General features: G+C 39.0%; 2 protein-coding genes and 1 long non-coding RNA gene across 6 annotated transcripts; 2 read left to right on the top strand and 1 right to left on the bottom strand.

Annotated features, from left to right (window-relative positions):
- Window positions 1-3,566: 3,566 nt before the first annotated feature.
- LOC309511171 (CMP-N-acetylneuraminate-beta-galactosamide-alpha-2,3-sialyltransferase 2) lies at window positions 3,567-25,135 on the bottom strand. Of its 3 annotated transcripts, none has more exons than XM_082186282.1 (7): window positions 25,063-25,135; window positions 24,158-24,546; window positions 7,681-7,874; window positions 6,930-7,109; window positions 5,607-5,652; window positions 4,155-4,280; window positions 3,567-4,050 (listed from the first exon to the last, which is right to left on the bottom strand). In XM_082186282.1, the coding sequence occupies exons 2-7, from the start codon at window positions 24,434-24,436 to the stop codon at window positions 3,883-3,885; spliced, it is 993 nt and encodes a 330-aa protein (XP_082042408.1). In that variant the 5' UTR covers window positions 24,437-24,546; window positions 25,063-25,135; the 3' UTR covers window positions 3,567-3,882. The 3 variants fall into 3 exon arrangements, with proteins under 3 accessions (XP_082042408.1, XP_082042406.1, XP_082042407.1); XM_082186280.1 differs by having other exon boundaries at window positions 24,158-24,536; window positions 25,063-25,124; XM_082186281.1 differs by lacking the exon at window positions 25,063-25,135 and having other exon boundaries at window positions 24,158-24,915.
- A 1,279-nt stretch (window positions 25,136-26,414) lies between these two features.
- LOC309511177 (CMP-N-acetylneuraminate-beta-galactosamide-alpha-2,3-sialyltransferase 1-like) lies at window positions 26,415-33,696 on the top strand. The gene is made up of 7 exons (XM_082186290.1): window positions 26,415-26,572; window positions 27,267-27,553; window positions 28,338-28,531; window positions 29,295-29,474; window positions 29,551-29,596; window positions 29,697-29,816; window positions 33,232-33,696. Exons 2-7 carry the CDS (start codon window positions 27,287-27,289, stop codon window positions 33,394-33,396), a joined length of 972 nt encoding a protein of 323 aa, XP_082042416.1. The 5' UTR covers window positions 26,415-26,572; window positions 27,267-27,286; the 3' UTR covers window positions 33,397-33,696.
- A 14,040-nt stretch (window positions 33,697-47,736) lies between these two features.
- On the top strand, window positions 47,737-52,348 carry LOC309511215. Of its 2 annotated transcripts, XR_014210523.1 has the most exons (4): window positions 47,737-47,999; window positions 48,343-48,375; window positions 48,837-48,958; window positions 51,938-52,348. It is a non-coding gene; the product is annotated as an uncharacterized lncRNA (long non-coding RNA). The 2 variants fall into 2 exon arrangements; XR_014210524.1 differs by having other exon boundaries at window positions 47,737-48,375.
- Window positions 52,349-61,797: the final 9,449 nt, after the last annotated feature.

Raw genomic sequence — 61,797 nt, 5'->3', positions numbered from 1 at the left:
TTCAGTTCTGTGAAAAATTGTGAAATACTGTTCCAACAGGTGAAGTTACACAACAATATGCTTATTGATTACATACCAATATTTGGATGTAATTTTCAGTTCCAGACAGTGACAATCTGTTCCAGTTAATGGGAGTAGGCTATACACAGGTGATGTGTAATATTCAGTAGGCTACCAGTAAACTCCACCCACTGGAACAGTTTCTTACAGTAACTAAATATCTAAATATGAACACCTGTTCAGTTTTGCAAACTGTAGCCTACTCACAGATTTGTGGCCACCTTGTTTTAGAAATCTGTTTATTGATTTGTTGTGTGTATTGTTAAGATGAATACAACTGTCTTAACTGAATTTTTCTATGATTTGGCGATGGGGTGTAATGTATAGATAACATGCAATCGCATGTAGTTGAACTGAAACCACAGTTCAACCCCCCCTGTTCAACCGCAAAATGGCCGTTTACTTTTACCTCTTTTGATATGCTAATTATGCAATTAATTTACGTTAACTGTCTCTTTCTCTGCAATTTCTCAACTGAGAATAATAGTCATTAATAATCACTATTAGACTACTATTTTGAGCAAAATATCAGTTTCATTATTATCATGCAGTCCTAACCCACCCAACCCATTCTCCCTCCCCGCTAAAAACAGGTTTCTCCCTCTTTCCAAATTAATATTTAAACCTCCATAAAATTTCTAAATAATGCAAAAAAAGTTTTTATTGTGATTATCTTAAAGGCCTTAAGTTGAAATGTAGTACTGCATTTCTAGTCATTATGCATAATTATAACAGTATCTTATGCATTTACAAAAACTTTATTCATGCTTTATTTTTTATATGTGTGCTTTCTGTCTTTTATGTACTAGGGGCTATGCTGAAATTTCTTAGTTTCTTAGTGTTTTTTCCATATGTATGTCGAATGCTACACTTAATACACATTTACAAACTTAAATATTGAAATTGTCGTCTCATGTGCTTTCTCTTCCTTCATAAAAATGTTATGAGAGTTTTTTTTCATTTTCATGATCTTGCCTAGGGCACCACAACCCCACAGGCCGGCACTGGTTGCGATGTTATATCGTGTCATGTTTATCAAATTAAAACTGATTAAAAAACGTTGACTCCACTTCATTGATAGAAGCTTATGTTGAACTTTATTCTTGTTCAAACAGACGCTGTATGAAGCATCACATAAAGTATTGAATGAAAATGTCTCTAAAACATCTGTGTATAAACATCTGTATTATTTGTACATTTATTTCACTTCAGCTGTGGTAAAGTATGCAAACACCACTTGAACGGTCACAACGGGAACCAGAAAGTGTCCGACTTCACGTCTTCGTTTGCAGCTCCTCCCCGCCTACTACTCTCGCCGAGCGGTTACATCAAGCCGCATATATTTGCCTCAAAAATATGTTGAAATAGATGTCTGAGTGGTCTGCTAGTGTATTTATTTACCCATAGTTCTATGGCTGATTTGAACTCAATTGTTCCTCTTTAAAAAACAGTTAGTTCCAGTCCTTGATTCTGTTCAATAGCATAAACTGTAAGGTCAATAGCTGTGTTTTATTCATGAGAGAATTTGTCCTTTTAACAGGTTTTCCATGCCCTAGTCATTTGTTAGTTGCATCTTGCTTCTCCGTGTTCAAAACAAGTTTCAGTCTTTCAATATAAAAGTCTTTTCTACTAACTGACTCGCTCATAAAGACAGTCTTTGCCGCCATAATGGCGAAATAATGTAACTGTGGGGTAACCGTTTTATAAAAGCTGGATTAAAGGTGCACTGTGTAATTTTTATCTAATGGTGAGGTTGCGAATTTCAACCAACAGAAGTTACGGTGGCCGACAGTAAAAGGGGTTCCATTAAATGGTTGCATTGGATTAAGTCATGGCTGAAGGAGTTGCAGAACGCCCTTCAGACATATTCACGAGACAGCATAGCCTCTCATAGCTGAGATATAATATAATAATGTATGTGTGTGTGTGTGTGTGTGTGTGTGTGTGTGTGTGTGTGTGTGTGTGTGTGTGTGTGTGTGTGTGTGTGTGTGTGTGTGTGTGTGTGTGTGTGTGTGAACATTGGGGGGTTGAAGTGTTGAACAGGGTCCTGGGACATTTCCGATCTCTTTATGAACTTTTTGAAGCATCAAAGTGTCAGTTACGTAGCTATCAATGGAGGGACAGATCTCTCAGATTTCATCAAAAAGATCTTCATTTGTGTTCCGAAAATGAACTAAAGTCTTACTGGTTTGGAACGACATAAGGGTAATTAATGACAGAATTTTCATTTTTGTGTTAACAAACCCTTTAAGACTAAACCTCAAGTGTCATAACACCATCAAATGAAGTTCTGATAGAACTGTAGTGTAGAAATTGTTTTGCTTAAAACTTTTAGGTTTACAAAACTAAAGCCAGTTACAATAAAAGCAGCTGAGTGGGAGAGAACTACATGGTGAAGAAGAGACGATGAGAGCTATGCGCAAATAAATAGATAGACCTCAGGGCCAAATTAACATAAGGGCCAGACGGGGCAGATGCCCCATGGCATGAGCAAGGAGGGGGCCCGTGATTGGCAATAATAGACCTAGATTGACTAGCACCTAAACTTGGATGACACCTGTCTGAATTGCACTGTCAGGTGGATATTAGTTTGTTCATCAATCATCAGTAAAGTGACAGAAATTAAACCGCAACCGCTGCATTCCTGTATTGCTGCACGAAAGACCTATTCAGTGGCTCCACACCTCATTCCATTACATGAAAACAAAAGTCTCAGGTAGCTTTTGACACACTATGACTAGACAATCCCTTGTCTTGTAACAAAACTATAGCATGCATGATACTGCTTTGATGCTCCCCCAAAAACTCAAATAATGTGGACAGACCTGAATGGTGAAGTCATTAACTGTCTTTTTTTCTTCTGAAATGTATTGTGTAGCCTACTGAAATTCTGCAATTTCAAATAAGAAAATAAAGTGTACTTTTCAACCAGTCATGTCTAAAACAAACAGCTTCAGAGTTTAACAGAGAACTGAAGATTATATGCATGACGACCACGATGTAGGCTACTGAAAAAAAATATATATATTTCTGCCTGTGCATCAAACATGTATCCTTGAGAATATCACAGTTACGATTTGGACAGCATTATTTCTTCATTTCTGCATTTAGTGTCTTAAGTGCCACATGATCTTTCACAAAAAGGCCTATGCTGATCTTGTGCTCATTTCTTATTATTATCAATGTTGAACACAGTGCAGCTTAATATTTTTGAGGAAATGGTAATATGTATTTTTTTCAGGATTCTTTGATGAATAGAAAGTCAAAAGAACAGCATTTAAAGGAAATAGAAATAAGATGTAACAATGTATGTCTTTATTGTCAATTTTGATCATTACAAAGCATCCTATAAATATTAATCTTTAGAAAAACAAACTAAATCTTGCTGAGCGAACACTTTTGAACGAAGGAGTATATATAACAAAATATGTATATACAGTGCTTGAAGTAAAAAAAAAAAAGTGCTGGCGGTACTTACGTAGTTGGGGGGGGGGGGGGTATGGGGGGTATGGGGGGTTGTGGTATGATTGAACATACAATTGGTTCTACAGTACTTATCAAGTCAAACCCTGAAAATTGATAACTAACCAGATTATATTCATTACTAACTTAAAATGTATTTGCATTATGTTCATCTAATGTCACATCCACAATAATATGTTTTAATTTAAAAAAGAAATGTAAAAACATTTTCTAAAGTGTCTTCACGTTCTGTTTTCGCTGGAGGCGCATACCGGCCTACTTCGAGCACTGTGGATATCATCAATACAGGTGAATGTCATTAAATAATCGTGTAACTGAAACTCAGAGTCCTCGTCCTTCTCACCACCCTCTGTATATACTGATCAGCTCCCTTTTCTGAAGTTCTAAGATGGTCTGGGTCTCAATCCCTCCACTGTGTTTACCAGTGCGTTTGAAATTCTTGGGCATGTTTTCGAAATAGTGGTGCCAAGTGCCTTTACTGTTTGCGCCAAAGCCAAACACACTGACCTAAGCACAGAAAAACACATCAGCAGAAGTACCTGACATTAGTGTACAGCACACAAACCGCAGACAGTAAGCCACAAGAACTCTGTGAATGCTAAAAGCTTTACCTCATCACAGATGTGCAGGGCGAACATCAGCACAAGGAAACCCGTGGATGGATAAGATCTTTTAGACTTAATGTGCAGCCACGTAGTGTGCACATAATGCATGAAAGCAGGGTGTATAACCATCACCTGGAAGAACGAGAGGACCGTTAGCAAAGAACAAAAAGGAACTTTGATGTTGTAGCCTTTACAAGCTACTTCAGAATCTACAATGGGGTCTAAAAGTTTGACAAGATCTGGGACTCAGATAATGAACAATTCATTTTAGGATTTAAACCGATTTTAAACAAAGAAAAGTAACAATAGCTATGTTTTCATCCAAAGTTGCAAATTTAACTTTAATTGACCGTTCGCAAAGACCCGCCCCCTTTAGTTACTGTTGCTATGTCCGACAAGCACACAGCTCTTGCGCCACACCATATTCTCACGCAGTGAAAAATACATTGCGGAGGAGGTCAAAAAGCCTGTCAATCAAACTCCCTGCAAAGGGTGCACATCATTCCATTTCCTTTCCATTACTTTCCACACCTCATTCCATTACATGCAAACAAAAGTCTCAGGTATCATTTGCATAAAACATTTGGAATAAAACAGCGTATCCATCTCATGTGTTCAAAGAACAAAATTGCCCCTTTGGCGCAAAATATCTAATAAAAATGGAAGTTGTGGCAATGTGGCTTTTTTCCCCTACATCATAAATGAGTTGTGTCTAAGAGCACGCAGTCGAAACGCAATAAACACTGTCATGTTATCTTGCGTTCGAACGCCTGGTGTTTGGGAATCCAATCATGTGAGATGCTTCTGGGAGGCAATTAAACCAAGTCATTCTGATGACAAACTTTGGCTCAGGCATTTCAGAATGACCAAACCAACATTTTATATACTATGCAATGAATTTTGTCCACTGGTTAGTCCAGTTATGCCATCACATCCTCTGTTGAGGCAAAGTCACGTGAGCTTTTTGCTGCAAATCGAGGTATTTATGTGTTTCCATCATAGTTTATGTCTTCTTACACGCTAAAAATATATCTGATTCAATTGAGCGCATACATTTTTTATGCGCATTTGTAGAATTTATGCGTATTTTGGCTTTTCCATCCAGCATTATTTCATGCGATATCACAAAATGTGCATAAAAATAGCAGTGTTGAAATAGAGTTGGAGTGAAACTTTGCAGGAGAGTGGCCTCCAGGAGCAGGATTGAAGACCTATGGTGACACTAAAGGGTTTCCATGGCATACATTGTGCACTTATCTCAAGCCTAAAGTAGTCTGTGTGCCATAACATTAATCTCCACAGCAGTCTCTCAGGTGGAGTTTGTAGAGACAAAGCATACAACTATAATGACTAATTTTATCAATTCAAAATTCTTTATATGAACTCTTTTCTGTTGAATGGTTTATCGCTTTCGTTGGTTTATTATTAACATAAAATTTAGATACTGTGTGATCTTACTTTGTCCTTGTCGGCTCGTAGCTTGTCTATAACCTTAAATCGTGTTCTGTTGAGTAATACAGAAACAGAAAAAAAGGGTCAAAACAATCCAAGAAATAACTGATGACAAAATAAAAGTACATATGTCCAGTGTCGGGGTAACTCATTACATGTAACCTGAGTTACGTAATCAGATTACTTTTTCAAGTAACTAGTAAAATAACGCATTACTTTTAAAATTAACAAAATATCAGAGTTACTCTTTCAAATAAGTAACACAAGTGCCCTTATGCTCATGTTGAGACAAAATGCTCGAGGCGCAGAGTGTGTGTGTGTGTGTGTGTGTGTGTGTGTGTGTGTGTGTGTGTGTGTGTGTGTGTGTGTGTGTGTGTAAACATGATGGTTATTGTAGTTCTAGACTGAATATGAGTGCATTTATTCATCTCACTTGCACAAAAAAATGCAATATTCCTCAAAATGCAGAATCAGAATACTATGAAAACCTCTAATAACTAAATATGTTAAATAAAACATACATTTTTATGCATTTAATCTCGCTTTTATTGACCAATGTACATGCTTCTGACCTTCAATAATTCAGTTAAACCATAAGCAAAAATGACTATAGATATTTTTTTTTTTTATTGGTAAAGTAAATGTTAAACTTTTTTTCTCCTATTCTTCCGTTATCCAGAACAGCAGCAGCTAAAAGGTTTGTTTGTTTGCTTTCCTCTACTGTACACGCGTGAATTTGCATTTCCTTAAGCATGAGGCTTATTATTTCACTTTTGGTGTGAAAGGGCCTTTATATTTGCCCAAAAATATTACTTTTTTTTTTTTGTACAAAAAACAAAACAAAAAAAGCACACCCCATGTGAAAAAAGTAACGCCTTACTTTTCTAAAAAAGTAACTAACGCAATTAGTTACTTTTTAAGGAAGTAACGCAATATTGTAATGCATTGTAATGCATTAACTTTCCCCATCACTGCATATGTCATTCAAGATATAAAGACTAACCAATCATCATCATCATATTTCACCTCCAAATCAAAAGACATCTGAAATTACATTTTGCTTATATAGAAAATGAAGCTTTAGAATGTTTTTTGTGTGTGTGTGTGTGTGTGTGTATGTATATGTTCTAAAAAAATCGTATTACCATAGTACAAAACATTTATTGCTATAATATTTAAATTGTAAATTATTTACACATTAGGGTATAGAACGATTTGTTGTACCGCATTTATGCTGATAATATATAGCCTAATATAAGAAAAAAATTATTCTTTCATTTTGCGATTCAATGTGACTTTTTTATAATATATATCTAACCATTATCTCACCGTTTAATAGTTCCATCAGTAAGAGCACTGGTGACCCACTGGATATCCAGTGTTTTGAAGGGCAACAACACCAGGTGGGTGGTGTTGTCCAGATGAATAGCACTTTCTGGGTACAAGAAGCGGTGGGTGGTCCTGGACCCCACATCTTTCTCATAACCTTCAACTGGTGCCTTATTCATTCTGAGGGAGACAGAAATATAATATTAAAGTAATATTAAAATCATAATCAAAGTGGACCTATGTCCATTTTTTAATTCTTGATTCAGTTTTTCAGCTCACACGCACGACACGCAGCGCTACTCATATGCTGAGAGAGAGATAAGACAGTAGAGCTGCACGATTCATCTTTAAAAGATTGTGATCTCCATTCAAACACCCACGCGATCTTCTTCCATTTCGTCTGTCTATTAAACCTTTTGACAAAATCATATCGCAACATTAAAATATGTGTCATGAAACAGTTCATGTGTCATGAAACAGCAGTCATTTCCTCGTATCATTATTTCTGTGATACAATATTTCAAATTATCATAGAAGTACTGGGATAAAAGTTTAAATATAAACACTGATGTCTACGATAGCGATAGAGTAAATCAGCTTTTGATTAAAAACTTGGTGCTTAAAATAACGCATTTATCGATTAAATTGTTTCGCCACAAGCAACAATTAAGTGACTGTTAAAAAATTTATTTGTTATTGAATCATTTATTAAAGAGAATGTAGTAGCCTACTGTATGATGCTTCTGTTTACCTCATTACAAAATCATGACTGTCTATAAGAGGACCATAGAATGATCCTACAAGGTTCCCAGAGTTCCCCACCACAGCACAGGTTCGGCAGCGAGATGGACCAGTGTCTCTGTAGTGTTCCTCTCCAGGAATGACAGAGAACAGCTGCTGAATCACTTGGGAATAACTAGCTTTGCTCTTAGTAGACTGTAGAGACTGTGGGTGGATTAAAAACAAATCTAATGTCACAGTGACGCAGGAAAGTGCACTTCTACGATCAGCATGAAATTATAATCAAATAAAAAAAAATCAATATAAAGATTACATTTGAAAATCACTAAGAACAATTTATATAAATTAGCACTAATGATTAGTTAAAAGACATTAAAACTTTACAAAATATTTATATTAAAAGAACTTTCTGTTAATCAAAGAATCCTAAATAAAATGTATCAAGTTTCCACAAAAATATTAACCAACACAACTATTCATAATAATAAGAAATGTTTCTTCAGCATCAAATCAGCATATTATAATGATTTCTGAAGGATCATGTGACACTGAAGACTGAAGTAATGATTTTACATTTGAATATATTAAAATAGAAAACAGTTATTTTAAATGTTAATATTATTTCACAATGTTAATGTTTTACTGTATTTTTGATTAAATCAACAAACATAAAAAAAAATTACAGACCCCAAACACACAATATATCGTTAGAAAACCCATTCTCCATTGTTCTAATTCCAGTCAATTTTTTAAGAATTCACTCCCATTCAAGTCATCATTGAGAATATGAACAGAATTGTCCACACCTCAGAAAGTTAGATTAAAACTTCAGAAAAATCGCACCAACATTGCAATTCAAAGAATTTCAAAGCAGTCACACAACAGTATCATTTCTTTAGACCAACACAATAACAAACTGAGTCAGAACTGGTATTTCATGTTGTTGATAAGATCCACTATGAGGTTGTTGGAGTGCTATAGCCTAAGGTCAAATAATATAGATAATATTTCGGAACCACCCACCACTTCTGCCAGACTGTGAAAATGAAAAGCACAGGGGGAGGCTGACTCTAGGCTTGCTACAATAGTCAGTATTATGGGTGTTCCCTTTCAGTCGAGAACGTCTGACCTAAGACTTGTTTGAGATGCGCCTTGCCTCGCCTGAAATGTATGCGAGAATAGGCTGCAGTGAGAGGAGGAGTGAAAAAAGCGCAGGCAAGCCGGACAGATCTCTCTTCTCGTAGTGAATCTGACACCTGTGAGATCAAAGATGGATATCGCGGGATTCACGCTCGTGCACAGTGTTGCTATAAACTGGATGTTATTCAAGTTCTGTTGCTTTTATATGAAAATAAATAAAATGAAGAAGACACCCAAAGTACTTGTTATTTAATTCCATCCCAAATACATGTTTATCCAAAAAATAAATAAATAATAATTATAAAAAATGTATTGCATAACCCAAAGAGATCGCACTGTCAGAGTTTGGGAATATTCACACATAACATATACACATAAAACCTGATATTAGAGTTTTAAAATCAAACATTTTAAAAGAGAACAATACATCACAGTTGTTTTAACCAATGAGCATTATAAGCTGTGTCGTCAGCAAGTCGTTTCCCATCGTGCTTTTGATCAGCGCAGTCGGTGGAGAGCAACTGCGCTTGTTAAGCATATTTGAATAAGTATAAGTGGCAAAGCCATGTTATAGTCTACGCAGTGACGTCATTGAAACGTGCGTGCCCCGCGCGCTGTGTATGTAATGAGCATGCGCATAATAAAGTGATGCTGTGAGTTCAAGAGACGATGGCGGTCTATCTGATTTTTTCTCCCGTGAATAAATTAATCACTTTTGTGACAGTGACACGCGAGTGACTGCTGTAGAGATGTCTAGCGCAACAGGTTATGGGCCCAGTCATTCAGGCCAAAGGTGGTTCAGACTTTTATTCGACGGTGATGAGAAAAATTATGAACTCTGGGAAACGAGATTCCTCGCGCACATGGAGTTGCGTGGCCTCAGAGAAGTTATTTTGCAAGACCCGCAGATAGACGAGGAAGACGAAGAAGCTCTCGCGGAAGATGAGGCAAAGAACGGAGAAGCATATGCAGAGTTAGTACAATGCCTAGATAACAAAAGTTTGTCGTTGATAATGAGGGACGCGAAACGTGATGGAAGAAAAGCACTGGAGATTCTTCGCGAGCATTACGCCGGAAAGGACAAACCCCGCGTTGTGAGTTTGTATTGTGAACTTTCCTCACTCCATAAGGCTAGCAATGAAACGGTCACTGACTATATTATTCGAGCAGAGACTATATTTACGTCATTGAGAAGAGCAGACGAGCAGATTAGTGATGGACTTCAGATAGCTATGGTAGTAAAGGGGCTACCTGATTCATACAAGCCGTTTGTTGTGCACATCACGCAGACTAATGACGTTGTAACGTTCGGTGAGTTTAAAACAAAACTACGAAGTTACGAGAGTACTGAAAAATACGGGAAAAGTGACGTGAATGTAGAAGAAGACAACGTGATGAAGACTAGCGGGACAACGAGATCACGTGGAAGAGGGAGAGGAAAGAAAATGGTTTTGACTGATATTGAGTGTTACACCTGCGGTAAAAAGGGACATATGGCCAGGACATGTCCCGACGAATCCCAGGCGAGAAGAGATGATCGGAAATGGGACACACCACAGCGAGGAAAGGGACGCGGCCGAGGACGAGGCCGTGATCACGTGAAGAAAGCAGATGGAGAGACAGAGGCAGAGCCTACATCTTTCTGTTTCTTCAAGATGAGTGACTGTCCTATTCAAAGAGGAAACAAGAAGGGTCTCATGGTCGACTGTGGCGCCACATCACACATGATAAACGACGCCACAAAGTTCATAACAGTTGACAAGAGCTTCAGGCCCGAGGATCACATGATCGAGCTTGCCGACGGAACCAAGGTGAGCGGGATGGCGAAGATGAGGGGAGAAGCCGAAGTCTACTTGCTGGACAGCGAGGGACGACAAGTGAAAACGAGGCTAAAGCAAGCACTATACATCCCATCGTTTCCACAAAACATTTTTTCAGTCAAATCAGCTACAGCTAACGGAGCGGAGATGCACTTCAAAGATGGTGATAACTGGCTGATTCACAAGGACGGTACCAAATTCAAAATGGACGTGTATGGTAGGCTTTATTACCTTAACACAGTAGAAAGTGAAAATGTTGATGAAGTGTATGGTAGTCATGACATTCAGACATGGCATAGGATACTTGGTCACTGTAATTTTGACGATGTTGCAAAATTAGAAAAGGTAGTTGAAGGGATGAAGATAAGAGGGAAACATGACAGGTCCAATCAAAACTGTGAAATATGCACACAGGGAAAATTTACACAAAGTAGAAACAGACAGGCAGACGCTAAAGCTACAACCGTACTAGAGCTAGTACACACAGACCTATGCGGCCCTATAGAACCAGCTGATAAAAATGGATATAAGTATGCGATAGCATTTACTGACGATTACACTGGAATGATTTTTCCATACTTTATCAAAGCAAAGAGTGACACGACAAAGGCTACAGAAAAATTCATAGCTGACGTAGCTCCATATGGAAAGATAAAGTGTATAAGATCTGATAACGGTACAGAATTTACCGGGCAGGAATTCCAGTCTCTAATTAGGAGTAACGGGATAAGGCACGAGACCAGTGCACCCTACTCACCTCATCAGAACGGAACTGCCGAAAGAGGTTGGAGAACCTTATTTGAGATGTCACGATGCATGCTTTTGGAGAGTAACCTCCCAAAGCAATTATGGACATATGCTGTACAGACAGCAGCTCAAATCCGAAACAGGTGTTACAGTAAGCGGCTAGAGCAGACACCTTTCCGTGTTTTCACAGGAAAAACACCTAACCTGTCTAACATGAGGATTTTTGGCTCTGAATGCTACGTATATAAGCAGGATAAGAAGAAGCTGGATTCTAGATGCGAAAAAGGTATTTTCGTATATGATAAATATAGTCCAGCATATAATGTGTATTATCCTGAGACAGGAAAAGTCCTAAAACATAGGCTGGTCAAATTCATCACCAAAGGTAGCGCAGATAGCCAGACTCAGACAGATTGTGACATGGGGGACGAAATTGAGAGATATGGAGATACATCACCAAAAATAGTCAACCAAGGTCAGGAACAGCCTAAAGAGAGTAAAGAGTCCAGTACTGAGGAGGGTCCGACCCAGACAGATAGTACTCAGAGTGAACAGGGAGAAAGAAGGTATCCTACAAGGCAGAGAAAAGCTCCAGAATACCTTAATGATTACCAGTGTAAAGCTGAGAGTAATAATGATGAAAGAGAAAATGTAGATTATTTCTACAGAGTGGCTTATGATGTACCTAAAACATTTAGAGAGGCTATGGACTCTAAGAAGTCAAAAATGTGGACTGAAGCGATGAAAGAGGAGATGAACTCTTTGACAGAGAATGAGACTTTCACTCTGACGCCACTGCCAAAAGGCAAACAAGCAGTGGGAGGTCGATGGGTATATGCAGTGAAAGAGAGCCCAGATGGATCTGAGACTTGTAAAGCCAGATATGTTGCAAAAGGGTATGGTCAAGTGGAAGGGATTGACTATAAAGAGACCTTTTCACCGACAGCCAACATGACCTCTGTCCGAGCATTAATGCAAGTGGCTGTACAGGAGGACCTTACCCTACATCAAATGGATGTAAAGACTGCTTACCTCCATGCTCCGATGGACTGTGAGGTATATATGGAGCAACCGGAAGGTTTTGAGGCCAAATCTAAAACAGGAGAACACTTAGTGTGTAAACTCAATAAGTCATTATATGGCTTAAAACAATCCGGACGTAACTGGAACATGTTACTGCATGATCACCTTACAGGTAATGGTTTTGTACAAAATGATGCTGATCATTGTGTCTACAGCAGAGAATCTGAGAACGAGAAAGTGATTTTGTTAGTATGGGTAGATGACTTAATCATAGCAGCGAGTAACAACACCTTACTCAGTGATGTAAAAGAAATGTTGAAAAGAAGGTTTAAGATGAAAGATATGGGTCCACTTAAACACTTCCTGGGTATTGATTTTATACAGAGTGATGGAGAGATCAAAATGACTCAAAAGAGACACATAAAGAAGATGTTAGCGAAATTTGGAATGTCCGAATGTAAACCGAGATCCACCCCATGTGAACAAAAGTTAAACTTTGACAATGAGGGTGAAGTCATTGACTCAACAGGATATAGAGAGATAGTAGGTAGTTTGATATACATTATGACATGTACTCGACCTGACCTGAGCTGGGTTGTTAGTAAACTTTCACAACACCTAGCAGAACCAAAACAACAGCATTGGGCTACAGCAAAACACCTACTGAGGTACTTAAAGGGTACTATAGATCAAGAACTACACTTCCGAAAATGTGAGGAAAGCCTACAGCTTGAGGGGTATAGTGATGCTGATTGGGCAGCCGATAAAAATGATAGGAGGAGCACAACTGGATATTGTTTCAGCTTAACTGAGAATGGTCCAGTCATATCGTGGAAGAGTAGGAAACAGCCAACGGTGGCTTTATCCACCTGTGAAGCCGAGTATATGGCACTAGCTGCCACTACTCAAGAGAGTATGTATCTTGTACAACTACTTAAAGGAATTGATAGTAGTAATCAGCATGTACCAGTCAAGATATATGAGGACAATCAGGGGGCGATAGCTTTGTCTAAGAACCCAGTATGCAGACAGAGAAGTAAACACGTTGATATAAAATATCACTTTGTACGGTCTGCACACACAGAAGGGAAAATATCTATAGAATATTGCCCTACTACAAACATGGTAGCTGATGTCCTTACCAAGCCGGTGCCAAAGGCTAAGTTTGAGAACTTCAAGAGGTATTTCTTTGGAGAATAATGTGAACTGGCAGGTGTTTTTATTTTTGAGAAGTTTTTCTTAGATAAATGCCAGTATACCAAATGTTTTATTTTGGAGTTATGTATTTTTATTTCATTTTTTTTTTTTTGTCAATATATAATGCTATAAACATGTCTTTGAGTGGGAGTGTTAAGCATATTTGAATAAGTATAAGTGGCAAAGCCATGTTATAGTCTACGCAGTGACGTCATTGAAACGTGCGTGCCCCGCGCGCTGTGTATGTAATGAGCATGCGCATAATAAAGTGATGCTGTGAGTTCAAGAGACGATGGCGGTCTATCTGATTTTTTCTCCCGTGAATAAATTAATCACTTTTGTGACAGTGACACGCGAGTGACTGCTGTAGAGATGTCTAGCGCAACAGCGCTCGACTGCAGAATCCGACACGTGCGCCTTGCGGAAGTGGTGGGTGCATGTTTCCGAAATATTATCTATATTATATATATCCATATTTGACCTTAGGCTATAGCACTCCAACAACCTCCTCACGTCGACTACGTCCTCCGTTCCCTCCTTCAGGGAACGGTGGGTTGCAAACGCAACCAGGACGTTACACGGTTCAGTCGCAATACTGGTTTCATTACTTTCTTTTTTTTTTTTTTTAGCGTTAAGATTTAACGCAATTAACGCAGTATCCGTTTTTTTCTGTCACCCGTTGACTAGCGTTGTATGATCACACTCTTATTAATGCAAATGCTTTTAAACCATTCAAGTCCTGCGTTATGTGACACACACGACCCACAGAAAGACACGCATCAGTATCGAGTTCTCTTTCAGGCTTGAACGAACCATAACACACAGAAATGTCTGTTTTGTCGAGTGTCCTCATAAGAGCAGTCTTAAATGGGTCAAATAAAGTCTTAAATAAACGTTAAGATTTGTGAGAAAATGGGACGCGTCAGATCCGCGTCATTTGCAGAAGCGGCTGGTCTTGAAATGTCACAGGAGTAAATTACTCCCTCAGACCCGGCGCCAGGATGATTATTATACCTGCAGCCTAATAATCATGAATGCACTCCGCTATATTTTAACCGCAGTGAAATGCAGCGACCTATCTGGCGTTTCCTGATGGATCGAGGTTGTTCCTTATACGTGCAATTCACACGAGCTCGTACGAGACTGCTGCGAGCATGCGCTTTGAGCTATATTAATGTCGTGAAAAAATTAGGCTTGTTCGACTTCATACAGCTCTGCGCAGACCGATCGGCGGCTGACTTGAAGCAGTGCATGCCGGTTAGAAATGTTGTCCGACTTGATACAGCGCCGACGCCACGTGACTGTGACATATGACATCAAAGTACCGCGAGAGCATTTCGAGAGTAGCCGGAGAACTCAGCCAGCGCAGCTTCTCAAGAGCGGCTGCACTGGGCTGCAGGAGGGCTGATGACGACACAGCTTTCCCACGATTGGCCGGATTCACCGCATGACAACGATCACGTGTGTTTCGTGTTTATTCGAACACCTTTAGTTCCTCTAAAGCTCTCAAATCAGTTTTTTATAACAGTAAACACTCTTTTCATGTCGTATGTTATATTGTGTCATGTTTATCAAATTAAAACTGATTAAAAAACGTATAGACTCCACTTCATTAATAGTAACAATTATGTTGAACTTTATTCTTGTTCAAACAGACGCTGTATGAAGCAGTACATAAAGTAGGCCTATTGAATGAAAATGTCTCTGAAACATCTGTGTATTATTTGGCCAATATTACATTTATTTCACTTCAGCTGTGGTAAAGTATGCAAACACCACGTGAGCGGTCACTACGGGAACCAGAAAGTGTCCGGCTTCACGTCTCCGTTTGCAGCTCCTCCCCGCCTGCACGCGGCTACTCTCGCCGATCGGTTACATCCAGCCGCAGCCGATGTCGAACACACCTATTCATATCAGGACACTGACAACGCACGGACCATAGTTCGAATTACAAAGGCACAGACATATCAGTTTTGGGGGGGTCAGATAATTTTTCCGATATTGTGAAAAAATATAATTACAGTTACAATACAAGTCAACTCCTATTTTCACTGTAGGAACATTTTAATGTAAAGCGATTTCAGACACCCCTATTGTGGACCGTACCATTTTTAACCACCGTGGCTAGAAGCAACGGAGATAGAGAACGACTTCAACTTCTCAAGCAAGTGTCAACGTTGAATGACAAAACGCTAGTTTCATAAAGTATCATTCTTTTCAACATTCCTTATTTGTATATTAATAAATATTTAAAATAATCTAATTTAATACAGTTATAATTTTTCAATGTAAATTATTTAATTGTATTGGTAACAGCCTAGTGTCTAATTATTTTAATTGAATATATTTATCAAATTTAAGAATTTGAAATGAAAGATGGAGTATACATTTAATAAAATTAGGGGAAAATGCCCTTTATAAAGGTACAAAAATTATTCTGAGTGTTTTCAAACAGTGATGTAATGAAACATTGACCATTTAAGCTTGAAGGGAGTAAAGCCTCTGTTTAGGCTATTAAGGAAATGTAATTTTGCCAAAAGAAGAACTTTTATTTTAAATAAATGTTCATTTTAAATCAGCCTACTTCAGTGTGATATGTTACCATAATCATGCTTAACACTAAGAATTTGAATAATTGTAATGTGATGATCAGATGTAGATATCTAAATCAAAGAATATAGGTGGTTTGCGGGTGGATTATTTAATTTTAACAGTGGATTCGGGTGACTCAAAGTGCACCAGATTAATGAATTTCTCTTTAAAATGTAAAAAAAAAAAATCTTCCGGGGGGGCATGCCCCCGGACCCCCCGAGAGATTCCAAGCTCCACCATCAAAAAAATTTGGGAAACACATTAGGCTATATGATGATCTACAAAAATATACACATTTAATTATCTTATTATTAAAATACATTATTATGATTTTACCATCTCCGCCTCATTTTGAGCCAGGAAAAACCCTGAAATAGGCAATAGGTTTCTTTTACTAGTAATTAGAATGGTATTTCAGTGCACTTAACTTCTAACTTTTGGGAGTTGATCAAAACAGTTCTCTTTTGGATATATAATAACAATGAGATATTCTGTAGCCTACTGATTATCAGTTTGTCAAATGTTTAGACCTTGTATGTGTGTTGCACAACACATGTTGCACTTGGCGATCACGGTGGGGATTGATATGGTAGTGGACCATGATGGTCATAGAAGAAGTGAAGGAGCAGTACCCCCCAATTATGGTGGGGTAATTCGCACTCTGCTGAGCAGGTAACATTTATGAAACAAACAGGCTCTTTTAGCATGGGCTTTGCTTTACAAGCATAACTTTTCTCCACAGAGGTGTTATATATGGAACAATTTTAATATTGTTTATAAGAACAAGTCGCTTTTTTACGATAATTGGTTCAACAATGGTATTTTATTAGTCAGTCAACTCTTTAATAAGAATGGACTACTATACAGTTAGCCTATTCAGAATTTCTTGCCAAATATAAGATTCCAGTAAGCCCAAAAGAATTTTCTATTGTTTTTGATGCTGTGCCCTCAGGTCTTCGTATGTTATTCAGGTCAATTGATATCTCTCCACCATTATCAATGTCACCTCCAAATCCAACTCAGCTTCCGTTAGGTAAAGTCTGTTTCTCTGCCTAAAGCAGCGAACTCCAAAATTAGATCCTTGTTTCAGGCGGACCTAGTCTCTATTTCTCCTGCATCCTTCTATTGGAATAAGTTTGACCTTAACATAGACTGGGAAAAAGTCTGGTCCCTACCCCAGAAGTTCCTTTTAACTAACAAAATTAAAGAAGTCTCGTTCAAGTTACTACACAGGTTTTACCCCACTAATGTATGCTTAAATAAGTTTAAGAATGACATTGATGTAAAATGCTCCTTTTGTGGTTTACATCCTGAAACTATTTCACATTTATTTTGGTCTTGTGAATCACATATAAGCTCTGGAAAGACATTAATTCATTTTTAGTTGATAATATTCTTCCTGAGTTCTCCCTGTACTACAAAAATGTAATTTTTGGTTGTTTTAGTGACTGTGGGAAGGACAATGATGCACTCTTTCTAGTAAACCTAATCTTATTTGTTGCCAAATTCCATATCCATAAGTGCAAATTCAGTAATAAAAAAACACTTTTTTCGGTGCTAAAAACTGAAATGGAACAATATATTTCTACCATCTCTTCCATACAAAACAAAAAAGCTGTTAAAACTGTGGTTAATTGTACTATGTTTAATGTGTTTATTTGATTAATAGTCTTGTGTTTTGCTCAGTGTCTGTGTATCTTTTATTTATTTTTATTTTTTTATTTTTTTAAATTTCATTTCTCTTTTCTGTGTATTTCTTTCACTTTTGCTTCTTTGATTGTATTGTTGATTATCTGCAATAAAAAAAATTTTTTTTTTTAAAAACCACCAACGTTAATGTTCTAACCAAGCGGCAACCTCCCTGGCCGTTTCTCAAAATGCGTTCTTGTCTGTACTTGTGTTCTTGTGGACTTGTGAAACGTCATCAGTCGCTGCCCAAGTACTGTTCCAATTCAAAGTTCACAGCCAGGCCAGTGCTGCGTTCCAGTCCACTTTTAGACACGCACTCGCGAACTTCCCTAAGCACTTCCCCTTGGGGGAATCCCTGCCGCCATTTTGAAGTGCGTTCCACTTCATGAAGTGGACGAGGGAAGTTTATATGGACAGACCCTCGTTCCCTCGATTTTGACCGAGGGAGCGAGTCTGCTTCAAATGTACACTTCAGGCACCTATATGTCCCACAATGCAGTATGACTGTGACGTCACCACATATCTCATCTAATCACCACCACAACAGACAACTCTAAATATTAATAATATATTTTTTTAATTTAAAACAACCCAAACACACATTTGGATGCTGCATTAAACAAATTCTTAAAGGGAAAAAAAATTTAAATAATAAATCAACTCTACAGCTCTAATTGATCAAGGGCTTAGGACGTTCCAATTCAGCCCATTGCAGTTTCCGCCAGTAGTGAGCACTCGCAATGACGTACATCCGAGTGAACGAGACGGAGGGAAGTTTGCGAGTGAAGGGCATGACAATTTTGGACTGGAACGCAGCCCAGTTCAAGGATGTGTTCTTGATCCGCCCCTTTTACCGAGGATGCATCGATAGGTGACTTGTGCAGACTTGAGACAGCCAGGTATCCCAGAATGAATCTCACACCAACCAGCAAGCGTCAATAGCAGAGGAGAAACCCTGCGTAATTTAAAAATACTGCTGTTATTGTGTCACGAAATGTAGTTTTAAGAGTTTTTCAGGCGAGAATGTAGTTGTTTAAAGCTCAAATCTTTGGTTTATTTATAAAGATAGCGCCTATTTAAAAATTTGATCTGACGTTTTCGGAGTTGTGAGATCCAGGCAATCGGACGCTCGGCGCTCATGTACCCCGCCGAGAACAGCCTTTCCTCGGCTAGTGCTGCTGACATATGCCGCTGGCTCGGATGTCTCTAGTCTAGTGGTTTAACATGAGATATAAATCGTCTTGTGTATATCTAACGGACTATTTATTTATTTTATTTGTCTCATTAAACTATAATTTGTTCCCTGACAAAACGTTTTGGCTGAGGGCAAAGTGAAGTTACATAGCTTTATATATTTAGTCTATTTAACTTTAACGTTGTAGCCCAAAGAGCTGACTTATGTTTGACTGAATCGTTTGCTTTATTATTGAATAGCTTCTTATACCTTTTAGGCTACTTATACTTTTATAATGGCTATTATTGATCATTAAAACTGATATCTAACTAAAAAGGTTATGTCATTTTATTTTATATATTTAAAACATATAAACTATTTTATAATACATGTTGCCTACATTCTCTTGTATGTACATATATAATAAAATAAAATGACACAACCCTGTCTCTTTTTGCTAAATGTCAGTTTTAATGATCAATATTATATATATTTTATGTCTCATGTTTTTAAAATGAAAACAAAAAGAGTCAGGGTTGTGTTTTATATTTCGTGTTGTTATAAATATATGCAGTGAAGATAATTAATTGCGTTGCCTGAACCACATTTGTGTGGCCATTAATATGTTTAAGATTTTTTTAAATGAAAATGAAAAGAGGCAGAGTGGTGGTTTATAACATATTTTGTTTTATTGTAGCCTAAATATACATAAAGAGATAGCCGGAGTAGCCAGAGCGAGCTGAGTGACGTTATAAAGTACGCCGCTGTTCCATTTGCAGAATTATCGGACTTGCGTCCTCCCATCCTCGGGAGTTCGTTCTCCTGAGTCGAACTTGTCAAGTCCGAACTACCAAGGACTCAAGTCCGAAGTTTGCGTACTTGGTATTGAGAAACGTCTCCTGTCTCTCTCTTGAAACCAACACGGAAGTGAATTAAACGGCAATTCATCAACTGGCCGCTTGAGGCTGGCTGCAAAAGTGAGTCAAATCTGAATTTCCCCCATGTTGAAATGCCCAACTTTACAGCCTGGAGCAAAAAGTTGGGGTGGTGATTTTTTTTGTTATAACTCATCCGTTTAAATTATATTATGCCTTAAAGGGGTGGTAAAACACGATTTCACTTTTCTAACTTTAGTTAGTGTGTAATGTTGCTGTTTGAGCATAAACAACATCTGCAAAGTTACAACTTTCAAAGTTTAAAGCAAAGGGAGATATTTGCTTTTAAATAAATCAATTTCTAAGAACAACAAAAAACGGCCAGTAGGGACTACACGACATTCCTGCGGGCTTGCTGACATCACTAAGCCCAATATTTACATAAACCCCTCCTCCGATGAAGGATTCGCACAACGGCTAGTCCTGAAAGATGGAGCAGTTCCAACTTTAAAAACAGAAACTGTTTACGGGCCACAACCTGTAAGTATGATTTATTTTTCGTCGTTGTGTTTTCCTGTAATAGTTTGTATTGTTAATTGTACGTTGTAGCGAGGAAGTAAACGAAGGACAACGCTGTTTGGCTCCACAAACCAGTTTGTTAAATGCTAACGTTAATTCATACTTATCCGACAAACATATCACCAGTGCAGCGAACTTGGAACGCGGAAATCATCCGACCGTTTTTACAAGGAGGGACAGAGCAGTGTAGAATAATGGTTAAATATGTGAAAAATAATGCACATTTTTAAAAACGAAGCATGAACACATGTTACAGTGCACCCCACAAACACAATCAAGCCTTCGAAAAAAGGCGTTTTACCACCCCTTTAAATTTCTGCATAATTAAGGGTGTCCACTTTTGAGTGACAGGTGGATTCCCGCTGCTGTGGTCATAGTCATCATTAGCCGTTTGTCTGCTGTCTGTTAGCCGTCACGTTACCTCAGCTAATTGTCTGACTGTAAAAATAAATAAATTCGGGAGTGGCGTGCTGCCATTATGGCGACAGTCGGCTACGCCCACTTTAGGCTTCAAAAACGGTCTTCAGAAACCTACGGGTGACGTCACGGACACTACGTCCATATATTTTTTACAGTCTATGGTTCTAACTCTCCTGACTACGTTGTCGGACAAAAATGGCGGATTATGATTGGTCAGATCGCCTGTCAATCTCTCACAATACTACTCTACCTTAAACCGACGAAAGGCCTTTGAAACGGTCTATGAGCTTCAATGAACGTTAAAATAACATTGCTTTGACTGTCGGGAAGAAGTCTACTGCGGAGCTCGCATCAGTGCGGGCTCGGCAAAAGTGCGCATCGAGGGCGCAAATCAACTGCATAGCGCTCGCGAGCACCATTCTGGGACCTAAAATGACAAATGCGCATGCGGCAGCCATTGTAAGTCCACAAGACCGAAAGTGCATGAAGTGTGCCATTTGGGACAGGGCCAATTTCAACGAGAACATATGTTTACGTTGCTAAGAGTGGTTGCTAGGGGTGTTGTGTAGTGATGCATAGAACCGTTGGGTGAAGCGGTCATAGCCGTGTTTAATCGTTAATAAAACACAGCCATTGACCAATCAGAATCAAGGACTGGAACTAACCGTTTTATAAATGTATATTAATGGTGCGTTCCAGGCAACCTGTAACCCGTGTTTTTCCAACCTTATACCCGTGAAAGTGCACTGGAACGGCAAGTCAAACCCGTGACTTCCCACCCGTGAACTCGTACTAGATCGATGTACTCCCAGTTACGAGCTCTGACGTCACATATCCCGCGAAACCATACAAAACAACAATGACAGCCCCTACGGATGCAGTGTTTCTGCAGGCGGTACACGGTGAGAATACACTTTAGGACAATATAACATTGCAGTCAAATTAATAATAATATAATAATAATGATAATAATACACACACGATTATTACAATGTTATCAGGGACGTGCGGTCAGGGTAGGCAGGGTAGGCAGTGCCTCACCAAAGGAAATGTTGACATTACATTTATTAATTCCAAGAGCTTTATTAATTCACCACATTATTAATTGCATTTATTTTATTCCAAATATTAATTTTTGTAACAAAAAATTTCAGGAATACACATAATATACTCATTTTGCCATTGTTTGCTCCTAAAACCCTTGTTTCATGCAGGAAATTCAAGGCCATGGCCATTGCCATCCCTTACAAATGAATCGAATCGAATTGAGGCAGAGGTTAGCAGTGCCTCTTTGGTCCATAGAACATAGTTTACGTAGATTTGCGCATGCGCAGTCAGTTCTCATGCTGTCTTGGAATTATCAACATTGAGGCAGAGACCGAGCTTGCTTCATGTCACGTGATCCACTCGCTCTCACTCAATCCGCGCTTCCCGATACTTAGCATCTAGCGGCGCCTAGCGTTGGCTGTCAACAGGCCCGGGGTGGGTAATCGGGAGAATCGGGAGAATTCCCGGTGGGCCGCTTCACTTTTGGGCCGGTCGAGGATTTATTTAATTTTTTTCACATTTGTCACGTTAAGGCCAATTTATACTTCTGCGTCGGGTTCGCGTAGAAGGTACGGCGTAGCATACGCATTGACGTGTACCAAACGTCGTACCCTTCGCCGTACCCTGACGCGCACCTCCTCAAAAATGTAACTACGCGTCGCGGCGACGCGGACCGCAAGATCTGTGATTGGTCGGCTGGATAGCATCGCGTTTCCTCCTACGCATTTCCGGAATGATCTTCTGCACTCTGCACCGCCCGCCCGCCATTTTTAAATTCCGAAGATCAGTGAAGAGCCATGGAAACAGACCAAGTGACCGAGAGATTGCTTGAAGAAGTGCGGAAATACAGCCATCTGTATGACTCCTTCAGTCGCCATTGCTCGTAGAAACCTAAACTCAAAACAGCCGCGAGGAATGTAAACACAGTGGAACTGGAACATTAAAACCCACCCGCGCCAACTAGCGTTTCGGCGGTGTAACTGCAGAGCAACACAGACATTCGCAGAAGTATAAATGCTCACGACGGCGTCGCCTACGTGCGTACCCTACGACGTACACTACGGCGTACACTCGACGCAGAAGTATAAATTGGCCTTTAGTTACATTAGGCTACACACGTTCTGCATTCTGACACCGCAGCGCGCAGCCTCTGCATGGGTTGTACCATGAGAGGGAGTTCTCCCCTCCCCTCCTATAGAGTTGGTTGGGTCCATAGCCCGTCTTTTCCAAAACGTTTTCTCAGGTAGGCTACCGCAGCACCGCCGGCGCCTACCGATAGCTGGGCCGGCCCTACCGTAACGGTACGCGTCAGGGTGGATGGATGGGAGGAAGAGGCCAGGAGGTATGGAAGCTTGTTTCCGCCACAGAATAAAACATTTTAAAAGATAATTGCGACTTTTTATCTCACAATTGCGAGTTTACATCTCGCAATTCTGTCATTATTTCTCAGAATTGCAAGATATAAAGTCAGAATTGCGTGAAATAAAGTCGCAATTGCGTGTTATAAAATCAGAATTGCGAGATATAAAGTCAGAATTGCGTGAAATAAAGTCGCAATTGCATGTTATAAAGTCAGAATTGCAAGCCTACCCATGACAAGACTTCACCGCACGTTACTGAATGTTATGTGTCTGAAACAATAAGTATGTCGTGAAAGTGTATTGCCGCATGGAAATGTTAAGGTGACGTAAACCTGAACTTGACAGCATTGATCATGCTTATGAAAAAAAAAATATATGTAACGTACAATTTCTCAGCATAGCGAAATTGGCATACAATGTTTACATCTAGCTACCACAATTCCTTGCGCTCAGGTAGTTTGGCGTGACTGGCCTGGAACGCTACAAAGTCGTGAGTCGTGGTTTGAAGTCGTGATTTACGTGCTCAAAAACCTGCCTGGAACGCAGCATAAGTTTATTTGATAGGGACAGAAATTGGGCAACAGCCTGGAACACTTTCTTTTTTTTTTCATATTAGTTTAATCCTTTGTCATAGATGCATTCTGGTCATTTAAACTGATAGGAAACATCCTGAAATTACTGTACTTTCATTGAAATTTTGCCTCATTTTCCCTTATTTTGAGGAACACACGTAAAATATGGCTCATCTTACCCCACTCTTCCCTATATAACATTGTGGTTTTTGGCCATTTTTAACACTAAGGATGGAAATGAATAGGCCTACCTGCCACCAGGCATAGATGTCGTCAGGAAGCCCGCTGTTTTTGAGAGAGAGCAGTGGTGGGACATCTTGTCTGAAGCGTTTGGTAAACCACTCGTCGTCACTTGCCGTCAAACACCGCTCCATACAGGCACAGGGTTCTTCATGAAACAACTGCTCCACCAGGCTATTGTTCATCAAATGTTTGAACCGATTATAAGGAACTTTATGTATGGTCACTGTACTGATGATGGCACCCAACAGAACCACAAAGAAGACCTTCATGTGTTTACAAGACGGCATTTTGAATGCAGAGGTTCTTCTATCCTCGGACGTTGGGTTGGTATAGATTGAGGTTCAGGCGATTCCTCTGGCAACTTTCAGCACCTTAATATGAGACCAGCTGCAAGAAGCTGAGCATTAAGGACAATAAAAAGAAATACTTTTCTGCTAAAAAAAGAGGGGTTGTTCCAATGTGTTTGGGTCAGATATGGACAAACCCAACCATTGCTTTAAATTAAACAGTTTAGGTGAATTTAAACCAACAGTTTGTCCATATTTGACCCAAAACAACGCAGCATTTTTTGTTCCTCGTTTCGAAGTTATTTTTGGATATGCTGGTCTAATTTATTTTATTTAGTTTATTTATTTATTTAGCCCTACATAACAGTACTCGAATGTATTATAGCCTACACAATAATATTAATGATACGTAGCCTATTAAGCAACAAAGGTAAACAATAAAAAATAAATTATGAAATATACCATTTTCAGTCGAGGCTGCATAAAGGTTTTGTGTTCAATGAGGTAACATCTAATTACAATCCTGAACATCGTATGCAACAGACATTTAAGATGGACTAAAATCTTTAATTACGGCATTTAAGAAATGAATAGAAAAATGGAATAAAAATAAAACATTTACTCACTTTCTTGGCTTTAAATAAAACTGCCCAGTTTTGAATCCAGCGTTGAATGCGTCTCTGTGGACCTATCTGAATGTGTAGGAGTGTGTACAAATGTGAACTGGAAGTTCTGGTTAATCTTGTCACACAAACAACTTGCTAGATCAATCACTTCATAGTTCACATGAAAATGATTGACATAGCTCTAGGGCTGATATAACAGGGAGGCCTTATGAGAGTCCTTCAACCTTCTAACCAGACTTAGGGTAGCTAGGAAAATATATATATATATGATCAGGCTCTGGGCTAGAATCAGGGAGGCTCAACGGGAGCCTACAACATGATGAACATTGCTAAAATACACAAATAGTGAAGCCACCTTCAAGGTGGCCTGTGAAGGCCTGCTACTTGATACCGATACTTGTTAGCAGAAGCCTCAGATATCATAGGTGTACTCACAGAAATACTGTGGGCCCGGCTTTTCCTACTTTACATTGCCAGTGGACAGCGCTATCGACCCTTCAAATAAGGGGAGTACAATCTTACACTACATGACTATCGAGGAGGCCTAGAAAGGCCTACAACTTCAATTATCAACAGCGTCAGCCCATGGCATGCTCAGGCTCTAAGGGAGTACTCAAACCCGTCCCAATGGGAGGGATTACTAAAGTGAGCCACATCTTCACCCAAACAGTAAACGCACAAGTTGTGTGTGTCATCTGATGTCAGAAACCTGAGACACCGATCCACACACTTCTTGAAGCGCTTTTTTTCACTTGCCATAATTCTTACCTTTTTCAGATGATTGTAAATCAGACAAAACAGTCCCTGAAGACGAAAAGAGGATGACATGTTCTCTAGGCGCCCCTTATATACTTCCGGGTCGCACTATTAGTGACGTCATAGGCTGTCGCCAGTCAAATACGCTATGCATGAACGCTGCTGACATATTTCCGGTAGAATCTCAGCCAGCGTCTTTACTTCCGCACCGCAAAATGTACTAGCGGCAAAACTTTAATAAAATGTATTTTCTCCGAAACGGAGACAACGATTTTAGAAACCGATCCGCTAGTCGGATTTTGCATGATATGAGAGAATACCCTCAAACTTGTCGATGTAGCTCGAAATATATAATTTAAAGCCCTTCTCTCTCTTACTCTTAGGTGTGACAGCTAACTGCCTCACAATATTGTAAACATCATTGACGTTAACCGATCGTGCATAGAGCCTATTTGATTTCTGTGAATGGAATGTTTTTCAGACACTGGTTTACATGGAGTGCGTTTCCCAAGAGCGTCATTGACGCAGTGTGAGTTCCCTCTCGAAAGGGAACCAGTTCCACAAGTTTAGGGACAAACATAAAATTGTCTTTGGTTTGGCAAGACATGAAGCTTTCAGCAGTCAGATGCTCTAATGATTCAGATGACAAGAAATAAAACGTATTGCTGAGTATTGCATATATTTCCTGGCCATAATATATCTATACAGACCTCAAGAAATTCGAGAAACCTGCCAGCCTGACCTTATCAATTAGGTAAGTTTCACCATTTATATACAGCGGAAATGTAATTGTCTTATATACTCAGTCAACTTAAATTCGATCAGTGTAATCAACTTAATGTTTTTGCCTTTGAAATGTAACGTTTATAAAATATTGGGATGGTGGACTGAGTGGACACTTCTATTGGTGAAACACAGTTTGCATTTTTTTTTTTAATGTTTTATATTGTTTTATGTTTTCAATATTTAACCTAAATGAAATGTGATAGCCTACATCTGAAACAAATTAATTAATTAACCCTCTAATGCATTAATTAGGCTATAAAATAATGAAGTAACATTTTTTTTGTATTCACGTCAAAACAAGATAGGTTCAATTATTTTCCCAAAAGGATGTAGCCTATTTTTTAAATGAATGATGCGTATTAAAAAATAAATAATAATTAATAAAACAAAAGTGGTGTCGACGTTACACTGCCCTTTTATTGAATTATATGATTTGAATTACTAATCGAAAGTCGAGTTTAAAGTGACAATTAATGCAGAAAGGAGAGAAATTACCGTGAGGACAAGTTATAGGCTACCTGATTTTGATGAGTACATTTTTACAATGCGGTGGTTTGAACTTTACACAAAGAACTGTTAAACAGTAATTTAAAGCTATGGCACTATCATGTAAATCATGCATAATTTTTCTGTCTTTTAATTACAAAACTGTATTCGTCCAGGAACACTACGCAAGCAAAAGATGAAAGTCTTCAACAGACGGGCGCCTGGTTACATCACCTTGCCTTTAAGCTTCATGGCAGTCTTTCTTCTGTACACTCAAAACGCCCCGATGGACGAGACCACATCGTTTGATGATTTAATATTCGAACCTTCATGCTCCTGTAAAACTTGCGTCATGGGATTTCTGGACGATGACTGGTTCATTTATCGGTACAATCCCACCATACCAGCTCTCCTCAACAGAAAAAACAGCGTGTTACTTGGAGACACGAACAAATGGTGGAGGGTAAGACTTTAAAATATTAAAGGTGGGGTCCTATGATTCACTGCACGCCAAGTGAAATAAATAAATATACACAAAACCTATTGTGTGTGTGTGTGTGTGTGTGTGTGTGTGTGTGTGTGTGTGTGTGTGTGTGTGTGTGTGGGTGTGTGTGTGCGCGCGCGAACAAACGTTTAGTCTATTTGCGTCTTTGTGAGAGCTACAGATTCCCTCATGCATTTTTCATCCTGTAAAACATGATAGCCCCATTACAATATTTATTTATTCTCTTTAACTCCAGTTGTCATGACAAGTTTTGAATTTTGAACTCAAGTGTATAAGTTTTCAAAAATTAAACAAAGTAATCATTTGTCTTGACTATTTGTGAGTTGAAACAAAGGTTGTCTTCCAATTGAGTTTACTCCTGTTTTTTTTGTTTTGTTTTTTTTATGGCAGCAGGTTTCTAAGTTCAACCAACTGAATATTTTACAATGGCAGTTATCGATTTATGAGTAGTTCTTTTCATTTGACACATTCTGTGCCAGAATAATTACTTCTTATCTTCTAAGCTTCTGCATATCCTGATAACAAATCAGGAATAGTTACAATAGTTTTAATAAGCTTAACTTCCTGATGTATGTTGTTATCGGTATATGCAGAAATCTAGAAACAGTCAGGTAGCCAGTTGAGCACACAAATGTTAAAGTGAAGATAAAACCATTATAGTCTTCTTGATAGCCTACTTTATCTTGATGATCTTGATTAAACAAGATTGTTGTCTTGATGCTAATTTTGAATATTTCTATAGGGTCTACAACCGTCAAAGCTCAGAGTCAACTACACAGATGTGGTGGACCAGCTGTTTTCTCTCTTCCCCGATGAAGATCATTACGCAGACGCTGGTCCAGATCGCTGCAGAACCTGTGCTGTGGTGGGAAACTCTGGGAACCTCCTGAGATCCAACTATGGTCAACTAATAGACAGCCATGACTTTGTCATAAGGTATTAGACCGGCGACACACTGTGAGCGTGGCGTTTCTGTTGCGTGTCAGCTGCGTGGCGTTTTCTATGTCTTTGCACCAGAAACGTACTGACGCGGCGCTGCTGCTGCTGTTAGGTAAAATATGATAAGACTCATTGGTGATATATTCGACATATGGGAGAGAGTTTTGGAAGGCCTATAGGCTACTTCATGTTTAACATAAATATATAGCAGCAAAGACAACGTCGGCAGTATTGACAGCAAAATAGGCCTCCTATTTCGTTCTCTATTGACAGGTGCAATATTTGAAAATCGATCATTATTATTATTTTAAAATTACATTTATATCTGCATTTATGTCAAAACCTATAGACTTTCAAATATCAAAATGTAATTTATTAATATGTATTCGTGTCAAAATGACAAAACTTCTTTTCCTATTCTATTTTGCCTGGAAACGCTTCCAACACGCTTGCATGTCGCGTGAAAAATAGGCGTCGGTTCTATTTCTAGCATGAACGCGTTTTCCGCGCGGTTCGAGCCGCGTCTGAGACGCGCGTGTCAGGCAGTGTGCAAGCTCTAACCTGTTAACATGGGAGCCGAAATAAAAACGGACACGCCACGCAGTGTGTAGCCGGCCTTAGAAGAACAGATTATTGCACAGAATAACTCTGATAAATGTTCTCTATACAGCAGTGGTTCTCAACCCTGTTCCTGGTATATCTTTGGCAATAATCTTCTTTTGGTAGCCTCTCAATACCCGTTGCCTGTTTTTTTTCTCAGGATAAATAAAGGCCCGACAAAAGGTTACGAGAAGGACGTGGGGTCTAAGACCACTCACCGGATTCTGTATCCCGAGAGCGCTGTGGACTTGGATGACAACACCCATCTGGTGCTTTTTCCCTTTAAGATTCGTGACATGCAGTGGCTCATAAGCACCTTCACCACTAGACACATCACACGGTGAGTACTGTTTAATAAAACAATAAAAAAATCATGAAAGCAAATAAATGATTATCTATATCTTTTTGTTTCTCAGCACCTACACACGAGTCAAATCTTCAATCAAAGTAAACAAGAACAAGGTAAGTGCCCATGTCATTAAATCAATGTAAATGAAACAAATTTTTAAGCCCTATAATAAGCAGGACTGAATGTCTCATAAATGTTTTGGTTTCTGTCCAGGTGATGATCCTCCACCCTGGTTTTATAAAATACGCCTACGAGAAATGGCTGCAGAAAAATGGCAAATATCCTTCTACTGGCTTCATTACAATAGTATTTGCCCTGCATGTCTGTGATCAGGTAAAACTGTTTGCATTTTTCACATGATGTTTCAGTTTTAAACTGGTTGTGTGGATTGCTGGTGATATCAGCAGAGTTTCTGTAAATAGAAAAAGAAGTTTAAAAATAATTTGCATGTGCAAATTTAATCTTAATTTAAATGTAATCCCTCCCAAACTAAGTGCAAATAGCAATTTGAATTTTAAATAAAACAGTATGCAATAATAACTGTTTGTTTATTGTTAACCAGTGTTGGGAAAGTTCACTTTCTACATGAACTAGTTCAAAGTTCAGTTCACAAATTTTAAAATGAACTAGTTCAGTTCATAGTTCAAACTTCAAAATTTTGAACTAAAGTTCACAGTTCCAAAAAATGAACTAGTTCAGTTCTTTTTTTCCATATGTTGCTGCGAGCTATTATTTTTCAAAATTATTGCCACAGCCCATATAAAACCACAGACAGAAATTATGTTATCAGTTTTAACACTGAAACTATGCGTCAGATTTCATCTTCATATCCAATTTTAAAATCCTTATCCAACCAGGGTTTACATAGCATTGAGGGTAGGGTTGCCAACTAAAAAAACTTTTTTTTTTAAACAAATGCGGGACAATCGTGCATGGTTCTTTACAGGAAAATGAGGGACACTCAAAATATTTGTAGGCTATAGGCTAGGCCAACATAACACAGTAGGCCTATATGTCATTTCAGGTTCGTATGTGTTTAAAAGGTTTTCAGACAACACATTTGTTTTGATTAAAGTCATATTACACACAAACCATAGTTCAAAATAATAGCATTTATAATTATTAGCTTTTGTAATTATACACTACTTTTAAAGAAATTAAAGAAATGAATAGCCTACTTTTATTCAGCAAGTACATTTATAATGTTACGTTTTTTTTTTATTTCGGATAAATTTACTTTGAACCTTTTATTCATCAAAGAATCCTGATTTTTTTTATTATTATTTTTTTTATTAATAATAATCAGAAATGTTTCTTGGCCAGCAAATCACATCAGTATATTATTCCCTCAGGACGATTTCATGCTTTCTTGCGTGGCTGGATGTATGTTGGACTCACAATAATCACGTTGTTTGAATTCGTCAAAACTGATTTGCCGAAATCAAAACCTAGTCGGACAGTGAAAGGGATTTGCCGTTAGCGCGAGTCCGGATCGAAGCGACCAGACAGCGGAGGATTCTGTGCACAAATCAAACAATGATTTGTCCCAAAATAATAATTAATTCTCAATTTAGAGTTTGTTATTCGTATGGTCTGGTGCGCGTGAGTGTGGACTGTGATTGGATGATGACCGGTGTCGTGATCAAGTGCCGCTGTTCAGATTCAGTCATACATCAGTGGTTAGATCAGCGTCAATAAACGGGACAACAGAGGTTCCGAACGGGACAAATACATTTCTATAGAAATCTTGCACCCTTATGAACGAAGTTAAACTGAGAGAGCGTGCCGTTCACAGACACCAGAATGAACGAGTTCACAGTAACGTTCATCAGGCAGTAATAGAGTACGTTCAGTTCACGTTCGCCCAAAATATGAACGAGTTCATGAACTATCGTTCAATGAACGCGTTCAGGCACAACACTGTTGTTAACATACACTGAAAAAAAATATTTGTTGAATTTAATAAAACATTTTATGGTAAGTGGTTGCACACAATTGATTTTAGCTACATTTAAACAAATGCATTAAGTTGAACTGAAATTGATTAAGTTCAACTTAGGCTACGTTCACACTGCAGGCTGAAACGACCCAATTCCGATTTTTTTGCCCCTATGCGACCTGTATCTGATCTTTTCAAATGCGACCCAGGCCACTTGGGTATGTGGTCCCAAATCCGATACATATCCGATCTTTTCAAATGCGACTTCAGTCTGAACGGCCAGGTCGCATTTATCCGACCCGCACGTCATTGATACGCGAAAAACGTCATAATCCTGCGTTGAAGTAGTCGTCGGTTTGAAAACGGACTGCATATTCGTCGAGCTGAGGTAAATCTGCCGAACGGGTCGACCTCGACGAGCCCGTTAATAAAAAAAATTTTTTTAAAAGCCCACGGCCATTATATATATACGTTATGTTAACTTATTTGTGCTGAATCTGATATTAGATAGGTCAGCGGCTGCTGTCTGGCTCTTGTGTAACGGTCGCTGCGCGCGCTCGTGTGTGTGTGTGTGTGAGAGAGAGAATCACAGTTAAAGTTAAGCTACTTCCGCAAACAACAAGTGACGTCGTTGACCGTTGAGTACTCTTCTGCGCATGCGGGTCACTTCTGGGTCATTTCACGTTCACATAGGAGATCACAAAAGGTCGCATTTAATTGGAAATGTGAACGGCCTTGCAAAAAAATCGAATTTTTTCCAAAAATCGGAATTGAGCATTAAGCCCTGCAGTGTGAACGTAGCCTTAATGCATTTGTTTAAACGTAGCCATACCATACCAACCACTTACCATACTTTTTTTTATTTTTTTTATTCAACGAATCTTTTTTTTCAGTGTATTATGATTATATTTGTTAAAGTCATAAATGGATGCTGCATGATTGGGACATTACTTGTACTTGACATTACCTCCCCTTCACTCAATTTCCACTAGCAAATGCCCGCTAGGCACTTTATTTCAACTGTTCAAATATTTTCTTAATCTCTATTTAAAATAAATGCTAATCATAGGCCTAGTACTGTATGTTCCTGGATTAACATCTTTGTTGATCCTGGTCTGGAAAAACAGTCCAGTGAACCAATCTGATTTGAGGGACAAGTTTACAGTTTATGTCAAGATTAGGCTTACAACCAGGGTTAGGTGCTTCTACCTCAGTGTTATTTTCCTCTGATTTTAGGGATAAGTTATGGGAAGGGTCATAGATTTAGGGGTAGGGATAGGGTTTGTCCTTTCGGACAGGAATATTGTTCCAGTTTCAACAAAATATGTTGATCCAGGAACATGCCTTGCTTTGCAAAATTACAGTGAAGCCTGTAACTCTCCACTTCACTGATTCTGTTATCTGCTGGATTTCTTTGGTAATTCTGTCTGGCTCAATCAGATAATGGTGGCAGAGTTTGTGTAAATAGCCTCTGCCAAAAAGGTGGGCTATTTGCACTTGGTGACAGTCCTTAACTTTAATGATCATTTCCTTTTTAAATAACATTAATTTTATTAACATTTTGTATTTGCATAAATGCCTTTTATCCCAACCCCAAACCTTGTGCATGTTTTTTCAAAAATATTACCAATTTATTTAGTGGTAAAACTTGTTAATGAGAAAAAAATACTGAATGCACTATCAAGAAATGCATGTAGAAATTGACCGTTATGAAATTATATCTGAATAGCTTTTAAAACAGTGCCATATTGCCGCCAGCTAGATAACCCCGAAATGGCAAAACTCCTGACAGCTCTGTCTTTTACACAGGTGAATGTCTTTGGGTTTGGAGCTACAAGTAATGGAACCTGGCATCATTACTTTGACAAATCTCACACTCACTTTAAAGGCGGCCCTCATAAAGGAGACATTGAAAACAAAACAATGCATCAACTTCAACACAGAAACAAGATTTCAATATATAAAGGGTATTGATAAAGAAAACTGTTCTTACATTTAATGAAGGATTTCAGGATGGATTAAGTACTGAGATTGCTAAAAAAAAAAATTACGTTAAAATGAATAAATCAATTTCAATGCCTTTAATATAAATGTTGGCTTACAATGGCAATGTTTTGAGAGCTGTAGAATGTCCTACTCTTTTATTTTATTTTATTTATAATGCCTTACTGTACACATTGTAAACATATATGTTGTTAATGTACTAATATATAAGACATCTGGAATGTTAAAGTTTATGTGGATCTCTATCTTGTATTATAAAAAATAAATAAAATTAAAAGGTTGAGACTTTGCATGCATGCATTTTGCGGAAGAACATTGTTTTGTTTGTGCTTAGGCTTTGCATAAGGGCAGATGAATCCGGTTTTCCTACTGCTCACAAAACATTCCCTACCAGGCTTAAGAGATATCCAGTTTAGATGGAAAGGATCTCAAGGTGACTAGCTGAAGATGTTACTGTAGCTTTAACCAAGACACGGTACTAACTTGAGAATAAATTCCAGCACAGAGCTACAAATAACCCTTCACAATAGATGATGCTTTAAAATGAATTCTGATAGAGTGTAACTGAGTCCACTGAGGATGAGTTGTGTAGAATCCAATTGCAGTTTTATTAAAGCAGGCTAAATGTGAATGAATACAACATAAACAGAACAAAACAATGACCTGAACAAACTTGAAACTGGGCTTTGAGCGTAAACTTGACCCAGAATAAACTCATGGAACTGCAGTTACACAAACAAAAGGCTTGTTTGAGATCAATCAATCAATGCATTTATAAAGCACAATAAAAACAACAGCGGTTGACCATTGTGCTGAATAATATAATTTAAAAGAAAACTAAAAGACATAAAAAAATTAGACAAACACCCAATTAATGTTTAGACAAAATCTGCAATGAACTTTGCATGCTGGTTAAAAATGTGTCCGAGTGTGGTCTGACTGACTGACTGACTTTTATGTCAAATAACTCTCGCGACAGCGAGGCGGCCATGTCGGATATTGCAGTCAGGAGCAGTTGCTCTTCACCGACTGTGCTGGTCAAAAGCACGAGGGGAAACGATTTGCTGACGACATTAGTCACAAATAATATACACATAAAAAAAAAAAAAACATGATATCAGAGTGTGATGACGGGTGCTAAGATGACGTCATCACTGCCGAAGTCTTTACAATCTGTTTAATGGGCTTATGTATCTTTATTTGTTATTTATGGTTTTGTGTTTCTTTTGACTATGGTGCAGTCCCTTAGGTTCATTATTACATAACATTAATTTACAATAAGTTTAAGACATGCTGTTTGGGTTGGTTGCAGATAGGTGCACATATCAGCGGTCATCACAACATGTTATGTCTATTATAGTTTTCCTTTGTTTGTTCTCATTAACCACACAGAGACAAGTTGTAATTATGCATTTTTGTTATTTATTATTTCAAATCTGTATTTATCTCCACATTGCAAACAGTGACCCCACATGTTGTCTACTCACCATTTCCTGTTCCTGTGACTCCTCAAAGGAGGGGGCGGGACTACAGTTTCCCTTTTTCTTGTGTTGGGTTAAACCATTTCTATTAATAGGGAAGGGAACTTAACCTTTGTTAATGTAGGTATGGAGAAATGTCTTCTGGTGTCTACAATTAGTTTAAATATCTGAATGAGTTTATTTTAATTGTTTTTGGAAGTTAAATGGTCATATGTTTCGGCTACAAAGGTTTTTGGTATTGTTGCCCCTGCAGTTGGTACGGTCTTGAGTGTAATGAGCCTGTCCTAGGCTATATAAGACAGTCTAAACTGAACCTGAGGATGGTAAAGAGGGGGTCATATTGCTGAATGTATTCATGAAGATTTTGCTGCCTGTAGCAATTTGTTTTTCTTTGTTTGTTGATACATCAAAGTTTGCACTGAGTTAAGTGTATGTTTATTTTGGTTTAATTTTGTAATTTTTTCTTTTGCCATAACACTGTGAATATATTCACCCCTACTTCTTCACTGGCATGAAATAAAAATCGTTGGATGATATCTGAGTCCTGAGCCTATCTATCACCTCCCCTTGATCTCCACGGGACACGTTATGACACAGAGTTTTAAAATCAAAACATTTTAAAAGAGAACAATACATCACAGTCGCATTATGCTGTGTCGTCAGCAAGTTATTTCCAATAAGAGGTTCTTGACGGACTTAACAAATAATGTTTTATTAACAAAGTTCGGGAGGAACATGTTCAAATGATCTATCAGTTCATCACGTCATTCCAACCAGCAAAAAGTAATCAACATGTCTACCCAATCAACATGAGTGGAGGCCTAAATAAAATGCCAAATACGCATACTTTTACGCTATCTGATTATTTGTAAGTGTGAACTTGTGAAAGTTCAAGTGTTGCACCTTTTCTTCAATTAAGAAAAAAAAAAAAATGTAAAGATAAAAAGTTATTATAACGTCATGATTATAAAACTGCCTTATATGCAATTGTGTCAGTTCATTTTAACCTATAGGCCTAATAATAATAGATACAAATTAACATGTATCTGATATAGCCTATATCCAAAATGAATCCATATTGAATCGAATCGCAAGACAATGAATCGAAATAGAATAAAATCATGAAAACCCAGCCCTAATAAAAAACACAGTACCAGTCATGGTAAACATTGTAACATGTGTTCAGTAAACCTAATGAAATGTTTTGATAATCTCAGTCAGTACACTTCTTGTTATGCATGGTTTTAATAACCACAATTTTCAGGATCCACTTTTCTGAATTATACAATTAAGGGTTGTGCGCCAATAAACACAGATTTGCACAGGCATTTAAACGTGTAAAAATAGCTGTTTTATCTATGAAACAGCAATGCAAGGGAAATGACTCCGGAGCAAAGGTCAGTTCAGAGGAACTTTAGGTGGGGCTCACTCCAGCCACCCTGGGCTTGGACACAGGCCGGTTGCACCAGCTGTGCGTAAGTTATAACTTAGCCTAGTTTTGATGTAAATCGACACTAAGTTACGACTTGCGCACTTCTAAATATTTTTGCGTTGCACCATTAAACTTAGTTGAAGCGTAACTCTACGTATAAACTAAATATTTACGGCAGCCTCCGATCAGGAGTAACGGATGGAATAAAATATCAGACAGACTGAACTGCATCAATAAGCTCTTCTTTTACCTGACATACTTCAATTCTTTAGACATATTCATGGGTTTCATCAGGTCCCTTTCCACAGGTGTATAAAATCAAGCACCTAGATTATGAATGCAGACTGCATTGTGCTTGATTAATACACCTGTGGAAAGGGACCTGATGAAACCCATGAATATGATTATGCTGACATTTACACGCTTACATTTTAAGAGAGAGAACATTATGTGGAAAGATGACTTTGTTAGCGGCTATCTTTAACACGAACCCATCCTAAACAGCACGCCGCTGTGTGCATCTGTCAATGTTGTGCATGTCAAATATCAGTTATTATTTTTTGTATCAATATTTATTTATTGATCCTTATTCATTTCATTTCAAATACAGTTTCTGAATGTTATTTACATATAAAAACACTTATGCTATTCATGATCAAGTAGGCTATCGTATTTAATGGAAACGTATTTTTATCGTTAGTAACGTGAGGCAAAAGAATGAAGGATAAACTGAAATTCACAGCATTTCAACACAACATCTGCTCACGTATTTGAAGGCTGCTATTGGATCATCGAGGCTAAACGTAATTTATGCGACTACACATTACTTTACGGAGAGCTTACGACCTAGGCTATAGCTACGTTCTGCCTTACGAACAAATGGTGCAACGGAATAAGGTTCAGAGTTAGTTACAAACTAGCTAGTAGTTACTAACATAGACATAATAGACCCTATTGGCCGCTTTGGATTGGGACATTCTACCAGAAACGTACATTATCTGTCCTTGAATTGTTACAGTGAATAAAAAAGTATTTTTTAGCTCATAGTTGATTTCTGTGAGTTGTTCTGTAAAGGAATATGTCATTCATTAGGTTCTCAGATATTTTTTTCTTTATTAAAAACACTTTTGAAAATGACAAATCCTGTCCATGCCCTTGTCCTCAGCCAAATTGGAGCTACAGCTTTCATAGTTTTGTTATGCTACAAACTGTTATTTAAAAAAAAAAAAAAACTCATCAATAACAAGTTTAAGCTGTTATCATTCACATCAACTGATCAAAAACATAAAATTATATATAAATTCTACAAATAAATTCTATTTTACAACTGTCCCCATGTTTTGGTCAGTCCTGTCACGTTTACATAAAACTCTACATAAAATGTGTGAAATACACCTTTTTTTTTTTTTTTTTTTTTTTTTTTTTTTTTAAATATGCGTGTTTTTTTTTTTTTTTTTTTTTTTTTTTTTTTTTTTATTGCGTGTGAAATACACCTTTAAGGGTATCACTCAGAGGAAGTGACATCATTTGACCCAGGTGAAGCTTACATTGATTAAGGCTGAATTGTTTCATTGAATTGTATGATTTTAAGCTTGTTTTTGTATGTTTTTTTTAGGAAGACGAGCTAAAGGGTCAGGCCCTGTCACGGTTAAACATTCCAGAAAATAATGAAAATGTTTTAAATCCAAAACATGTCTAAAAAGGTTATTGAAATTCCTTGCTTGCATGTTAACAGTTTTTATGCTAGCATGCTAGCAGGCTGAGTAATGGCAGTTTACAATGGCCAACCGTCAGGCCCTGTCACATTCCTGTGTGACACGGCCTTACAAATTAATGTTATTGTTCTTTTTTATTACATTTATTGCATATGTTATGTATTTAACGCATGCAATAGTAAAATGAAGGCCAAGGTGCTTGATTTTTATACAACTGTGGCCATGGAAGTGATTTAAACACCTAAATTCAATTATTTGGAGGGCTGTCCCAATACTTTTGGCAATATTATGTATGTCCTTGGCTGAATTTTACCATAGTCTAATATTACTTTAACATTAAAATTATAATAATAATTTAAAAAAGAAATGCCAATCAAAACTTAAATAAAGAACACAAAACATAACTTTTTCTGCATCATCAAAATCCATAAAGTCAGTCCTGTCACAGTACCGTCAGTCCTGTCACGCCATGGTCAGTCCTGTCACACAGGAAATTATGATAAAAGTGTACTATTTGAGGAAATATTAATTAATTAATCTCTTTAACTGTGTAGATGAAGGTGGGGGTATATATCCACTACTATGTTTTTATAAAAATCTCCTATGTAAAGGTAGTTATTTTACAACTATATGAGTGCCTGCGGGTATTCTGTGATTTTGTGTACTACAGTTGACCGAAAAGTTACTTATATGTCTTAAAGGAATTATAAAACCATGTTAGATACAATCAGGGACATGTGATCAATAAGAAAATGCTATCTGTATCAAAGAAATTCATTAGCAAACCATTCTAACATATACAAATTTGTCTGTGACAGGGCCTGACATTTTAGGGGTGAAATGCGTAAAAATGTATTTTATTTAATCATAAAAACATGCTGAGATGGGATGATATGTGTTTCTCATAGTTTAACATGTCCTCCATATGTCTCAACGTTCAGATTTAAGAAAAATATATTTTTTTCCCCAAGATTTTTTAAAGTGGAAATGTACGTTTCTGGTAGAATGTCCCCAATGCGTCCGCCATTTTGCGGAGGGCAAGACTGCGCTGTAATCAAATGCAAGTAAACAGGTGAGCTGCGGTTTTTCTGGATAAAACCCCCCAAAAAAACTACATTTATCAACCGATTTCAGTGGTTTGTATGTGGTGTACAAAAAAGTTCCATCTCTAGATATTTAAAATCTCGATAGTTAGACTTATAAAATATTTTTTTTAATAAGGAATGGCCAAAGCTCAGGCTTGTCATGTATTTGGCTTTTTATTCTTGGATAAGAATTGTGAACAGCCCCATACTGAGATATAATTTAATTTTCACATTAAATGAAATAAAGTTTTCTTATTGTGGAAAAAGCATATTCTGTCATTGACCCGATTTTAGCAATAACAAAGATAACTGATGGATCCTTTATGGTAATACATATGATATGGTAGCCTACAACTACAGTGCAATGCAAATAGTAAATATAAGATAAAGTGAGAAGTAGGCTAATAGTAAATAGTTTAGTCAATAAAATAAACAAACAGTATACAGCAAATAAAATAGTAATGAAAAGTATAATTATATAATATCATAAGTACTATAATATATAACAATAATATATTGATAATAGCATATAGTTTATGTATAATACTATAATAATAGCAATAGAATATGAAATATCAATGACAGAATATAGACAATAAAAAATAATAAGTTAAATAGTTACTATGAATAGTACAATAATTTTAACAGCATAACTATAATAGATTGATAATCGCAAGTGGTATATTATTATAATAACAATAATAAATAATGTAAATTTATATATTTTAAAATACTGTATTCTTACATAGGCTATATAAAATAAAATGACACAACCCTGTCTCTTTTTGTTAAATTTCAGTTTTTAAAAGGTATAATAAGCTATACAAGTCAAGAAATAAAGTAAACGATTCAGTCAAACATACAGCAGGCTACAACGTTAAAGTTAAATAGCCTAAATATATAAAGTTATGAAACTTCACTTTGCCCTCAGCCAAAACGATTTGCCAAGGAACAAATTATAGATTAACGAGACCAAAGATCGCCCGTTAGATATACACAAGACGAATTATGCTCATGTTTAACCACTAGACTAAAGAAATCAGATCCAGCGGCGACCGTCAGAAGCACTAGCCGAGGGAAGGCTGTTCTCGGCGGGGTACATGAGCGCTGAGCGCCCGGTGAGCACTGGATCTCACAACTCCGAAACCGTCAGATAACATTTTTAAATAGGCGCTATCTTTATAAATAAACCACAGATTTGAGCTTTAAACAACTACATTGTTGACTGAAAAACTCTTAAAACTACATTTCGTGACACAATAACAGTAGTATTTTTAAATTTCGCAGCCTTTCTTCTCTGAAAATAAAAATAGTAAATGAAATACAACCAGAAACAAATTTTCAGTTTTGCTTGTGAAAGGTAATTCCCTGAGACCTGTTTTCAATTGTGTGGCGATTTGTAAAGCCCCAAGCAGCGCACGAAATAGGCATTTTTCTCAATTCTCGTTATGAGAGGTATGGGAAAGTTGCCCTCCGCAGTATGGCGGCGCCGTTGACGTACGATCCAGCAGCCAATAGGGCGTCTATGTATTTATTATGTCTATGGTTACTAAGCCTCTAGTGTTGACTTTACGTTCCAATTTAAGAAAGAACTTACGAACTGCTGGTGCAACCCTACCCAGATGTGACAACTGAACGGGACTCTCCTGTCAGCAGGTATGTTTGAATCGCGTTTGTGTTTCTTTCAAACAAGTAAAACCACATAATCGCGCCTTGTTTGGCCATTGCCAAACAATACATATTTGTTCCTTTATTGTTGTGGTAAAAGCAGATGGATGAGATGAAGTGTAATCTGTCACCACCCGACTTTGATTTGTCTCAAACTGATCCGTACATTTGGTGCAGTAACTAGCGGAGCGTTATTTTGTACTCAAGCCCTTAACTAGGACTAATAGCTGCGTCGAAAGTACAATAGGGGTTATGCGGAACGCCCAACGTTTGAACCGGAAAACAGGTATAAGCATTTCCGGTTTGCACTACCGTACGCATCTGCAGTGGTAGGTGATCTCTGAGGTAACTTATTTTTCGCTTTTTTAGAAAAATCTTATTTCTGTTTTAATTAAAATGTCACGAATTCTTAAGTATTAGAAAAAAAAATTTATAAAAAAATTTAATGCAGTCTTCATTTGATTGTTTTAATCGTCTTCAAGCAAATATAAAAGGTTAAACTACTATGATAGCATACAAGTCTAAACTAACTTACTGTACTCGGGGCTCTGGAAGTCCGTTTAGCAATACGATGTACATCTGAAATGGATAGAATGGGTAGCTCCTGTAAACACCGGCTATAAAAGGTCGCCATACCTACGCTGTGTTTACCTCAGTAGCTGACGACCGGAAGTAGTTATATCTGTTTTGTAGAACCCGGAAGTATGTTGCGCATAACCCCTATTACTTTAATAACACGGTTATAAAACAATAAAAAATATTACACGATCATTAAAATATTAAATAGTCATTAAAGGGTTAGTTCACCCAAAAATGAAAATTCTGTCAGTAATTACTCACCCTCATGTTGTTCCAACCCCGTAAGACCTTCGTTCATCTTCGGAACACAAATAAAGATATTTTTGATTAAATCTGAGAGCTGTCTCACTCCTCCATAGGCTTCTAAGACACTATAACTTGCTGGCACAGAAAATGCATTAAAGACATCGTTAATATAGTCCAAGTGACTACAGTGGCTCAATCTTAAGTTTATAAAGCAACGAGAATACTTTTTGTGCGAAAAAAAATAAAAAAAATAACGACTTTATTCCACTATTCATTTCCTTCTCTCTGGGCCTCGAGTTAGTTCAGGTAGTGTTTTAGCGCAGCGCGTCTGTGTTGTACGTCACACGTAGGCTCACTATTGGCCGACGCTGGTCATGTGTGTGACGTGCAACACAGAAGCGCTACGCAGTTACACTACGTGAAAAAACTCGAGGCCCAGAGAGAAGGAAACACTTTTTTATTTTATTTTTATTAATGCTTTCGACTCCTATCCCATTTTCTACATTAAAAAAGTTTTAGGGTTAGGGTTAAGATTAATTAAATTCGTTTCGGGGCACCAAAATATGAAGAGTGCCTGCCCGAAGGCCCACCAGGGATTTTGATATTTTGCAAGCCCTGCTATGCCATGCAACCCACAAAAGACCTTTTTTTTCTTCTTCTTTTTTTTTCATCAGGAGAGTAGAGGAGCAAAGATGGGCATTGTAGAAAATCCTGCTGTGATCTGATTGGCTGACTGAGTCTTGATAAAGAGCACCTGTGGCCCCTTACTAATTATGTTTCAGTCTCCTCTTGTTTGAACCAAAAGCTGTTGTTCAGACATGGCTTGTGTGGAATTGTTGCGTTGTTGAACATGTAAGTTTCCTTTTTGATTGTTTGTTTAGTTTAAAGGATTATGTGTTTGATATGATATATTGAATTCTAGTTATGTTTAGTAGCTCTTTAATGTTATACTCATTTGATTGTTAAAGCTGATTTCAGATGTATGATTTAAGATTTGCAATTGTGTTTGTATTTATTAATGGTTTTGTTTATGGGTTTTAGAAACCAACAATTACCATCACTGCCATATGTGAAATGTCTACTCCTATAGGCTATGTCACCACAAATAAACTGGGAAAAGTACTTGATGACTGAATGAGTTTTAATGGACCCACCATTCTAGTAGCAACAGCCAAATCAGCCTAGAATTTCTGCTAAATTTCTACAGGCATGTTATTGCATTATAGGTGGTCCTATATGACAGCTGTCATATGTGTGATCATAATCTGCATGCTCCTGGTGTTCCAAACCCCTGTGGATGAGTTTTCTACAGGCATATGTGCATGTAAAGACAGTGTCAGAGAGCAGACTCACAGTGCTTGGTTCAATGAACTCTATGATCTCTCTATTCAACCACTGCTCACCCGGGAAAATTACGTGCTCAGTGAAGATATCTTAGAGTATTGGAAGGTATTGATCTTACATTTCTTTAAGCCTTAATTGCACAGTGATGAATTAAATAACTGTAAAATGACATTGAATCTTTTCTAAAAGCTGTTGAGATGCGGTGTAGGCAGCATTTTAAGACAACACACTTTTGCTCACAACAGAGTTGTTAAAAAACATAGGCAGCATGATTATGTATTATAATTTTTTTTTGCTCACATTATTGCATAAGATGTCCCAGAATGCATTATGATGAGCTCAATGAAAGAAATCCATCCATGCAAGATGGTGGATTAATTCGTTTTGTTAGTCATTAATTTACTGTTTACCCCATATTTGCTTGTGCTATGTATTTTTCTAAGTATCATGTCATTCCCTTGGCAACATGTTCACGGCAAATTCTATTGAAATCATTTAAGTAAAGTTTCTCATGCTCTTCAGCTCACTAGGTTTTGGAAGAGAAGTTCAGTGCAAGTGTGTCAACATTTGTTGATTACTAATTTTTCTGTGAACCTCAAAATACTAAAACCTGTTACATTGAAGTCTATTTTGCATGACGTTTCGCGGCCTTCAGAAAGCTAAGATCAAAAGGAACTACAGTAGTGGTGGAGAAGATGTTTTCTCTCTTCCCAGATAAAACACAATACTTAGATGCTAGTCCAAAACGCTGCAGGACTTGTGCTGTGGTAGGAAACTCAGGGAAACTTAAAGGATCCCGTTATGGACATCTCCTAGATCTTAGGTAAAGAATGATATATAACATAATTTATATAACATGACATGATTTCCAAGACATGATCAAAACTGTGTATTTGTTCGGTGTCACTTTTAGCCATACACTTTGTAAGCTTTGCAGTCTGCTGTCATTCTTTGTCCAGTAAAGCTTCTCTTCATAAGCTATAAAAAAAAACATTTAAATGCATTTAAATTTGGTTGACGGTGTCATTTTTTTTTTTTTTTTACATGATGATCTTTCACATGTTTCTTGACCCAGTCATGCTTTGTTAAGCCAGGATAAATATGGGCCCAACAAAAGGTTATGAGAAGGATGTGGGTTTTAAGGTCACTCACCGGATTATCTATCCTGATAGCGCTGTAGACATGGACAAATCAACTTACCTGGTGCTTTCCCCATTCAAGATTCTGGATATGGAGTGGCTCATCAGTGCCTTCACCACTAAGAACATCACAAGGTGAGAAACAGATAATTGAGCAATGTTTCTAAATCTCAAATGGCTGATACACTCTAACAAATAAAGGTTATTTGTTGGAATCTATGGTTCCATTAAGAACATTCATGGAAACTTTCTATTTCACAGAAGGTTCTTAATAGTGGAAAAGGGTTTACCAGATTATTAAAATGTTCTTCACAAAAAAAAAAAAAAAAAAAAAAAATGTAAGAACTGTTTACCGAAAGGTTCTTTTAGGAATTCAAAATGGTTATTTATCATTGCTGCAAAAAAAAAAAAAAAAAAAACTTTTGGAAGCTTTCTTTTTAGGGAGTTTGGGACTTGACTGACATTTAATCGATCTTTTGTTTCCCACGGATGGTAGCTGTCGTTAAAATTGGTGTGTGTAATTTAACTTTTGATAAACGTTTTTTATTACTCGCACCCATAAACTAATTTGCGAGTTGAGCGCGCCTGCTCTTAGTAATTTATGCACCACCATCATCTTTAGCATTCCCATTCATCTCTTTGGCAGTGGCTTGACTGGTGTGGGAACCCATGGAATGCTAACAAATAGCTTTCTTCAGGTATTATAAACCTCCTTAATTTGAACAATGGCAGTTTTTAGGCCTTGTTTGAAAACCTTGTCATTATTTTTGCTATTGTAATGCTGCTATTGGTGCAGAAATTACAAATTCAGAGTTAGAGTTGGGGATAAGTTTAGAACTATCTAACCTAATCCTTATTTGCATGTGTTGAAGACCAAGGATATGGTTCGAAGGAAGGTTCTCTTACGAGAGGTTCTCTCGTATTGCGTAAGTTGCTTACGCTACGGGTAAAGTCAACTTTTCTCGAGATATTGAAGCCAAAAATTATCCTTAATTTTGTATTTATTGTCAACGCGTTGCAGCAGCTAGCAGACCTAGAGCGGGCTTACTAGCGCGCTCATTGGCTGCCCTGCAGCAACTGCAGCAGCCTACCGCTGAGCCCTGCGTGACGTCACGCCCTCACGCGTCAAAGCCCGCCAGAATGGGTGTGGCTTAGCGTATAAAGGATGGGCTCGGGGGCTGCTTTCCTGATTTTCATCTCTTCAGCAAAGCTCTCCGCATTGCTAGATCTTCTGAGAGAAGCCGACGCCGTCACGCCCAAGACAGCGCCTGAAGAAGCCGGACGATTCTCGCCGCCTTCAGCCATCCGTGCTTGCTACGCTATCCGGCGTCATATCCTTTTACTGCCCATGTGTGTTCGCCGCTGCGACACACACTCTCTCTTCTTCTAAAAGAGAAATTTCCTACGAGGCGTTGTTTCAAATGCCTCGCACCAACTGCGCCTCGTCAGAGGCCCTCTCGTCGGTGGAGACCGTCACATCCTCTGCGCTTCCTGTCTGGTCCGTTACCATGCAGAAGCTGCACTCGCTAGGGCGGCTGCCCTGAATGTGACGAGATGGATCTCCCACTCTGCGGGCTCGACTGGCTATTTCGCCTATTACGACCCCTTTTCCCGCTCTCTCCCTCCGTTGAGCCGCGCAAACTGCGCCGTTCACAAGGGATGTCAGAGCGGACGGTTTTGGGGCTAGCTTTCATTACGTTACAAGAAAGCTACCCCGCCCTCGCGTGCGTCACTCACCGGCGAAAGGAGGAAAGAGTGTTTTAGTCCCGCCAAGGCCGGACCAACCTCCAATTCTCCAATGCTCACGCATTTCTCAGTCCCCTCTTAAGTTCAGGCTGCTGGAAATATCAATATTGCAGTAAATGAGACTGTTATAATACATGCACGCCTGCAAGCAAACGCCGACACAAAACGTGATGACGCTCTCTGACGCTCCCTGGCTATTCGCCTATTACGACCTCTCCCGCTCTCTCTCCCTTTGTTGAGCCACGCAAACTGCGCCATTCACAAGGGATGTCAGAGTGGACGGTCTCGAGCAAAGTTCAGGCGGCTGGAAATATCAATATTGCAGTAAATAAGCCTGTTATAATACATGCACGCCTGCAAACAAACGCCAACACAAAACATGATGACGCTCTCTCTTATGCACGCTAACTGAAAGCTTATGTGTTTTCCCCCTGTGGTTCAGTGGCGAAATCTTAGGCTTTCGTGCCAGAGACCCATGTTCGAATCTTGGCTCTGGTGGCAGATAAAAATTATGCTGCTCGCTTCTCCGAGCTCACGGCCAGCTTTCTTACGTACAGAAAGCAAACCCGCCCCTCGTGATGGTGCTCGATAATTTATGAGCGTTTAAACATACAAGTTCAAACATACATACGACCCAGAGAAATCTCATAAGACAGAGAAATCTCATAAAGAGTACAATTTCTGATTATCCGGCTCATGCCGATGGTGTTTTAAGTGTAGAAAATGTGCCCGCTTCCCAGTGTTCACCCCTACACATAAGCACGGTTCCCCTCGGTGTCATTGACTCATGCAGAGCCCACTCTCATGAAGCTGGCGTATGCCGCTCGAGTGTTAAATGTAGGAAATGTGCCCACAGAACGGTGCCCACACCTACTCACTGCCCGCTCTGTTACACCTTTGTCCCAGGGAACAGAAAATATAAAGCCGACTCACACCGGCTATGTCATAAGACCTGTAGCTGCCCGCAAGCACTCACGCTTACTGACAAACACACCACGCTCAGCGCTACACACGCGCCACAGGCTTTTTCACATGAAGCGTTCCCCATCCAAGCGGACCGGGACGTTACATGTGTAGCGGGTCAGGTGGTTGAGTTGGGAAGGTACCTTTAAGGCCGGCTGATTATTTGGATCAGGTGGCGTAAGCGACGCATCCCCTTTAAAGGTGTTGAGATGAACAGGAAAATGGTGCGGCGTGAGTTGAAGAGTGAGTCTCTTGGTGTATCGGCTGTGCGAAGGGGAGAACCTCGGTCGGGCGTCTGCGTTTATGGTGTCCAGTAAATGGTACCAGCAGTGACGAGCTTACAGAAACTTGCTTTCATAATAGTGAGTAGTGATCCAACACAGGTTTTGCGGCAACATAAGTAACGCAAGTCTTTTTGGAAGTCCATGCCTATTTGTTATTAAATTCATTGAACTGCTTAACACGGCTCATTGTTCGTTTGTTTGTAGCTCGGTCTGGCGTCTGCGCTTATGGTGTCCAGTAAATGGTACCAGCAGTGACGAGCTTACAGAAACTTGCTTTCATAATAGTGAGTAGTGATCCTATAAGAGTTGCAGTAATGTAAGTTCACTGACTCTTTTTCTTTTAGATATAATGTATAAGGTTTAGCGCTGATTATGCTCTTGTTAATTTTACCTATGAATAGAAACAACACTGATGAGAGTGTGCACAGTTATTAGTCATCCACACCACTTAATTGTATTGCTACGGGGCATAAGGCTTTGATTCAAAGAAAAACGTAAGTTTGATCCTTTTCCTGTTTTAATCTTCCAATTAGAGATTTGTTATTGTTTTAAATTGTCATAGCATCATAAACCACTTATGCTTGTGATTTACAGGAGGATTGTCTACGTCGGTCACTAGCCACTGTTTTTCCTGCACTGTAAAATATTTCCAGGATTTCACAAGATATAACTGTAATATTTCACAGGTAATTACATTATTACCACTTCACAGGCTTTAACTGTGATATTTCACAATATAATACCGTATTTAGACTTTTACTGTGAAAATAATGCAGGCGCGGGGCTTTTACAAGAAACTACTGTGAATTCCGTCATTTTCGCACTGCCTGCAACTGCTGCGTCATCTGAGCTCCCTGATCTCCTCCGTGGTCTCATTCGACGGATTCAGCGGTAAGTGTTTAAATTTCAAACTTTGTCAATTTGATGACTGTTTTTAATATGAAATTGCATTGTATTTAAAAGTATGAACCAAATTAGCGTTAGTTGTAGGTTCTGTTTAATGTTTTTGTAACTTAGCAGACTCGCGTCGCGGCTAGGTTTGAGCGCGCAAATTTGAATGATCAGACGTTGGTTGTGTTAATAAGTGTAACGTTAAGTTAGTATGTGTACCGTATTAAGTTATTAAATGTGAGGCTTCACGTTAGCTATACCGTCAAAATTGAACTTTAGCTTTGCTTAATGCTTTTCTTAGTATACGTTCGTTACTCTAACAGCGTTCTCTCTTTTCCCACAGCATTTTTCTACCACCGGGAAATAAAGTTATAAGGTAAGCTGTGGCCTTAATGTGTGTATTATGACAGTTATGATCAACTAGATAAATTATAGTGTTGTGGATTTGTGCAAAGGTGGAATAAATTAATCTCAAATTAGTAACGTTAGCTAGCTGGGCCTCATCCATATTTTGTACGTGTAAACAGTACGTGTAAATGATGGAAATTGTTGTGTGCAATGCTTTGCCTGGGTAAATCACACACATCTAACTTACTTTGTTGCAGGACTATTCTTGACTGTGTGTTTGTGATGTAAATGTTTTTCAGTTGCTGTTATTTAAATGGTTGCTGTTTAATTGAATCCAAGTAATGTCACCTTGTTAAAACTGAGCTAACTTTAGTTTTGCTCAGTACTGCAACAGCAGTGACCCACTGAAGGTGATGACTGGGAACTGAAACCTTTTTAATCCCACTTGAATTAAACTAACATCTTTCTTCTCTGTCTTTTTGTTTATAGGTGCTTCTTGGGCATCAACCCAGAGACAGGTACAAAATCAAAGAGGCAGAGAGGACACATAAACCAGCAAGTCTGTACACTGATCAGGAAGCTCATTGACTTTGAATGGATGTCAGTCTAATGTAAGTTGTGTTCGACTAACGAAACACTGTCTCTGTTTTAAGCTATAATTAGTTATGCAGTAAGATGTTTACTTAAGCTATTAAAGGGTTAGTTCACTCAAAAATGTAAAGTCTATCATTAATTACACTCCCTCATGATGTTCCAAACACATAAGAATTTTGTTCAACACAAATTAAGATAATTTTAAGAAGTCCGAGAGCTTTCTGATCCCGCTTATAGACTGCAATGTTATAACCGCTTTCAAGCCCCAGAAAGGTAGTAAAAACATTGTTAAAATAGTCCACGTGACTACAGTGGTTCAACCTTATTGCTATGATCAGGGCCGGTTCTAGACATTAGGAGGCCCTAGGCAAAATTCATGTTGGAGGCCCCCCACCCCCAATAAAAAAACACTTGAAACAAATATGATTCCTAACCTTTTTATTTATACAACATTTAATTTTAAAAGCAGTATATTTTTACTTACACAGTACATAAGTTTGGACACATTACTATTTTGAATGTTTTTGAAAGAAGTCTCTTATGCTCATTAAGCCTGGATTTATTTGATCAAAAATACAGAAAAATAATATAGTGAAATATTATTAAAATTTAAAATAATGGTTTTCTATTTTACTATACTTTATATTTCTGTGATGCAAAGCTGAATTTAGTGTCACATGATCCTTCAGAAAACTTTATAATATTCTGATTTATTATCAAATGTTAGAAATGGTGCTTAAAGGAGAAGTTCACTATTAAAATGAAAATTTTGTCATCATATACTCGCCCTCATGTTGTTTCAAACCTGTATAAATTTCTTTCTTCTGCTGAACACAAAGGGAGATATTTAGAAGAATGTCAGTAACCAGACAGTTTTTGGGTCCCATTGACTTCCATAGTAGGAAAAAAATATACTATGGAAGTCAATGGGACCCATGAACTGTCTGGTTACTGACATTCTTCTAAATATCTTCCTTTGTGTTCAGCAGAAGAAAGAAATTTATACAGGTTTGAAACAACATGAGGGTGAGTATATGATGACAAAATTTTCATTTTAAAAGTGAACTTCTCCTTTAATATTTATTTTATAACCTGTGATACTTTTTTTCAGGATTTTTGATTATTAAAAAGTTGTTTTAAAAAAGTCTTCACTATCACTTTTTATATATTTAACACATCCTTACTGAATATTCCTGTTTTTTCTGTATTTTTGATCAAATAAATGCAGGCTTGTAGAGCATAATAATAAACTTCTTTCAAAAACATTAAAAATAGTAATGGGTCCAGACTTTTACCGGTACTGTATGTACATATTAATCAAACTTTATCTAAGGTAATCTCTTTTTTGTTTAATGAAGATGTTATTGTTGTTGTTGTTATTTTGCTGTTTTATTCAATTTATTCACAGTTCCAGAATCCCACTTCAGTAGATGAGCATAAGTGCTTTTATATTGCATTGCTACCTTAAATATGCTATACACAAATCAAGTGGAAGAGAAAGACACGATCGCTACTGAGCAGAAAAAAATATATAAACTGATATTATTGGCGTAATGTCAGGGTATAATCTAATCATCAGCAGAATTTAGAAGATAGACCCATAGAAATGAGATCCTTTATTTGAAACATTTAAAAATGTTGTAGTGTGTTGGCTTTTTAACTTACAGACGTAATACTGACGTCTTGTCTTTTAATTTTGTAGCTTTTTTTCTAGTCAGCTCCCGACGCGATGTTATTCATTGTACGCGCAAATTCAAAGCGTCGCGTCTGGGCACGTTAATGACGCTCGCGCTCTTTTAAACTCGTAATAAAGCGGTGAATGATTTTTCCAGAAATGACGCTGATCTACAGTACAAGTTTATATTTAGAATACATTGCAATCACTCCAAAATAGATGACGACAACTCACACACCTGCATTATGAGCTGTGCTTCTTTGTGTGCTTATTAGGCTTTTGCCTCGCAGCACCTGATGGATGCGTTCGTTACACATACTTTCAGAAGCCGGCACCCGCTTTGTAACGGACACATTCATTGGTTTAACTGCAGTAATGTAACAGTCTATGGTTAAGATAAACATCGTCACTATTTTTAGTTAATTAATAAATATTGAAATAAATTGTAGATGGGACATTGGAATTTTTTTTTTTTTTTTTTTTTTTGTCCCTCTATCTGGGCCCCATCCCGCCAATCGGGCCCTAGGCACGTGCCTAGTTTGCCTTTGCGTTAATCCGGCTCTGGCTATGATGCGACGAGAATACTTTTTGTGCGTTCCGCACTATTAAGTATTTTTGCATCGCTTCATAACATTAAGGTTGAACCACTGTAGTCACATGGACTATTTTAACAATCCTCACTACCTTTCCGGGCCTTGAAAGTGGTAATAAAATTGCTGTCCATGGAGGAGTCAGAAAATATCTTAATTTGTGTTCCAAAGATGAACGAAGGGCTAACGTGTTTGGAACGAGGGTGGGTGTTTGGGTAAACTATCCCTTTAATCTGTTCTACGAGTTCAGACAGGCTGCAAAATGTCTAAAATTCATTGTTCTTACGTTTATTTGAATTAAACATGCCTTTTCAATGTTATAGGTTATTGATGATAGGTTAGAATAAAAACGTCAAATTTACAGACGTACTTTACAATAGTTTTAAGTGTAAATTTACATCACATTACTGGCTTATTGAGTTGCATTACTATGTACGCATGTCATGTAATTTTTGCTTAACCTCAATCATGTTACTTTCAGTCCTGTTACTCATATGAAAAATAACAGGACTGAGCAAAAGTAACAGGAGAGAGTCCTCTGGTTTGTTGATTTAATATTAATTGATATAGTACTATTCACATGATTTATCTGATTTATCATGAGTTTTACAATTGTAATTTCTTAAATTGTACACATTTTAGGATTAGTTTTACAATGCGAGTACCATACTTGCAGGTAGCCAGTCCACCACAGAGTAACTTAAACTTTTTGTCTTTCTTATCTTTTGTAGATAGTGGACAGAACCCATAGTATGCAGGTGCCAGCTGCAAGGGAAGGAGTGAGACACCTGCAACCCTCTCTTTTCCCACCTTTTTGTCTTTTCTTCCCTCTCTCTTCTCTCTCTCCTTCTTTCTCTTTTCAGCTCCTACGTTGTGAAGTACCATCATCACATAGTAAACACATGCACAGTGCACACACATAGACACACATTCCTGTTACCCAGTGTTCATTCCTGTTACCCAGTGTTTATTCCTGTTATTAAATTGTATTTTTCAAGTACCATTATCACATAGTAAACACATTCACACATATATTGACAGACATTCATGTTACCCAGTGTTCATTCATGTTACACAGTGTTTATTCCTGTTATTAAAATGTATTTTTCTTCTAAAAAATAAAAGGTAAACCATTGTTTTTATCAGTTTTGTTTGGTCCATCATTTATGCTAAATCACAGTATAGACGTTAAATACAGTAATTCTACAGCAGCTTACTGTTAAATTACAGTAATACGATAGACTAACTGTAATTGCACAGTAAAATACAGTAATTATACAGCAGCTTACTGCTAAATCATAGTAATATGACGGCATAGTTATTGTGAATTCACAGTAAACAGCTGTCATTTCACAATTATTTACTGTAAAAATGATACGGTAACTTACTGTGAAAGTCATGCAACTGGTAACCTGCAATTTATTGTAAATTTACAGTGAAATAATTTACAGTGTGAGCTTAATCATTCTGTTTTATTGTGTGTGTGTGTGTGTATGTGTGTGTGTGTGTGTGTGTGTGTGTGTGTGTGTGTGTGTGTGTGTGTGATTTATATTACATTGTGGGAACCAAATGTCCCCACAAGGATAGTAAAACCTGAGATCACCTCCATTGTGTGCGTGCGCCTTGGGAGCGGCTACCCTCTGGATGACCCGGACCTAGTTGGGCTTAAGATGGAGCCCTGCTTGTGGTAGCCTGTTCATTTAAATGTTGTTTGCTTTATTTTCTTGTTTATTTTCTGTTTGGCAGTCATAACTTCCAACATTCGGCCTATGGGCATTGAGCAATATCTCCTTTAGGAACAGCGTCTATTTTGTGATGAAATGTTCACTAGTGAAGTGTGAAATGCTGTGTTAGTGTATGTTTGCACGGCCGAATTGGTTTGAAGTGTTTCTGCAGTGTTTTGTGAACAGTACCTATTTATTCGACTTTATGCACTGTAGTTTTGATATTGTTAGACTTTATACCTTGTAATTCATTTACTATGAGGCTTTTATTCACTGTGACCTATTTATTGTAGAGTTGTTTACTGTTACCTATAGGGAATATTTGTCTGCTCTGATTGCCAATCATTATATTTGTGAGTGTTTAATAAATTTATAATTTAGTACATCAGTCCCATTTCTGTTCCTTCATTGGACACAACCTGCCTAATTATCTAAAAGGGGAGCGTGGGTTTTGGGGTTTCTATTCTAAATATCCAAATTGTGCGTCGGAGCGCCCCCTAGGGGTCACACATGCAAACTGGCCAGCCGCTGTGCTCAGCACGCCGCTGTATACAAGCACCGAGAGCGCACTCACAGCGCCAAAGCCTCAGACTCAGGTTCACGAGCCCACACTGTGCGGCGATCGGGACCAAGAGACCATTTTACCCCTAGCCATGCACGCAGAGGCGTGGGAGGCTATTCCGGGAGTGTCAGAATGGGTGCTAAATACAGTGAAGCAAGGCTATTCGCTGAAATTCATTCGTCACCCCCCGTGCTTCCGAGCCCGGACCGAAACGTAAGTGAATCAAGAAGTAGCACACCTACTTCGCGCAGAAATAGCGAAACTGCTATGCAAAGGGGCTGTAGAACCAGTACCACCTTCTCAGAGCGAGTCAGGCTTCTACAGCCGCTATTTCCTCGTTCCAAAGAAGGATGAGGCTCTCAGACCCATTTTAGATCTGAGACACCTGAACAAAGCCCTCATGAGGCGACCATTCAAAATGACTACGACCAGACAAATCCTCGCGCAAATTCACCCGAGGGACTGGTTTATACAGTATCTCTCGATCTGAAAGATGCATATTTTCAGAATTCAGATAATACCCCGTCACAGGCCATTCTTGAGATGCGTCTTCGACGGTCAGGTATATCAATACACCGTCCTCCCGCTTGGCCTGTCCCTAGCATCCCGTACATTTACGAAGTGCATGGACGCGGCTCTCGCTCCCCTCAGAAGCCAGGGCATGCGAATATTGAATTACTTGGACGATTGGCTGATTCTAGCGCAGTCAGTGATAGAATTGATATCTCACAGAACGCGGCTTCCTGGAAAGTTTGGGTCTCACGGTCAACTGGACCAAGAGCTCATTACTGCCCAGCCAGATGACCTCTTTTCTGGGGATAGATCTGGACTCTGTGTCTTTGACGGCCCGCCTGTCGACGCAGCGAGCGCGCCGCGTTCGACACCTGACCGCTTCATTCCGGACAGGCAGCCTTGTTCCCCTGAAAACTTTTCAGAGAATGCTAGGCTGCATGGCTTCAGCCGCAGCGGTGCTTCAGCTGGGTTTGCTGCGTATGCGCCCGCTACAGCGCTGGCTGAGTGCACGAGTACCACACCGAGCTTGGGCTTCCGGCGGTCTGTGTATCAGAGTGACTCAGAGCTGCGTCTCAGCTCTGAAGCCCTGGACAGCGGCCGAGTGGTACCAGTCGGGGGGTGACGATGGGAGCTATCTCGTACCGAAAGGTTATCTCGACAGACGCCTCCAACCTGGGTTGGGGTGCCCTGTTCGAGGGCAGACCAGTCTTTGGCCAGTGGTCAGACCTGGAGAAATGCCTTCACATAAACTGTCTGGAGATGATGGAGGTCGAGAATGCGCTGAAGCACTTCCTCTCACACCTACGGGGCTACCACGTGCTGGTCCGCACGGACAATATGTCAGTGGTAGACTACGTGAACCGTCAGGGCGGTATCAGATCCAGAAATCTCAATGCTCTGGCGGAACGCCTCCTCGTTTGGGCTCAGCACTCCCTGCTCTTGCTGAGAGCCGCGCATGTGCCTGGACGCCTAAACGACGGTCCAGACAGACTGTCCAGGGGCAATGTTCCCCTGGGAGAATGGTCCCTGCATCCTCAGACAGTCCAGCTGCTGTGGCGCCATTTCGGAAGACAACGCTCATTGCCCACAGTTCTTTTCAAAGAACGACAACGCGCTTTTCCCCCGATCTCGCTGTTACCTCAGGTAATCAGGAGACTCAGGGAGGCGGGCCATTCGGTGCTCCTCGTGGCCCCGCGATGGGAGAACCAAGCTTGGTTCCCAGAGCTGATGCAGCTGACCAATCTAGCCCCATGGTCAATCCACAAACCTGTGGGGTCTCTGAGGTACTTGTTTTCCTTCAAGAGCTGCTGGAAAAGGGCAGGTCCCCTTCCACGCTCAAAGTTTACGTTGCAGCGTTCGCTGAGACGACGCGCGGCCAGGCAATAGGAAGGAACAAATTCGTCATCCGCTTCCTTAGAGGAGCCAGGAGGATGGATCCCCCGCGACCCCCGTCGGTTCCTATTTGGGATCTTTCTGTGGTCCTAGAGGCCTTGAAAGCACATCCCTTTGAACCGTTACAGACCGTAGATCTGAAATACCTCTCGCTCAAAACCGCTTTTCTGATAGCCCTGTCATCAGTTAAGTGCGTGGGTGACTTACACGCGTTATCTGTTAACGGCGCGTGTCTTGAGTTTGGGCCCAATGACTCTAAAGTCATCCTCAAGCCGAGACATGGTTATGTCCCCAAAGTGCTCGGCACTCCTTTCAGAGCGCAGGTTATTACGTTATTGGCCCTGCTGGGCTCCGGTAGCGAAGTCGATGTTAACCTCCTCTGCCCTGTCAGTGCGCTGAGGATTTACATCACGCGCTCCGCCACCTTCAGGCGCTCGGAGCAGCTCTTCGTTTCGTTCGGTGGACGCACTAAGGGTCTCGCCACCTCGAAACAGTCTCTGTCCAGGTGGATTGTTGACGCTATCGTGGCAGCATATGCGTCTAAAGACCTGCAGTGCCCTTTGGGCGTTAGGGCTCATTCCACTAGAGGCATGGCTTCTTCGTGGGCTTGGTCCAGCGGGATTTCTATTCACAACATTTGTACGGCGGCAGGCTGGGCCTCCCCCTCTACATCTGTTAGGTTCTACAACCTAGAAGTTCCCGCCCTGCAGGCTAGACTTTTGTCAGTCCAAGTTGCGAGTATGTTCTGCTCAGGTTCGATCACGCGCAGGCTGCTCTCACGCTAATTTTAGCTCCCCTGGCTGAACTACACTGTGAGGATAGTTATCCACGTGTCAGTATGGACCGGCTGTGCCGCTCTGTATTCTTTGCCACATGTTACTGTGTGCTTATGTACATGTACTGGCCCACTCAGGTTGGCCGTCTTATTCCCACTGATCTGTGTCCCCCGGGAGCGCCCTTGGGACTATATGTGGTTGATGCTGGCGCGCACGGCGTTGACAAGGGGTTCCCGTAGCGTAACCTGCCATGCCCGCCTCGAGCTGTTATCTTTTCAGTCGATGAAAACCAGGTAAGCAGCCCCTGAGCCCATCCTTTATACGCTAAGCCACACCCATTCTGGCGGGCTTTGACGCCACGCAGGGCTCAGCGGTAGGCTGCTGCAGTTGCTGCAGGGCAGCCAATGAGCGCGCTAGTAAGCCCGCTCTAGGTCTGCTAGCTGCTGCAACGCGTTGACAATAAATACAAAATTAAGGATAATTTTTGGCTTCCATATCTCGAGAAAAGATGACTTTACCCGTAGCGTAAGCAACTTACGCAATACTCATTCCCTCTTCTAGAGAGAACCGAGGTTACGTTAGTAACCGAGTACATTTCTGTGCACAAAGTTACATCCATTAAAGGCAGGATAGGTAGGATTTTTCAAAAAAAAAAAACATTCTACATTTGTTTAAACTGTCTTTATATACCAATACATTATTAAAATGTAAGTACTCTGAAAAAGAGAGTATAAAAATCGAGTGTCTGTAGACCTCTCACGACTGTTGTAAACACAGCTAATTATTTCCATTCACTCCACCCCCTCCCTTCTGAGCTCCTTCCAAAGCCACTCCCCAAAAACACATGAACGCGCGACACCAAACGCTCAGGCTCAGCTGGAAGATGCATTTATTTACTTATTTATTTACCTGAGACGAGTGGAGAGGAAGGAGCGCAGTGCATGCAGTGACATCATGTCAGAATCACATGTAATAAATTACCTAACTTTATCACTATAAATATAAACAAATAAGATTGCTTTTAGTACTCACTATCAAGCTAGCATATCGATACTGGTAAAGTTTAAAATATATTTTGTTTGATTCGGTAACGAGCTATATTTATAGGTAACAAGCTATATTTATAAGGCAAAGCTAAAAACAGGCTGCATTGATACACGTTTTTCCATTACCATCAGTTACACTGTGATGAAGGTGAATTTCGTGTAAGATTCATAACATATACGGTGTTTTGCATGTAAGAGTTTCCATGATGAAAACATTGTTGACTCTGATGAGGACTAACGTTACACTCCGGTGACAAGTACCGCATCGTCGGTTCGAGGACAGGTCCGGGGTCGAGGGCGAAGCAGAGGAGGTCGTTCAAGAGTGCGGGCAACCAGGGTCCGAGGAAGTAGTTTTTGCCTTGTTTGCCTTCGCTGACTGCATATGCAGGTGCTTTGAATTTTGAATGCTCTTTCTCTGCCATAATTTTACTCTTCGTAGGTTCCGCGCCTCTCTTGCACTCCTCAAATCAAACGGGTGCGCGCGCGCATATGGGCAGATCTTGTAGCAACAGGGGTGGTAGCCATGGTTGCGAGAGAGTGACAGTCGCCCAAACCAATCAATTGTTTCGTCCCGAATGGAAATAATGAGCTGTGTTTATTGCAGATTAAAAGGTCTACAGTCACTCGATTTTTATACTCTCTTTTTCAGAGCACTTACATTTTAATTATGTATTGGTATATAAAGACAGTTTAAACCAATTTGAAAAAAAGTTTTTTATAAAAATCCTACCTTTAAGGGTCAAACACTGGAGAGTGTGCAATCTTACAAATATTTGGGGACAATCATTGATTTGAAGTTGAGTTTTGAAGCCAACTGTGAAGCTGTGTGTAAAAAGGGGCATCAACATTTGTTCTTTTAAAGGAAACTTCAAAATGACAAAACACTGTTGATTCTGTTTTATCGTACTTTTATCAAATCAATTTGGTCAATTTTTCTTTTGGTGTCCTGGTACGGGAATTTATCTTTAAAGATCTGGACCTCTATTAACCAAATTTTAAAATGGTCAATAGGTTGTAATAGGTTGACTGGGGAGCTGCTACTTAACCCTGCTTCACTGTATGCCAGGCAGGTACAGCGAACGGGTGTTTAAATTTTAAGTGACAGGCATCATCCCCTGTATTGTGAGTTCCAGCACCTTCCATCTAATTGACGGTTTAGAGTACCGCAGTGTACAACAAAACTGTATAAGAACAGCTTTGTCCCTTTAGTGATTAATCATATGAATAGTATAAGATGAAGTAATGGGTTTATTATAATGTTTTAGTGGTTAGTGTTGTTTTTATAGTGTTGTCTATTGTATTGTCTATGATATGTATGAGAAACAGCCTGAACTTATTCACTGAAACCTGATTTACCTATGGGTATAAAATAAAGGAATCTGGACGTGAATATATGTTTATTTGATATGTTGTATCAGGACAGCAAAAGATAACCAACAAATTCATCATGTTTTAATGGTACCTTATTATTTCTTGTATGTCATTTTGCCCTTTTTTCTTGTCTTTAGAACTTACATAAAAGTCAGGCCGAGCATAAATTCCAACAGACATAAGGTGAGTGATGTTTTGACATTTTTAACATACTGTTAAGGATCTCAGATTATTGTGTCATTCATGCGACATTTGGAAGGTTCACTGTAGAATCTGAACTGCATTGTTTTGTCATCTGGATAAAGGAGACCATAGGGGAGACTGACTTAACATACCAACTTGAGGCACGTTAAAGAATTTTTGGAATTTAGGGGAGCGAAGCTTATTTGTTTCAGGTTTTCACAAAACTGGTTTAGACTAGGGATGTCAGTTTACACAATTGACAAGGGTCCGCATGGGGCTACATTATTCTCAACTATTGTTCTTCAAAGTGTGTACTATTAGGTCATGTTACACCCTGACATCAGACACTTAACTGCTTTCATCACGCATGAGGGATTGTTCCGTTTCTGTTGGTCCCGCAAGGGTTGGCCTTGTCGCCATCAGCTTTCAAAAGATGATGCGCATTATCTTACATGATTTACTGAACGTGTCAAATTACTTGGATGACATTATTATATGGGGATGCACTGCTGAGGAGCTAGAACGCTTGCTGAAAGCCGTTCTGCAACGTCTGCAGGATACAGGACTTCAAATGAATGCAGCAAAATGTCACTTCAAACAAACCAGCTTACAATTCCTGGGTCACAGTCACAGCGCAAGGTATCAAGCCTGACAAGCAACAGCTGTCTGCAATTCTACAGAGAGGCTGGCCGCACTCTTCTTCACACGTTAACCCCCTCCAGCTGCCATTCCACAAATTAAGACATGAACTTGCTGCAACAGACGACTTTATTCTGAGTGGATCATGTCTCATTGTACCTGTGTCATTACTTCATAGGTTAGTGATGCTCGTGCATGAGGGACAACCGGGCATCATGTGCACGAAGCAGCGACTACGCGACCTATACTGGCGGCCGCGGATAAATGAGTCGGTCACATGCTTTATTTCATCATGTCAACTGTGTCAGGCTTCAGACAAAACCGTTAAAATACATTCTGCCCCTTTGCCCTTTCCGGCTGAGTCATGGAGAAAATTAGCAATGGATGTAGTGGGCCCATTCAAGTCGGCTACCTGGGATTAACACTATAGCCTTACTCTAATGGACTACCATAATAAATGGCCTGACGTTGCATTCGTGTCCAGAGTGTATAGTTATGGATAACGGACCTCAATTTACAGCTGCGGAATTCTCAGCCTTTCTTGAAGCGAGGGACATCGTGGGACATGCTCTGTTGGCATCTGGGTGGTATACCGGGACATCACTCATGTGCGCACGCCGGTATACCACCCAGCTGCCAACAGAGCAATTGAGCGCTTCCATAGAGTGTTCAAGACTTGCATTCAGTCTGCAATAATTCAGTCAAGACCATGGAAAATGACTGTCACAGAATTTAGCCATATCTATAGAGCAACTACTCATTCCACTACTGGCATGACTCCTTTTGAATCGCCTTGATGTTAAGTGGATCTACCAGAGCCGATGTGGCTGATTGGCCTCAGGACCAGGTCCATGTACCCAGTTCATGGCCTCAGCATGTGAGGTATTCTTCAAGATGGTTAAAAGAATTTGTGCATTGAAAGACAAAAGACAACTGTTTGAATTTGAAGCCTGCTGTTATATTGGATATTTCTTGAATTATATTCTTAGTAGTGCCTTTGGAGTAAATAAAGAAAATGATTTTGGATATCTGAGTAACAGATATATGTGTTCTAATGGGAATTTCTCAGGAGAAGTGGTCTTGAGTAAAAGATGAATTTGTTATATTTTTTTGACACTAGGTGACACACGGGGGTAAGAAGGGAAGTCAAGTCAAGTCAAGTTTATTTGTATAGCGCTTTTCACAATACAGATTGTATCAAAGCAGCTTCACAGTATTAAATTAAAATAATACAACAAAGTTTGTTTCAAGAGGAATTTATTGATTGATAAAATTAAATTAAATATCCCCAAAATATCCCCAACTGAGCAAGCCAAAGGCAACAGTGGCAAGGAACCGAAAAACTCCATCAAGTGACCTAATGGTGTCCTAAAACTCCATCAGGTGACCTAATGGAGAAAAAAACCCTTGGGAGAACCCAGGCTCAGTCGGGGGCCAGTTCTCCTCTGGCATTTATGAGCTAGAGGCCGGATTGTAGTTTGAACTGTAGGATTATATGAATGCCTGGCTGAAGAGATGCGACTTTAATCTAGTTTTAAACTGGGAGAGCGAGTCTGAGCAACGAACAGTATCAGGAAGACTATTCCAGAGTTTTGGAGCCAAATGTGAAAATGCTCTCCCTCCTTTGGTGGTTCTGGATATCCTAGGTATGACCAAAAGCCTTGAATTTAGTGATCTTAAAGAGCGCGATGGATTATAGGGCGATAGAAGATCCGTTAAATAGACTGGAGCTAAGCCGTTTAGGGCTTTATAAGTCAGTAGCAATACCTTGTAATTAATACGGAACTTTATAGGTAACCAATGCAGTGATGATAAAATCGGTGTTATATGATCATATTTTCTTGATCTCGTAAGAACTCTAGCGGCGGCATTTTGGACTAACTGTAGCTTGTTTATTGAGGATGCAGGACAACCAGCTAATAAAGCATTACAGTTATCCAGTCTCGAGGTCATGAATGCATGAACTAACTTTTCTGCATCAGAAACTGATAGCATATTGCGTAGCTTAGCAATGTTTCTAAGGTGGAAAAAGGCTGTTTTTGTAACATATGAAATATGATTTTCAAAAGACAGGTTGCAATCGAGTATAACACCCAGGTCTTTTACTGTAGAGGATAAAGTAACAGGACATCCTATGATGTTAAAGTTGTATTGTGCGAGGTTTTGTGGGCGGTTTTTTGAACCGATAAGCATTACCTCTGTCTTGTCTGGATTTAATAAAAGAAAATTACGCGCCGTCATCCAATCTTTTATATCTTTAACACACTCGGAAGTGTAAGTGAAGTGTTCGGTAGAGTAGCCTACATTGTTGTGCTTTTGCATAAGATGATTAAAAGTATCGTACTATATAGTACTGCTCTGTTTCTAATTCCATCTGCACAAGAC

This window comes from Leuciscus leuciscus (assembly GCF_965113295.1).
Source record: "Leuciscus leuciscus genome assembly, chromosome: 12".
In the NCBI taxonomy this organism is placed as follows: Eukaryota; Metazoa; Chordata; class Actinopteri; order Cypriniformes; family Leuciscidae; genus Leuciscus; species Leuciscus leuciscus.
This window is presented reverse-complemented; position numbering and strand designations above follow the sequence as displayed.

Coding starts and splice junctions, on each gene's coding strand:
- LOC309511171 (XM_082186282.1), bottom strand. CDS start 24,436: ATGCCGTCTTGTAAACACATGAAGGTCTTCTTTGTGGTTCTGTTGGGT. Junction 7,875..24,157: donor ACATCTATGCCTGGTGGCAG/GTAGGCCTATTC, acceptor ATCCACCCACAG/TCTCTACAGTCTACTAAGAG. Junction 4,281..5,606: donor TACGAGCCGACAAGGACAAA/GTAAGATCACAC, acceptor TCGTTCTTCCAG/GTGATGGTTATACACCCTGC.
- LOC309511177 (XM_082186290.1), top strand. CDS start 27,287: ATGAAAGTCTTCAACAGACGGGCGCCTGGTTACATCACCTTGCCTTTA. Junction 28,532..29,294: donor AGCCATGACTTTGTCATAAG/GTATTAGACCGG, acceptor TTTTTTTCTCAG/GATAAATAAAGGCCCGACAA. Junction 29,475..29,550: donor ACCACTAGACACATCACACG/GTGAGTACTGTT, acceptor TTTGTTTCTCAG/CACCTACACACGAGTCAAAT.